The sequence below is a fragment of the Cervus canadensis genome, chromosome 1 (assembly GCF_019320065.1).
Source record: "Cervus canadensis isolate Bull #8, Minnesota chromosome 1, ASM1932006v1, whole genome shotgun sequence".
In the NCBI taxonomy this organism is placed as follows: domain Eukaryota; kingdom Metazoa; phylum Chordata; class Mammalia; order Artiodactyla; family Cervidae; genus Cervus; species Cervus canadensis.
The window spans coordinates 52,489,906-52,561,692 of record NC_057386.1 but is presented as its reverse complement, the minus strand read 5'-3'; the positions used below and the strand labels follow the sequence as shown (position 1 = coordinate 52,561,692).

The window sequence follows — 71,787 nt, the reverse complement described above, 5'->3', positions numbered from 1 at the left end:
GTTTGCTGGTTCACTATTGGTACTGTGGGACACTGGGGGTGTTATTCGGTCTGAGAGCTGGGGGCTGAGGTGGACATTTATTTCTTGAAGGTGTTGGAAACCCTAGATTCCCCGTGCTCCCACATGAGCCTTGGGGGATGGTCATGCCCAAGAGGCTGTGGCGTCCCCTCTGGAGGGGCAAGGTATGTGCCAGAGAGGGAGAGTTATCATGTGAGTAATAGAAAATATTGAAGAAAGAAGCTTTTTTGTAGTTGTTGAAATTCCTTTTTACCATATGGAGCGGGATTTGGTTCCTGGGATGACCAACAACCAAACTCACTGCTTACTCGTGACCTTTGTAAAACAGTGTTGACCCCTCCAGTCCCATAGTTTACGTTATTACACTTCCTTCTGAAAGCCTGGCTTCCAAGCTCCAGGGCCTGCTTTGTCAGGAGAGGACAGAGAGATGCAGGCGTCATATTTATAGCATAGCCCTCCTTAGGAATTCCAGGAAAGTGAGCTGACTTCAAATTCAGAAGACCTTGAACTCAACACTACCCTCCTCAGTTTGGCTCCCTTAGCCTTGAGGCAGAGGTGGGTGCTCAGAGAATCAAGGACAGAGAGTTTACTGGGTCCCAAAGATGGAGTCGTAAAAGCACCTTGGAGCAGATGCCACCAGTACAAGAGGTCGTTCTGTCTTCCCCACCTGGATCCTGCCCGGTTCATGGCTGAGTGCCAAAGCCAAAATTTGGTCAAACTCTTTCCCGGATTCCCAGACGGGGCTTCCCTGTCCTGGGTTGCTGGCATCTTCTCTACTTACTAAATGTGCTTTGTGATCTCAGGTAGTGGGAGGCAGAAAACCCACTGCTAAACAGGGAAGCAACTGAAAACCCCAAATGCCAACACGTCTGGTCGGGTACACGGTCATGCACTATCCCATTCATTCATTAATATCCCCATTCACAAGTTCCTATCGCCAGTCTGCTACCTGCCGCAGCAGCTCAGGGCTGCAGGTCTGGCAGCTTCGTTCAAAACTAGGAAGGAGAACCAGCCAGCCCTGGTCAGAGTGAACAGAAGAAGGGGACGTGCCTTCCATCTCCGCTGGGCTGAGAACAGCCTGGAGCAGCCGGGGGTATCCTAAAGAGAGGCATGAAGAATGAGATGGAGCCAGGAGGTTAGTAAAGCAATTAAAGAACGAAATTAAGAACACTCTCAGCCTGGCCCCCCAGGAGGGTGAAGGATTAGGATAGAGCACAGAGCGCCTCATCTAAACCTCGCCTCAGAGACCATCCCCAGGATCCTGGGGGACTCGGGCGGCCTCCCTGCTGTGGGGCAGGCATCCTTGGCGACCAAGGAAATCTTCAAAGGCTCCAGCAGCAGGAATACTCCGGCCATTAGACAGTGGAAGACAGATTTCCTCTGAAACGTGCCTTTAAAGGCAGCTCATTTACCTTCCTGGCCCCAGGATAGCCCACAATAGGTGCCATCCAGGAAAACCCGACTCATGCAGATCAACACGGTGTAATGTAGCGTAAGAACCGTGGGTCCGCCCAAGCAGCGACTTCCCACCTTCACAGGCCTCTTGGGCCATGAATGGGGCTCCTTGAGAGACTGTGAAGTCGCCTTCTCGCAAAGTTTGTAGCTTCTTGCTTCCTTACTTAGGGCTGTGGATGGCGGGCCTGCCCAGGGGCAGGCAGAGAGAGGTGATAAATTCTCAAGCCTCTTCCTCCCATCCCAGAAAGCACTTTCCAATCTAAGCACTTAGGGTTCCCTGGCCTTTCTGGGTTTAGAGCTGAGTCCAGAAAGCAGATCAGGACTGCAACTATATCAGACTCTCAAGGAGGTGGGCGTGGCAGGCATAGGATGAAGCATCATAGTTTACTTCTTTATCTTATTTTTCAGAGATAGGTCAACTCAACCGTGTAGCAGGCTCCAGACTTTCAAATTCTAAATGAGAATTCTCTTAGCCTGAAAAGCCATTTTACTATTCTAAGCATGTGGGGTTTCTCCAGTTTTGTAACAGCGGTAGGATGTAAAACAAAATCCATTTCTCTGCAGTCCCTGCACAGCTCTAAAGTAGCAAAAGGTAAACCCAGATGGGGGGTAGGGGGAGGGGAGGGTGGAGAGTGGGGGAGGGGAGGGGGCTGGGGGGTGGGGGGAGGAGAGGGTGGAGAGTGGGGGCGGGGTGGGGACTGGGGGGTGGGGGGAGGGCAGACTGGAGCAGAGAGTGTATGCTCTTCATATTGGAGAACATCTCCTAAAACAGTAGATGTGAACCCTCAGAGCTCCTGGGGAGCTATAGATTTTACACAAGCATCTGAGAGCTTTGGATATGCCCCTAAATTTTGAATACAAACTCCCCAAATGACATGGTCAGACTCAAACAAGCTGCGTCTCTCAGCAGTGGGACATTGACATCCTCTGGTAAAAGGAAGAGAAAGGGGGTTTAGAGGCATGTTAGAAGGTGGTCCTTTCATCTGGGCTGTTTTGGGTTTGGGACACCTTCTCCAGGATAATTCTTACTGGCTTTGCAAGCACTATAATTGCCACACCAGGGCAGATGCCGTGACCGGTTTGGTTAAATGAGTCCCTGACTCTGATGACTATGTACTGTGCACGCTACTCCGTGAGCTACAGGGCGGGTGCTGGGCTTCTGACCACGGTGGTCCTGATCGCGCCCGACCTTCTCTCGCTGCTACACCCCTGCCCTTGGTGCTCCTGAGAACTAGTCGCTCACTCATTCAACTGACCCTCCCATGCTTTCAGTCAATATTCACTGTGTTCCTCTCAAGAGCTGGAAGTGCAGCCATGAATGAGACAGCCCTCTGCCCTGCTCCCCATCACATCTGAGTAACAGGAGACTCCCAAGCGAAGGAACAACCACAGATAGACAGATAGATACATACATGGGTAGATACGGAGAGAGAGAGAACTTTAATATTTATTACAAATAGATTAAAATGTATATTTGTGTGTGACTATATATATATATATGGGTCGGGAAGGTCCCCTGGAGAAGGAAATGGCAACCGACTCCAGTATTCTTGCCTGGAGAATCCCATGGACAGAGGAGCCTGGTGGGCTACAGTCCATAGGGGTGCAAAGAGTCGGACACCACTGAAGCGATTTAGCACACACACACACGTATATACAATTTTTTTTCCAAATGGTGACAAGTGCAATGCAGCAAACTAGGCAGTGGAGTGACTGCCGTGGCCCCAGCATGGCTCAGGTGGGTGGGCAAAGCCCCTCTGTGACACTTAAGCTGAAACTTTAGTGCCCAGGAGCCAGCCGGCCCGTGAAGATGGAGGAGGATGCTCCGGGCAGAGAGCCCAGCAGGCACCAAAGCGGGCAGAGCTCCACAGGACTGCGGGGGTCCAGAGTCAGTGCCCGGGAGAGACGCTGACCGTGGGGGTCCAGAGTCAGTGCCAGGAGGAGACGCTGACCGCAGGGGTCCAGAGGCAGTGCCCAGGAGAGATGCTGACCGCGGGGGTCCAATCCTCAGCCTTGAAGCTGGGAATATGAGGCTCACAGATCAAACCTGACTTGCTCAGGGTAACTCCGAGATTAAGACTACAGCCGGGACTGGTCCCCGGACCTGTGACAGTCTGGCCCACGTTTGTCCGTGTGTCACATGTCACAGCTCACATGTATGTATGTAGCACTGGCCTACAGGATCCTTAGCTGGGGAATGGCAGATCAGGGAAAACGTAAGAGCTACAGGAGGTGGTGAAGGAAAGCCTAGATGTCCACTTTAACCCGTACTGGCCTCAGGCCCAGACTGCCGCTGGCAAGACCTGAGACCTTGGGGACATCATTTAACCCTCCTGAGCCTCGATCTCAGCTTCCATGCAGTGGACACGTCATGCAGACAGTGTGCGGGGCCCGTGACATCGTTCTTCTGTAGTTCTCATTCGGCCCTGGCCTGTGGTGCTGGAGAGACCCCCCCAGGCATGAAATTCGCGAACACTACATGCTTCTTCACACACTCACCAGACTTCACTGCGCACCCACGCTGTGACAGGCACCGTGCCAGTCCCCGGGAACACTGCAGGGGACAAAGCCACATGCGGTTGGCTGGCACCCGAGATAGGCCGCCATTGAGAGAACCACGCGGCATCCGCGGTCGCGCCTGCAGAAAGCGTGGGGCAGCTGGCTGGGTGGTGAGAGACCGTCCGGAGAAGGGGGGTCTGGTTGGTGAGCTCAGCAAAAGCCTCTCCGAGAAAGTCGAGCTTGGGAAGCAACGTGACCTGTGAGCTGGGGTAACCAGGCAACAGAGAAGGGCAAAGTACATCGAGTGCCAAGGTCCTGGGGAGGCAGAGCATGGCAGACATGAGTGGCTGAAAGAAGCCGGAGTGTCGGTCAGAGGCCGGAGGCCCATCAGCAGCACAGGCTGGAGACGGAGGAAAGAGCCAGACCACAGGGGCCCTTGTGCCAAGACAAGGGGTTTGGGGTTTATCCTGAAAGTAACAGGAAGTCTTAGAGGACATTTAAGCAAGGATGCTTGGAACATAATCATGTCACTGTCTCAAATGCATTCATTAATTGAATAAACATTTACTGGGCTTCTTGATGGCTCAGTGGTAAAGAATCTGCCTGCCAATGCCAGTTCAATTCCTGGGTTGGGAAGATCCCCTGGAGAAGGGATAGGCTACCTACTCAAGTATTCTTGGGCTTCTCTTGTGGCTCAGCTGGTAAAGAATCTGCCTGCAATGTGGGAGACCTGGGTTCCATCCCTGGATTGGGAAGATAGGGAACAGCTACCCACTCCAGTATTCTGGCCTAGAGAATCCACGGACTGTATGGTCCATAGGGTCATAAAGAGTTGGACACGACTAAGTGACTTTCACTTTCACTTTGGCAGCTCAGTGGTAAAGAATCCACCTCTCAATGCAGGAGACACAGGTTTGATGCCTGGGTCGGGAAGATATCCTGGAAAGGAGAATGACTACTCCCTCCAGTATTCTTGTCCAGAAAATTCCATAGACGGAGGAGCCTGGTGGGCTACAGTCCATGCGGTGGCAAAGAGTCTGATATGACTGAATGGCTAAAACACTTTGTATGTACAAAATGTTATTCCAGGCGCCATGAAGACAGGGAAGATAGCTTGGGCACTAAGGCTCTAAAAGAACAGTGAAGCAAATGGCTTACTGTAGAGGAGCCCCAGACTGCGTACTGAAGACGTGGGTTCAAGTTCCAGCTTTGCCCTTTACTCAATAGCCCAGAGCTCCTTGAGGAGAGTGACTGGGTTCGATCATCTTTGTCCCCAGCACCTGGCACACAGGAGGATGGATAAACAGAATAATCACATCGCTTTAGATAATATCAGTAAGACCTAAGATTTGCTTACTGTTTTATTGCCTTTTAAGACTTTTCATAGGACTTTCCTGGTTGGGGAACTAAGATCCCGCAAGTTGAGCCACAGAGCCAAAAAAAACCCAGGAAAGACTTTTCACATACTGGATCTTATTTTATTCTCATGCCATCTCTGTGAGGTAGATTCAGAACCAACTGCATAATTTGTGAGGCCCAGTGCAAAATGAAAATATGGGCCTCTTTGTTTAAAAATTAAGAAGAATTTCAATACGGTGGCAGCACAGCATTAAGCCAAGGCCAGGATCCTTGTAAGGATGGAATCCTGTGTTACTGCACAAGCTACATGTCCATGAAGAGAGCCCTGGGTACATTCTATCTTATTCATTTCACAGGTGAGGAGACTGAGGCACAAGGGAAAGGGACTCAATGCCACTCAGCTGGCAACCGAAAGAGTGAGCGTCTAAAGAAATTCAGGCCGTCTGACTCCAGGCCTGGTGTGCTTCCTGGTGAAGCAGAGCTGACTCGCTCCTGCTCTGGCTCACAGCTCTGCTCCAGGGTGTTCCTGGCAGGGAAGTTCTAAGCATTGTTTGAAAAGTGAGGTAGACAAAAAAAGTGGAATGCAATTGTTAGTGATGTTGCACAGAACACTTCAACAGGTCTCACTACTCTCAGGCAAAGGGCCAGAGATGGAGTCCTTTTACAGTCTGTTGCTGTTCAGTTGCTCAGAAATACACGAACTACAAAGTGATTTTACCTGCCGTGCTGCGGGCAGAATTGACAATTCAGAAAGACCACCCTCCAGTGACTCTCTGCGACCCCATGGACTGCAGCACACCAGGCTTCCTGGTCCTTCACAGTCTCCCAGAGTTTGCTCAAATGTACATTGAGTCGGTGATGCTATCCAACCATCTCTCCTCCTGCCCTCAATCTTTCCCAGCATCAGGGTATTTTCCATTGAGTCGGCTCTTTGTATCAGGTGGCCAAAGTATTGGAGCTTCAGCTTCAGTCCTTCCAATGAATATTCAGGGTTGATTTCCTTTAGGGTTGACTGGTTTGCTCTCCTTGCTGTACAAGGGACTCTCAAGAGCCTGACCCCTGATTAAAAGTCTCCAGCTGTATCACCCACCCTTGCTCTCTCCTTCGAAATGTGCTTTCCAACCACACACACCTTCCTACAGTTTCCCAACTGGCCTTGCTCCCTCTTACTTCCAGGCCTTTGCTTGTACTTCTCCCTCAGCCCCAGATGCTGTGTTATGAAGGATGAGTTCAAGGTAGCCGGCTGAGGAAGGGAGCAGGGCAGGATAAGAAAAGGCATCTAGGGCAGATGACTGCAGTCTGCCTCCTTAGAAAAACTAGCCATTCATCCATTCATCCCTCTTTCCATCCATCCATTCTCCCTTCCATCCATCCTTCTATCCATCCCTCCTTCCTTCCTTTCATCCCTCCCTTCATCCCTCCATCCATCCACCCTTACACCCAATAAGTATTCACTGAGCCCTGTGTGCTATACCCGAGGTATTAAGTTGGACGTTGGGCATCCAGAGATGAATAATCCACACCTCCCACCCCCAAGGAACTCACAGTTCAGTGGAAAGACAAACAAGCATTCCCCATCTTACAAATCCCCAGTTTCACAACCTCCGTGAATCCAGACTCCTTCCTCACAATTTAACCAGATTCTTACTTTCTTCCTCTTGATCCTGTCCCCATGCTTGTTTATTAAGTGTCATCCCAGTACGGCCTTGAGCCACTGGGCATAAAGCCCTAAGCCCCTTTACTAGTTCTCCATAGGAAACATGATCCCAGCGTCAATGTTATGGATGTGGTGACGCTGTATTATTTTTTATTTTTTTATTTTTTTTTTTTTTGACGCTGTAGATCTTATATGCTACGGCCTTCCACCGCCTTACTGGTTTGCCCCCAGCAACCCTTCACTTCCCCAAAGCCCGGCGATCAGCATGGACCCCTGGGGGATCGTCCAGTCCTCACTCCTGACCCTGACACGTCCCCGGGACGGCCGGCTCCCCAGAACCTGGTGAAGATAAGCGCTCTGACTCACAGGAAGGGGGAAGACGATACAGCCAGCGGCGCGCTCAGCAGCAGGGCAAGTTCAAGGTGTCCAGCGAGAGCTGGGCTCCAGGAAAGACTCCTGGAAGAGACAGATCAGCTGAGGACACTTCAAGCAGGACAGGGGCGAGGACGAGAAGCCAGAGCGGGCGTGGTGAGTTAGAGGCGACAAAAGTGGGTCCGCAGGGTGGGAGCGTCAAGTGTACGGGGCTGAAGCTGACTCTGGGGACAGAGGCGGGAAGGTGGGCCAGGAGGGGCCGGGGGCCTGCTGAGGACCGTGGGCTTGAATCTCAGCTTGCAGAGCTGCTGCTGAGAGATCTGAAGCCAGGAGGTGATAAGCTGGCAAGAGAATTCCGAGAACTTATAGGGGCTGAGACATATGGGGTCACTCAGTCCTAATCCGGAGGCTGTGGGAACCTCAAGCTCAAAGTCACTACAAGGCAGCAGTCTGCCTTCCAGCCCACTGGGGAGTGGGTATGAGACCAGACAGAGCCACTCCTGGGGACGAGCCTTGTGATAAAAACGGGCAACAGGGCCCCTGGGAGGCTGCTCTTGTGTCCCCAGGGGTGTGGGAAGGCCACACCTACTCTGTTCTCTAACAGCTCCTCTTGAGGATCTGTCATCAGACCAAAAACAAAGTCTGCAAGATTCGTGGGCTGTCCAGACCTGGCAGAAGGATTCAAACCAATTTTCAAATGTCCTCAGGTCCGCAAAACTTCAGAAGCGCTTTTTTCCCATGTTTTCTGCGCCTCTGCACACCCCACAGCCGCTTCACTCTAAAAGCCACATGGATTTTAAGGGAAACAGGATCATCGTGGTCCTGGCGCCTTCACACTTGAGTCCACAAACTGTCTTGTAAGAGAAAGAGCACTTCCCAGGCACCTTAGCGGGCTCCCTGAGCAGCTTGTTTTGAATCAGGAAATTGGATCTTGCCAGGACTTTATGTTCAAGTTCAATATTAGTGTCAGAACCCACAAAATGTGAGTGAGTTCTAAATTTGGAAAACCATGTCCTTCCACCTCTCCCCCAAAGCATTCCTTCAGCTGCTGGCAAATCCTCTCCTCACTGTGGCTGCCCAGGGTTGGTTCTGAATGACGCACTCGGGATGCGAACACTCGAGATGCTCCCGCAGCTGATCGATAGAGCAATACCCGCTCAGGAAGACCGCCCAGAGGGAATCCGACATCTGACCGGCTTCTGTCTCGGCAGAGCTGCTGGATGGAGTCTTGGTTCTGTTCAGGACATCTGCCCTGACTTGAACTTTGACTCCCTAGCCGCGTCCTTCCTGAACTGTTTACACTGTGAACATAACGCCTAAAAAGATTTATTAAAAAAAAAAAAGAGCTGAGTGTCATTTTTAGAAAGGCAAGACACCCAACACATCCTACTCTGAGTAGATTTCTTTGACGGCTTGTGATGTTGCCTGAATGGTAAATACACCCTCAGACTCCAAGTAAATAGTCCAAGGCATGTAACTTGGGGATAAAAGAGGAAATTTTATACAAGGTGGCCACAGACGCCTTGTCATTTCCCAGAAAATTAGAGGGTCTTCCAGCGCCCTGTAAATTTATCACACGAGTATTCTTCCACGACTTCAGGAACAGATGGGGCCTGTTTTGATAATGTTTCCCAATCCCCATAGATAACACGGAGGGGAGGGGATGGGGGGTGGCTGGGACTGGCTGCCGTTGCCCCCGGAACCAGGGGAAGCTAGCGCTCGGGCCAGCAGGCAGCGGCCCATGGTCTGGGCCTCTGGTCACTTGAAAGACACTTTGTTAGCACCGCGGGCATTTCGCTTCTGAAGGGAGGTAGGAAGGAATCCGGGGGAAAGTTCATCCCTGTATCTGGCAGCCCTTCCCTGAAGCGGCGAGCTAGTAAAGGATGGGCAGAAAGACACTCAACTGCAGAGGAGGGGCTGGGATCCAGAAGAGGCTGCAAGGGGTCTCGAAACACTCTTCTCTGCCTCGAGAGAGGGTCACAGGGATCCTGCAAGCAGAGCGAAACTTCCCAGCTACTGACCAACCAATTTCCCTCCTCTCAGTGGAGAAATACAATCACCTTCCAGGCGGCGAGTGTGGGCTCACTTTAAAAAGTGGTTTCCACCACTAATAATAATAGCTAATATTGACCGAGGGATTCCCAGGTGCCAGGCGCTGGGCTGATCACTTGGCCCGGGGTTCACGCATCCAGGCCTCTCCACTCTGCATGTGAGAGAAGGAAGAGGAGGTGCAGAGAGGTCAAGAGGTCAAGGCCCTGCCCAGCGTCTGCCACAGGGCAGGGCAGGGCTGGGGAAGCGTCCCAGGAGATGCCAGCGGATGCCCCGAAAGTCGCTGGGCTCTCCACGCCCCGGGTTCCTCACCTGTTGTGTGCAGCTGATAACAATAAGATGCAAGTGTTTTCCTTTCTCTTTTTTTTGTCCTTTCTCTCTCTCTCTTTTTTAAACCAGGCTTGTATGCTTTAGCCCACAATTTCTTTCAGGGTTCTCATCTCCAGATCTTATCACTCATTTGTCCATTCAACATACGGACTGAGTGCTTACCAGTTATGTTACCAGCATCCAGACTTTCGATCCAAACTTTTGTCATTAGCCATGCACGCGTGCCAAGTCACTTCAGTTGTGTCCGACTCTTTGGGACCCTAAGAACTATAGCCCACCAGGCTCCTCTGTCCATAGATGCTCCCAGCAAGAATACTGGAGTGGGTTGCCAAGCCCTCCCCACTGCCTTTTCACACTGAGCTTTTCCGTCATTACCGTGCCTTTAACAAGCATCTCTTTACGCTGCCGTTTTACCAAAACTAACTGTATCTGTCTTGTGCTTTACTCTTCACAGAATCCTGTCCCCAAGACTTACTTGTATGAGATCTTTATGATGACCTAGCCGAGAAATGAGAAACAGATATGATATTTTTATTATTATTATCCTATTAAAGCACAGCCCAGGCATTCCAAGTGAATGCTGGAACCAAGATTCAAGCTCAGCTCTCACGAAGCCTACACCTAAACCCTTTCCGCATAAACGTGACCCACCCTCTGGGCCCCATCGCCCTTTCCTGGGCTGCTTTGGCAAAGGACAGTAGCACAGAGCACCATGGAGCTTGGCAGTTATTCACGTGGCCTCTTGAGCCAGACAGCCTGGGTTCTAAATCCTGCCCCTGCCACGAGTACTAATTGATGACCTTGGGCAATGCCTCTATCTCCTCATGGGTTAAAGGGGGATAATAATACCTTGCCTCATAGGATTGGTGTGAGGATCAATGATTAATATTATTTTTATATTATATAATTAATACATATTATATTATGTTATATAATATATATTATATGTTATAGACTATAATATAATATTAACATATATTCTATATGACTTATATATATATTATAATCGATGGCGTTGGTGGTGGTTGAGTCACTAAGTTATGTCCAACTCTTGCAAGCCCATGGCCTGTAGCTCACCAGGCTGCTCTGTCCATGGGATTTCCCAAACAAGAATACTGGAGTTTCCTTCCTGCCATTTCCTTCTCCAATTATAATTGATATGTTATATAATGTTAATGTTTATTATACTGCACATTAATTTAATCTAGAGTACTGGTTAATATAGTATATTAATAGAAAGCTCTTAGGACAATGTCTCCCACTTAACAAATGCCATCTAACTGTTCATTGTTTTAATGTTACTATAGAGGCATCTGAAAGCAAACAGGCTAGGAAGGGAACAGCAGAATAGAGCAAAGAGCTCTAGCTGGGAATCCAGTTCAGTTCAGTCGCTCAGTCGTGTCCAACTCTTTGTGACCCCTGGACTGCAGCACGCCAGGCTTCCCTGTCCATCACCAACTCCTGGAGCTTGCTCAAACTCAAGTCCATTGAGTCAGTGATGCCATCCAACCATCTCACCCTCTGTCGTCCCCTTTTCTTCCTGCCTTTAGTCTTTCCCAGCATCAGAGTCTTTTCCAATGCGTCAGTTATTCGCATAAGGTGGCCAAAGTATTGGAGCTTCAGCTTCAGCATCAGTCCTTCCAATGAATATTCAGGGTTGATTTCCCTCAGGATTAGGGGATCCAGGAGGGGGAAACCTGACCAGATCTGACAGTCAGGAGATGTGGTTCTGCTCTCCAATCTGCCACTCACAACCCCTGCCGCTGGGAACAAACCTGTCAGTCTCCTCCTTTCCAGTTTCATCTGTCTGGGGAGGGAGTTAAACTTCTTTGGGTTGGGGAGGTTTGACAAAGACCCCCAGACTCCCTCATTGGACCCCAAACCTCTGAAGACTCTAATGAGTGCACCAGCCACTGCCCCCACTTTGATTAAGACCAGTGAGAGAAGATGATCTGTTTGTTTCACTTAAAACCAGGCTGACCAACTCATCTCAGTTTCCCCGGGACTTCTCCGTTCTAAAACTGAAAGTACCACATCCAAGAAACACAATCCCAGGAAAATCAGGACAGCTCATCACACTAATTAGGTCAGCCTCTTAAAAAAAAAAAAAATCCTATAATCTCATCCATCATTCTCGAAATCTTGCCACATAGGTAGGTTATCACCTTCAGATATTTTGTCGTAACTTTGTTCCAGCTGTGGTGGTTTAATCGCTCAATCATGTCCAACTCTCTGCGACCCCGTGGACTGTAGCCCATCAGGCTCCCCTGTCCATGGGATTCTCCAGGCAAAAATACTGGAGTGGGTAGTCATTTTCTTCTCCAGGGGATCTTCCCCACCCAGGAAATGAACCCAGGTCTCCTGCATTGCAGGTGGATTCTTTACCAACTGAGCTATGAGGGAAGCAACCTGAAATGTCCTCAAATATCCTGGAAATAAGAATAGCTTCTAAACTTATCTTCTGCAGCCTATAGGGCATGGCAAGCAAGAGGAGCACACGTGTTTGGGGCTGGACCCCAAGGAGGAAGAGATTTGCAGGAGTAAGAAACTCCAAGTCCCTGACGGAAGCAGGACAGACCCCACGAATGCACTAGGAGAGCCCTGGCCCCGGGGACTTCACCATGAGGCCTCACTGGAAGGCAGAAAGACGCCAGGGCCTAGCCTCCTGTCTTTCCCCTGGGCCTTTGCAGGGGTTCTGTCCTTGGACAGAGGGGAGGGTCTAGAGCTAGAGAAATTAGAGTGAAGGGTTTTGATTCACTCCAGGGCCAAGAGCAATGTGCAGATGAGAATCCTGTCTCCAGCATTAATTAGCCCAGCAGATGGGCCCAGAGCCTGTTTTTCCCTCTGACCTAAGCTGCAGCTTATACCCCAGTAGGCCCCCTGCAAACCGAGGTTTTGCAGCAATACAGGAAACCCAGGTTCAATTTCTGGATGGGAAGATCCCCTGGAGAAGGTAATGACTACCCACTCCAGCATTCTTGCCTGGGAAATCCCATGGACAGAGGTGCCTGATGAGCTATGAGGGAAGCCCAAAAAAGGACACATGGCCGAAACCCAGGATCAAACCAGGGACCTCTAGATCTTCAGTCTAAGGCTCTCCCAACTGAGCTGTTTTGGCCACTCCAACTGTGAAATTACTCAAATACACGTATTCTCTGGTGGTCCGGTGGTTGAGAATCTGCCTTTCAATGCAGGAGATGTGGGTTCAGTCCCTGGTCGGGGAACTAAGATCTCACATCTTAGTGGGGTGTAAGCATGCCTGCTGCAACTAAAGAACCTTCACGCCACAACCAGGGAAATCCACATGCTACAATGAAGAGCCCAGGCAGCCACACACACACACACACACACACACACACACACACACACACACACACACACATTCTTTTACATTGTTACTGCAGCAATCAGGATAAGCCAGCTTAGCTGAAAGTTAGTTGCTCAATCAGGTCCAATTCTTTGCAACCCCATGGACTGTAGTCCACCAGGTTGCTCTGCTCATGGGATTCTCCAGGCAAGAATACTGGAGTGGGTTGCCATTTCCTTCTCCAGGGGATCTTCCCCACCCAGGGATCAAACCTCCTGCATTGCCAGCAGATTCTTTACCGTCTGAACCACCAGGGAGGCCCTGAGGTGACAAATAACCCCACCACATAGAGAACTGGAAATCCACAGGAATAGCACTAGACTGTGAACATAAACCAGCATTGTGGGCCATAAAAAGTGGGAAAGGGGGATAAAAATCAATGAAAATAAAGCAAATAACACTAACCAGTGGGGTGACTGAAGGTTCTGTCTGGCCCCACATGCCTGCTCACTTTTTGGTAAAAGGAAAGATTAGTAAGTAATTAAAACATCCTGTGATTTTCTTATTTTCATAAGCAGGCTTGAAAAGAAATGGATCACTCTCTGATTTTATCTTATTTAATAAGATCCCCTGGAGAAGGAAACAGCAACCCCGTTCTTGCCTGGAAACGCCCACGGACAGAGGAGCCTGGTGGGCTACAGTCCATGGGGTCGTGAAGAGTTGGACACAACTGAGCAACTTAGCACATACCACGTCATGTCCATCTACTATCTAAAAGTCATCTCCCACACTACCAGCGGAGGACGTCAAATACACTGGGAATGACAGAGTAAGAGAAAGCCCAGGGCTGGATCGTGCGTTAAATGGTCAGCTCTTCCAGAGGTACCCTTACCCCCAGAGCAGCTTTTACCACTCATTAGTCCCAAGTGACAGGCCACCAGCTGAGAGGGGGACCCCTCTCCAGCCTCTCCTTGATCTGGAATTCCGCCTTGCCTAGGGCGAAGTACCACAAGAGACAGACAGAACAAGCACCCAAGAGAGGTCTTTGTTCCAACAAGATCAGGTGGGAAGAATTTCAGCAAAGCAAAGCAGTGGCAAAGGACTTGTGACTTTAAGATCCCAACAAAGTTTAGGCGGGTCCCCGAGAAGATTAAGAAACGACAGTAAATTCTCACCATGTGGTTGAAAGGGCCTATGTTACAGCTATTTCTTCCAAAGGAACACACGCATGCTGTCACTTCAGCTGCTGTCTGACTCTTTGTGACCATATGGACCATAGCCCACCAGGCGCCTCTGTCACGGGATTCCTGGCAAGGATGGGAAGTGAAGTGGGTCCTCCTCCAGAGGATTGTCCTGACCCGGGGATCAAACCCATGTCTCCTATATTGCATGCCAAGTCTTTACCCCTGAGCCAACAGGGAAGCCCTCCAAAGCAACAGTAGTACCAAAAATGGTTTGCCAGCTAAGACTGGTTACCCAGACACATCTCAGACGGAGCTACAGGGGAGCCCCGCCTCACTGTCTGTAGCCTCCCCCACTTCCCTGAGCACCGCTCACTTTCCCCATTCCAGCCCTGACCCACTCACTTGTCTGGGCGACCTCATCCATTCCATGGCTTTAAACCCCACCTACGTGGCCAATGACTCCCAGTCTGTATCACTATCTGCTTGCACTCCAGACTCCAGACCCTATCAGCTCCTCCCCACCTGGATGTCTCAACAGAACCTCACATTCAACGTGTCCAAGTAGAACAGGCAATCTGTTCTGCCCCAAACCTATTTCTCTTCCACCATCCACTCCTTTGCTCAAACTCAAAACCCAGGAGTTCGCTGTGATCCCTCTTTCTCCCCAAACCCAGCCCTATCGATTTTACCACCTAAATGTTTGTAGAAGGGATCTTTTCCATCCCCACCCCTCCCACGCTCCCACAGGCACCCACGTCTCTCCCCCATCCAACTATGGAGTCTTCTAATTGGTCTCTCAGGGTCACCTTTGCTTCTCTCTAGTCCTTCCATCCGCAACGCAGTGACAAGCATCAATTTTAATGTAAATCTTTTTAGCTTATTTTCCTTGCTTAAACCCTTCAGCTGCACCCTATAGCCCTTGCCACTGAAACCATGGGTTAAATTCATTTCTCCTGCCTTCACTGAGATTGTTTTAAGACTTGCAATGCTCTCCAAGCACATGTAGCCTTGTTCTAGTTCAGTCGCTCAGTCGTGTCTGACTCTTCATGGCCCCATGGGCTGCAGCATGCCAGGCCTCCCTGTCCTTCTCTATCTCCTGGAGTTTGCTCAAACTCCTGTCCATTGAGTCCGTGATGCCATCCAACCATCTCATCCTCTGTCGTCCTGCCCCCACCCTCACTCTTTCCCAGCATCAGGGTCTTTTCCAATGAGTCAGCTCTTTGCATCAGGTGGTCAAAGTATTGGAGCTTCAGCAATAACATGTAGCCTAAGCAGTATCATGTTTGCTCAAGTTACTTTCCAGGAACTTGGAGTCAGCTGCGTCTAATTCAAGCCGAGCTGGTTAAGACTGGGCAGGACCTCCCACCCTTCAACTAGGCGTGTGTGAGCATCAGCTCAGTGACCTTTTGACACCAGGGGCCTGGAAGGTCCCCCTTTAGCACATGCAGAAGCCTGTGAGCTAGTCACACCCGCTCCTAACCATGGTCACTGCAGCACCTTTCCCCCTGCTCCCCCACACCTCATGACGCCCCACTTCTCAATTTGTTATCCCACAAATACCCTGGGTCTCTTGTCTTCAGGAAGGCAGACTGGAGATCTGTTCTCTCATCCCCTTGCTTGGCTGCCTTGCAAATAAACTCTCCCTTTGCTACAAACCTCTGCAGCCCAGCATTTGGCAAGCCAGCCAGAAGGTAAGACCAGACAGACATTCTGCCCGTGTTTTGTTGGCCCCTTGCCTGTATCAAAAGCAGCTGCCTGGTCCGTCTGTTCCAGGGACCATCCCCTAGATTTCCTGGCAAGGGGCCACTGACCTTCAGTGCTTAGCTTTGCTTTGTAGCAAAGAGATGGTTTGGGGGTTTGGGGGTCTCGAGGTTTGGAAGATGTTCTTTGGGAGAGTAATTTTGTTAAAGAAATGCACCTATGTCTAGATTGTTTTCTCAATCTTCACCAAAATGTGGGTCGGGGTCCAGCCGCCAGGCTATTGGCAGACAACATCAAAGGTTACTGCTACTGAGGCAATCCATATCTGGGTTAAAGGCCCAGGGTTCTATAGAACCAGGGCTCTAGTTCTTGGTTTTGCTGTTTGGTTCTCGTTTGTCTGTGTCTGACTGTCTTAACTGTTAAGGATTGGCTATTGGAGATTGAGCTTCTTGGTGACTATAAGCAAGAACTCTTAGAAAGATTTTGTTGCTGCTACCACCTAGAAGCAAAGCCCCTTCAGTTTCAAGGAGAAATACTAATCCAGTTTCCTCTTGCAGCTCTCTAGGCTGTATTCTCCAAGTTGAATGACTTTTGATTACGAATCCATGGTAAAGAAAAAGATGGCATTAATCTTCTGGAACACTGCATGGTCACAACATCCTTTAGACTCAGGAGCAAGGTGGCCTAAAAATGGCCCCTTAAATTACAGTATAACTCTGCAACTAGATTTGTTTTGTAAATGGGAAGAAAAATGGGATGAAACATCATATAGACAGTCGTGTTATTGTATCAAAATAAACCTGTGCAAAGAAGATGTAACCTTATAGTCCAACAGGAAAAGAAAGCAAATAAATTGGTTTCACTTGATTCTAAGGAAACTTGTCTGAACTGATGTTGATTCAGCTGAACACTCCAACGGCTCCTCCTCCCCCTCAGGAAGGTGTTGCTGCTGTTTCATGGCCAGTGTCTGAGCCACAGCCTCAGGCCTGGCTGTCGAGAAATAAGAATGGTCTCCCCCCCTCATACCCTCTAGGGCACTGCATGTGACCAGGGAGCTACCAGACTCAGATGGGGCAAGATCCATCAAGGCAAGTCCCCACTGGGTGAAGGGGTGTAAATGTTGAGACTAGGCAGCTGATGGGGATGAAAAAGGGGAGTGGACCCAGATTAACTTCCAAGTAATTTAATTGGAAGAGCAACATGACAACTTATAGAGATGATTCAAAGAAAATGGGAAAGCTTTTTTATTTTTGGGGGGTAGGGGGGGCAGCCCACAACCCAACCTGGACAGATAATCAAAACTCACTAAATACCCTCTTCACTTCAGAAGAACATAGAATGGTGCTGGATGAAGCTAGGGAGGAGGCTGATGGCTTCACAGGGAAACCCTTGGCAATATGGTATAGGCTGCAGCAAGCATAGAGGTACCAGCAGCGGATCCTGATTGGGATGGGAGTAATGGGCTACAAGCTGAGCACTATAGACATTGCATTTCTTGCAGGATTATGACAAGGGGCACCAAAACAAAGAAGCCTTAATAAAGTTCAGGACGTAAAAGAGAAGTCAAATGAAGATCCTTTGGAATTTCAGCAAAGGGTCTTTAAAGCCCATAGGCAGTACATAGAGAGCTGCAGTCCCAGAGAATTTAAAGGTAGTTAATATGACTTATCAGTCAGAGTGACCCCCAACATACAGAAGAAACGGTAAGAGATAGAAGTGTTGTCTATCACATGGACCCTACTCTGTTCTTTTTCTGAGGTTCTGAAGGTTCAGTTTCCATTCAGGCTCATGCAGCCAAAAATAAAACGGAAGCTAAGATGAGAGCAGCACAAGCTTTATGCAATGCCCAGAGACGGGAAAGCAAGAGCTTGGTTCACAAATCAGCTTCTCACCTTAAGCAAGAGGGATTTGCTTTCAGGGAGTAAGAACAGTGGGAGAGGCGGGAGGCTAATTGTGGTAGGCAGGCGCATTGTTCCCTGAGAGAGAGGCAGGGCTTCCCCCAAAGTGGGGTGCCACCCCTTTTTCATCTGTGGCTGCCAGTCATGCCACCAGGAGGGGTGTCATGTTTTATGCTAATGTAGTAAAATCAGCAGAGAGTAAGACTCGGGGTCTGTTGGAGGTCAGATTCATGGCCACCTTGGTTTCAGCTCGTTCCATATAGCTTCTGCTTTTCCCTTCCTATAGCTGGCTTTCTTTGTGTCCAAACTATATGATCTAAAGGTATATGTTAGTTCCTGTTCGAGGGAGGGAGCTGATGGGTTTTGAGCAAGGGTCTGGGGGTAACTCTGGTGAATGAGGGGCTTAAAGGATGCCCATGACTTAGCTTGCTGAAACTGCCTTTACAGCTTTTAATAGCAGAGACCAGGTTCAGGGGACAACAGAGAATTAGACAGGCCACTCTGCTGGCAGCTGCCCTAACACAGGGGAAAGAAGGGCCAAGCTGAGGGCTTTCACAAGGAACGCAGCAAAAGGGTTGCCTTTGCACCTGGACAAACGGACACAAAGTACAAACCAGGGCAGGCTTGTATACTGCAGTCTCCTCTGTTCCAGTCTTGCAAAAAGAAAAAAAGCCCGCAACCATTCCAGAAGAATATACTGCGGGAGGAAGCCCTTAAAGGAGGAAACAATGAACCTCTGGGCTAAAACCTTGGAAGATTAAAAATCCAGAAGACCAGATCCATCCTTGCTGGACTGGACCTTATGAGAAACACAACGGAATATGGAAAGCATGCTGCAGGAGAAAAACTGTGACCAAGCTCATTTGAACCTTGTCTTTTCTGAGTCAGCAAGGGAACCGCTAACAGATCTCAAGTTCTAACGGAAGCAAGCTATGAGAAAGAAATTTGGGTGATCATCTTTGTCTGTGGCTTGGCAGTGGTGATGTTGGTAAGGTAAAACCCTTCTAAAGGAAATCTGAATCCCTTGTCACACTACCAGAATGACTGTCCTCTCTTGTTTAAGCCTTCTCCACCCTCAAGCCCTTGTTGGGTCTAAGCCGCTTATCCTCAGGAAATAGCTGGAGCAATCGTTGCCTCTCTTCCTCAATGTTGAGGAATAATCAGGGAGGGCCGAAACTGTGGCTTCCATCCATCTCACCTGTCTTCACTCATCAAAGTTGTTTGAAGACTTGTATGTCCTCCAAGAAGAACATAACCTAAACAATAAGATGTTTGCCCAACTTTTTTCCAGGAACTTGGAGCCTGCTGTGTCTAATTCAAGCTGAGCTGGTTAAGACTAGATAGGACCACCAACCCTTCAGCTGAGCATGTGTGTGTCCACTCAGGGATCTTTTGACATCAGGGACCCAAAAACTCCACCCTCAGAACACACAGAGGCCTGTGGCCTAGATACACCAGAACCACATTATTCCACCTTCTTCCAATCACCACTTGCCATGTCTGAGACTGCCCTGCTTCTTTATTCATTATCCTATAAATACCCTGAGCCCCTTGCCTTCAGGGTGGTGGGTTTAAGGTCTGTTCTCTCATCTCCTCACTTGACTGCCTTGTGAATAAATGCTCTTTGCTGCAAGTCTCGCCATTTTGGCTCATCGTGCATGGGGCAGAAGGAACCTGGTTGGGTAGCAATGAAGCCTCACGTCCTTAACACGGCTACCAAGGCCGCATGTGCCCTGCCTTCTGACCCGTGCAGGCTCACCTCTGTGCGTGCCCCCTGCCCTGGGAGCCTCTTCACTCCAGCCCCACGTGCTTCGCCCACCTTCTCCTCGGTGTCAGGGTCTTGAACGAGCTGGCACAGTGCCCAGGGATACGGCCAGTACTCTGAATACTTGGAGACGAGTGATAACCGTGAGAGTTACCCGGGCGCCCCGCCCTCATGCCTCTCAATGCCCTTTCTGAAGAAAACTCAACAGCACGCGTTCCGATTTTAGAGAGCACAGACTCTGGTGACACCCCCGGGAAGCCTGACAAAAATGCGGCTGTGGGGGGTTCACTCAGCCCTCAGGAAGGACTGAGGATGGGGTCAGGCTGCACCACACACAGGAAGAGCCTGAGCCGGTGCCACCAGCGCGGGGTGTCCTGAGCCTTTGGTCTTGGGTTTCTCTTCCTAGAGTATTTATATCCATCCGGAGAAGCTGGCTGGTTTCATTAATTGTGAGCGTTTGTCCACCCAAGGCAACCATACGCTGAATATGTTGAATACCAGACCTTATATGGGCATCCCTTGTTGATTTATATATGAATACACGACGTGAACGGGGGCTCGGGCAGAAAGCCAAATGTTCACCCTCCCCTGTGATCTCAAAGGCACGAGTTTGTTGGCGTATTGTTTGTTTTTAATGGAATGACTCTCCTTTCAAAGAAAAAAGATCATGGTGAGGCCCACAGACGTTTAATGACCACCATAAGGACAGGTGTGCAGTTCAGGAGGGGCCGCAAATAACGCAGATTTGGTGTCCGGGTCTCAAATGAGAACCACTAACGCATAGCAGGTGTGAGTGCCCAGCACCCGCTAAAGAGCCCGCCTGCCAAGAGAGGCAAGTTCGATCCCTGGGTGTGAAAGATCCCCTGGAGAAGAATCTGGCAACTCACTCCAGTATTCTTGCCTGCAAAATCTCGTGGACAGAGGAGCCTGGCAGGCTACAGTCCACAGGGTTGCAAAGAGTCAGACCATGACGGAGCAACTGAACACACACACATCCTCAACACAACTGTACCCCCTCATTCAATCCCCACAGCCTGTGTACAGGTAGGTGCTCCTATTATGCCCCTTTTTTTTTTTTTTTGCAAATGAGCAAACCAAGGCCCAGAGAGATTATGTGATGGGCCCTGTTAGTAAGTGGCAGGGTTGAAGTCTGAATCCAGGCAGCCTGGCCCCACAGTCCAGAAGAGTTGGGCCCCATGGGGATCCATTCAGTCCAAACCAAAGCCCAACCCAGGATCCTGCTTTTGGAGGGCTCCGCCCCCTGCCCTGATTGGGTCTCTTCTCTCTTCAGGGCTATGGAGAAGCTGCAAGCAGGGCCCCAGCCCGGAGGAGCAAGTGTGTCTACAGTTGAACAAATCAGCTAGTGCGACGTGCCATGCTGTGGAACCAGGGGCCAGGGACTGGTCCATACAAGGAGGCAGAGGTCCTGAAGCCCTGATGCCCAATTACCTCTCTGCTCAGAGGCTGCCATGTTCCACAGCTGTGGACAACTCGGTTTCCTCTTGCAAGGCTCAATTTCCAAATCCATAAAATGGAAATGCTGAGGATAACAGATGTGCTAGTTCCTTTCTCCCAGGGATGGCTCAAGGAGTGTATGAGAGAAAGTGTGCAAAACATTTAGGACAGAGAATGTCTTCAGTACATATTGGTTCTATGATCTCTAGCACGCGGTTCAGGACATCGCCAGTTCTTCACTCACAAACATGGATCGAGCACCTAGGAGAATGTACCAGACATCCGCGCCAGGTGCCAGGACTACCAGGGCGGAGAGAGCAGAGAGGTCTTCAAAGAGCACCTTGGTCAGAGAGGCTGTGATGTTGGGTGCACACGAGGGCCAGCGCGGGTGGGGACGCGAGTCCCGTGGAAGCCTCGGGTCCTTGCAGAGAAATCAAGACGGTGCAGAGAAGGAGGGTGAGGAGGGTGCAGCAAGGGGGCTGAGGGTGTCCCCTGTGGGTGCAGAAGCACCAGTAAGGGCCCAGCTTCAGGGCATCGGACAGCTTGGGGATCAGTGGGCTTGAGGAGGGGGGTCACCATCACACAGGGACTGGGCTTCCAGGCAGGCAGCTCTGAAGTGGTGAAGTGTCCATCTACCTCCTGAAGTCTCCTTTATCTCCAGACTCAACCCGAGACAAAGGAATAGCTAAACATTGAAGCTGGAGTCTGAGTGTGGGATTTTTTTTTTTTTTTTTTCTGTTCGGTGCCCAGTTATTTGCCTGTTCGCCAGCCCTGGGATAAGACAGAATTTATGTCTCACCAGAGAGGCACCAAAAAGTGAAGGAGACAGAGACACATACAGAGAGAGAGATTATGCAGGGTTTTTTTTTTTTTTTTTTTGCTTCAAAGTGTCTCCTCACTAGAATGCTGCCACACTGTCTCCGGGGAGCAGTTGGCCCTCCAGAAAATATGACACTTTATTTCCTGCCCTTGTTTGCTAACACACCCCATTACCATCCATCTCAGTTTCATGTAGCTGCCAGCCGGCATTAACGCCCTCCTCCTCGCAGAGGAAGAAAACAGAAAAGGGAGAATTCAGCAGATTTTGCCCAGTGGCACCCTCGCCGGCACCAAGATAACCAGAGCAGAAACCACAATTGGATTCTTAATTCCTTCAGCCCAGGAATGCGAAGGCCGGGTCGGTTTAACCACCTCCTGCGTTTTCCAGCAAAGAGAGTCGGCTTGTTATTTCGGTTGTCTGGGCTCCCTTCTTTGCTACGGAGAAAGATACATTAATTAATTAATTTTTTTTTCTTCTTCTTTTTTAACGTTGGGGCAGGAGATGTTGCAAACTGTCAGGAACTGTCAGTGGGCGCCGGCCCGAGCAGGTAAAGCGGCCAGCGGCGGGGACATACTGACCCCCAGTGGCCGGCCGGGCCCTCGCAGCCGGGTGCCCCCGCCCCCCAGCCTCGCCCCGGGCTGGGAGAGACTGCTCCTTCCCCGCAGCCTGTGAGATGCAGGGAGGCCTCGCGGTGTCCCCCACGGCTGCCCCGGCGCAGACACAGACAGCCGCACCCAGGGAGACACGCAGACACGCACACGCGCTGCCCCCATCCTCCTCTTCTCCGATTTCGCGGCGCATCCATCTCCCGAGAAGCTTCCCCGTGTGGGCTCCGGGCTTACAGATAAGGCCTGTTGCTGCTGCTCCCGGCGGCGTGCATGGCTGTGAGAAAGGCCGCCGGGGGCCCAGCAGGACCCAGGGCTGAAAGGCAGGAGAGGACCGGCCCTGTGGAGGGCTCCCGTGAACCAGGCCCTGGGCACACATTTTCCCCACCGGAGCCACAGTCACCCCAACGGACAGATTAGGAAACTAAAGCTCGGGCTGTGTGGCTTGCCCACATGACAGTTCTCTTTACTGATTTTATTTAATAAGCAAATATTTACATAATACCTGTCAAGCAGTCATCTAGTGCTGTATCTATCTCCCAGTTAACTAGACTGCATCTTTACTGCAATCCTGTGAAGTACTATTACCTCCATTTCACAGATGAGGAAACTGAGGCCTAGAGAGGTTAAATCAGTGAGTGGTGGATCTGGTGTTCAGTCCCGCGGTGTGGCTTCACTGCCCTCTGGCCGCTGCGAGGCAGCCTGCACCCTGGATACTTGTAAGGAGGAGACCAGAGCTCCAAATCCCAGCTCTTTCCCTGAGGTCTTTTATCCCCTGAGGAGAAATCGCTGCCGCGGCACAGGAAGGAGCTCACAGTCCTTCTCAAGAAACATCGTGGAGAAGGCAGCACTGAATCTCCTGGAAGTCGCGGACCATGCCATTCACCTTCAGAGCCCCAGACCCGCACAGGGCGGGAGGGGTGCTCAACAGCAGCTCAGCCGGACTGGGCCTTGAGAGAAGGTTCATGAACCTCGAAGGAAGTTTCAGTGAAGGCGGGAGGGAGGTTACAAGGACTGCAAGAATCACCATGCTGAGGCAGAAAAGCACAGGTCATATTTCCCAGGACTGTCCCCGTGAAAAGGTATTTTCAAACCCACCCATGCTCTTCTGGGCCAATACAAGGGGACAACGTGTGTGTGCGTGTTTGTGTATATGTGTGTTAGTCGCTCAGTTGTGTCCAACTCTGCGACCCCATAGACTTTAGCCCGCCAGGCTCCTCTGTCCATGGAATTCTCTGGGCAAGAATACTGGGTGGGTTGCCATTCCCTTCCCCAGGGGATCTTCCCGAGCAGGGATCAAACCCATGGCTCCTGCATCTGCAGGTGGGCTGTTTATCGCTTCGCCACCTGGGAAGCCCTAAGCTTGACTGTAATTGAGCGCCCCCTACTGCACGTGCCTGTAATTAATATTTTCTAAAGTGTGCCCCCCTCCCACCTCTGAATTTATCTCATCTGAGCGTCACAGCAAGCCCGTAAGATAAACATAATCAGCTCCACATTAAGCAAGAGAAACAGAGGCGCTTCCCAACGGGCTGAGCTGTCCCGGTTTCCCAGCTAATACACAGAGGCCTGGCCTCCCGGTTTCCTGCCTTCCGGAGCCCAGGTCCCCGCGTGCTCTCAGTATCAGGCAGGCCCCTCCGGCGGGGAACGCCCAGCCCCCACGCTGGCAGCCCTGGCGGTCTCCCGCGGAGTCCTTGGAGCTGGCCGCCTGGTTCCCGTCTTGCCCCACCGCTCCCTCGGCCTGAAACGTTCTTCCTGTACATGCATCTTCCCTTGGCTGGCTTCTTCCTGTCATTCCGGTGTCAGCTCAAGTGTCACCTCCTCCGAAAAGCCTTCCTTGTCCACCCAACCGAAAATAGCCTTCCAGTCACTGGCTGTTGCATCACTGTTTCGTCTTCTTCCCAGCAGCGATTCATCTCTGGTAATTCCATGTCCAGTTACTATTGTTAGTCTCATCTCGTGTATAATGCAGGCTATCAGTTACACGGCACAAAGCCGCGTGTGCCAGCAGAGCTTCAAGAGCTCTGCGCCCAGTAGCTCATGTCATCTCACACTCTCCTTTCGTGTAGGCTCCGTTATTATCCCCGTTTTACAGAAGAGGAAGCTGAGACAGGGCAGGCTTGGTAACTTGTTAAGATTCCACCTTTAGTGAGCACTGCTCTTAGCTGCTACAAAGACATCAGTCTTCAACAGCAAAAACATAAGGAAATTCCCTGGTGGTTCAGTGCTCAGGACCTTCCTGCTTTCACGGCTGTGTCCTGGGGTTTGATCCCTGATTGGGGAGCTGAGATTCTGCAAGCCACCTGGGACAACCAGAGGCAACAACAACAGCAGAAAGAAAAGCAATTGAATTTTTAAATGAATAAAGGACTTAAATAGAAATTTCTCCAAAAAATATATACAAATGGCCCATAAGCATGTGAATAGGTGCTTCATTAGTTGTTAGGAAAATGCAAATCAAACCATAAGATAGTTCTGCACAGGTACTGGGAAGGCTATAATCAAGTCAGTGCTCTGTGATGACCTGGATGGGTGCGATGGGGGGTGGGGGTGGGCGAGAAATTCAAGAGGGAAGGGACATATGTATAGATAAAGCTGATTCACCTCCTTGCATAGCAGAAAGTAACATAACAGTGTAAAGTAGCTCTATCCACTAAAAAGTAAAACTCAATTAAAAATGTTTTAAATGGGGAAAAAACAGAAGGTAAGTGATGGCAAGGATGTGGAGAAATTGAAACCCTCATACGCTGTTAATGGTGTAGTGTAAATGGTGCAGCCACTATAGAAAACAGTTTGCTGGTGATTCCTCAAAAATTGAATCATAGAATTGCCATACAACCCTGCAACTCTACATCTAAGTATATACCAAAAGAAATGGAAAACAGGGACTCAAACAAAAAATATACGTGCATGTTCATAGCAGCACTATTTGCAATAGCTGAAAAGTGGAAACGCCCAGATGATTCATCAGCTGATGAATGGATAAACAAAATGCGGTCTGTCCATCCAGTGGAATATTATTCAGCCATAAAAAGGAATCAAGGGCTGACATAAGCACCAGCATGGATGACTTGTAAAAACATATACTCGGTGAAAAACACCAGCCACAAAAAGCCACATATTGCATCATTCCGTTTACATGAAATGTCGAGAATAGGTAAACCCATGGAGTCAGAGACCAGACTGGTGGTTGCTAAGGGGTGGTGAGAGGAGCAAACAGGTAGTGACTGCCTAATGGTCATAGAGTCTCATTTTGGGGTAAGAAAATGTTCCAGAACTGGATAGTGATAATGGTTGCACAACATCGTCAATGTACTACATGCCACTAAACTGTATACTTTATAATGGTTAAAGCGGTGGCTTATGTATGTCTGAATTCTAAACTTTTTTTTTAAAGTTCAGACTTGTCTGTCTTGTTCATTTATGGATTTCCGGGGCTTAGAATGTTAGGAAGCACACAGTAGGTGCTCAAAACATGTTTGTTGGAGAAATGAATAGAAAGGACCAGAGCCCAGGCCTCCCAGCTCTCAGTCTTGAGCTCTTTCCACAACATCAGGAAGCTCTAACTCAGTGGTTCTTAAGCTCTGAGTCATCCAGTTACCTGGACAGCTCACTGAAACACAGACTACAGGGCTTAAGCCCAGGACCCGAGAGTCCGCTTGTCTGACAAGTTCTTTACTGGCCCAAGGGCCACGCTTTGAAGCCACTGCTCTCTGCTGCCCACTAAACCACCAAAGAGAAGAGGAGCTTTGATGTGACCAGGAGAGAGGAAAGCCAGGGCTGATGCTTAATTAAAAGAAAAATAGATTTAAACCACAAATGCAGCTGCACAGAAAAACATCAGTTTTAATCAGTCGGTAAGTCTCTGGGGCAAAGACTTGTTTTCTATCAGCTGAGTTGACAGGTTTGGTGGGGAGTTTAACTGGACTGGAGGAGACTTCCTACCTCCCTCCTCGACGAAGACACATCTCTTGCTCCTCAGAAATGAAGCCACACTGGCCTTCAGGAAGCTCCTAGAACAAAGTGGTTCCTTCCTTGGGGCCTTTGCACTTTCTGCTGCTTCTGCCTGCAACGACTCTGGCCCTCCCCCTTCCCTCCCTTTCATCCCCACCTCCATCTCCTTTGTCTGACTGATTACTTTACAATCCTTCCTTCCCTATAAGAAGGTTTCCCTGACAAGCTGCATTAGATCAGGATCTTTAAGGAATTAAAAAGCTATTAATTATTATCACATTGATATTATTAAAAATAGTATGATCATTTCAATTCATGAAAAAGTGCATTCAAAAAAGTAAACACCCCTTTATAATTTTTTTTTCAAACTAAGAACAGAAGAGAAATAGCCCCCAAATAGCCTTCTACCAAACGGCTATAGCGATCATATTACTCCCTTTGAACACAGATAGGAGGCAAGAAGACCTCTGTTCAGCACTGTTGTAGAAGTCCTAGATGTAGTGATAAGACAGGAAAAACTAACAAGAGTTATACCTCTTGTAACAGAAGAAGCAGTATTGTCCTGAACAATAAGATTTTCTACACAGAAAATGCAAGGGAACCTACAGTATTCGAGGGACACTTGTTCCTTCATGTTGATGGTTCTTCGTGGTGATAACTCCATAAGAACAGCACCCCTGGGCTCTCTTTGCTCCCTCACCCATCACTGAAGAACAACTTATCAAGTTTGGAGAAAGAACTGGGCCTGCAGAGACCAGCACCCTCCTTTCTACCCTCTTGGGGAACCAGCCTGCCCATAGGAACCTCTCATCCTCTCCTCCCACACCCTGTGATGTCTACAATGGCAAGACCAGCCGTTTTCCAGCTCTGCCTGCAACTGGGTACATTTAATTGTGGGATAGGATATTAAAGAGCCTACTGTAGCCACAAACCTAATCCATATCTCCGGAACAATTTTGTGAAGAATTAAGGTGATAATTTGTACCTCTGATTATCCAACTCCAGCAGACTCCTAACTTCTTAATTTGTTCTAAACTTGGTAGAGGAGCAAAGGTCATACATAGTAACCCTCTCAAAACCTGAAACTATTAGAATTAATAAGAGATATCAAAAAGGTGTCTGGAAACAGTATATAAAAATCAATATTACTCCTATATACAGCAGAATAACCAACTAGAAAATGTAATTTTTTTTTTTTTTTTTGTCTGTGCTGCATGGCAGCTGGCAGGATCTTGGTTCACCCACCAGGGATCAAAGCCACCCCCTTGGAAGTGAAAGTGCGGAGTCCTAACCATTGGACCACCGGGGAATTCCTGAGAAAATGTAATTTTAAGAAAATTCCAGTTATAATTTTAAAAGTCCTGCAAGGTGCCTAGGAATAACGCAGACAAAAAGTATGTATAATCTTTACAAAGAAAATTATAAAGTTGTAATGATGAATGCTAGAAAGTGGCCTAAATAAATGCTGAGATTGATCATGCTCACACACGTGAAGGTTCAATAATATAAAGATAGCAACTTGTTCTCAAATAGGAGGGCAGCCTTTCTGTACCCTGTATTCCCCCAACCACTCTCTACCTCTTCCCTAAATAAGAAGTTTTAATACATAAATAGCATTAGTCGCTCAGTCCTGTCTGACTCTGCAACCCCGTGGACTGTAGCCCACCAGGCCCCTCTGTCCATGGAATTCTCCAGGCAAGAACACTGGAGTGAGCTGCCAATCTCCTCTTCAGGGGATCTTCCCAGCCCAGGGTTTGAACCCAGGTCTCCTGCATTGCAGGCAAATTCTTTACCGTCTGAGCCACCAGGGAAGCCCCAATACATAAATAGAAAGAATTTATCTTGATTAATAAAACAACATCCAATAATTTTTTTTAAATAGTAATGACTACTTTTATGGAGTGCTACTGGATAAAGGAAAGGGCTTCCCAGGTGGCGCAGTGGTAAAGAACCCATCTGCCAAGCAGGAGATGCAGGTTCAATCCCTGAGTCAGGAAGATCTCCTACAGGAGGAAATGGCAACCCACTCAAGTATTCTTGCCTGGACAGTTCCGTAGACAGAGGAGCCTGATGGGCTATGGTCCACAGGCTTGCAAAGAGTCAGACATGACTGAGCAACTGGGCACTCACTCAAGGGAATAATCACAATAACATTTGAACTAGATGCTATTATTATTATTATTCCCATTTTATGGATCAGTTGAGACCCAGAGAAGTTATTCAACTGGCTCCAAGCCTGTTTTCTTTCTTTTTGTAAGTATTTTATTTTTATTTGTTTATTCCTTTTGGCTGTGTTGGGTTTTTGTGGCTGCGCTGGGGCCTTCGCTGGTTGTGGAGAGCGGGGACTACTCTCTAGTCATGGCGTGCAGGCTTCATATTGAGGTGGCTTCTCTTGTTGCAGCAGAGCATGGGGTCTAGGCACTTGGGCGTCAGTAGTTGTGGCTCATGAGCTTAGTTGCCCCAAGGCACGTGGGATCTTCCTGGACCAGGGATCTAACCTGTGTCCCCTACACTGCAAGGCAGATCCTTAGCCCCTGGACCACCAGGGAAGCCCCAAGTCCGTTTGCTGAACCCTCTGTCTGTGAGGCAGGGGAGCTGACTTTGGAGGGAGCTCACTGAGAACCCAGAGCTCGAGCCCCTTCGTCTGTGGCCTCAGGGACTGTGTGCCCCAATGAGCCTCCAGGGAGGAGGTTGAAAATCAGGGTCCGTCTGACCAAGGAAGAATTCCCCCTGATCATAAGAGGAGTGTCTGCCCCTGAGATCTGAGCCTCGTCTAGGGTTCCTAGCAACTCAAAGAGGCCCCTCTTTCTCTGATGGGACAGGAGACCTCGGCTCCCCCAGGGTCTGCTTTGCTGTGAATTCTGCTTCATGCCTTCTCATCTTTGGGACTCATCAGGGAAATCATCTTGCATTCTGTGCCCCACACACATGTGCGGCTCCTACTTCTTAGCAAACACCCCGAGACCCAGGCGCGTGGTGGCCTGCGCAGGACAGCTCTGTCTGCCGCTGCGCCCCATCCAAGACCCTGAGTTAAGTATCAGACCCGCGGAACGGGTCTGGTGCTCAGTGACACCCCTGATAGATGGGGTGCAGTGGGGTCCCAGTAAAGACACATCCTGAGCACTCAAGAAGCTCAGATGGAACAATGAGGTGACTACTTAAGGCAGGCGAATTTCAGGTTAAGGGCAGAGGACCAGTGTTTGGGGGGCTCAGAGTAATGCGGGGCTTCCTAGGATCAGATTCTAGCTCTGCAGGGACTTGAACAAATAGCCTATAGTAGGCAGAATAATGCCTTCCCTCCAAGATGTCCACATCTCATTCCCTGGAACCTGTAAGTATGTTAGCTTGAGTGGTGACAGGGAATCAAGGTTGCTAATCAACTGACCTTAAGATAGGGAGGTTGTCCAGGCTTATGTGAGTGAGTCCAGTGTAATCACAAAGGTACTTAAAAGTGGATGAGTGAGGCAGGAGGACCACTCAGAACAATATGGTTAGAGAAGAGCTCCTTATTCCTGGCCTTGAAGATGGAGGAAAAAAGACACAAGATGAGAGATGCAGGCAGACTCCAGAGCTGGAAAAGCTGGAAAAGGCAAGGAGACAGATTCACCCCTGGAGGCTCCAGAGAGACTGACACTCTGACTTCAACCTCATGACACTCATGTTAGACTTCTGACCTGCAGAATGTAAGAAAATAAATTTGTGTTAAAGGTTCTGGTCTTCTTTTATAGAGAGATAGAAAATTAATACACCACCTAAATTCTGTAAACCTCAGTTTTCTCATCTATAAAGTGGGAATAATCACTACAGTCACTTCCCAGAGTAGGTGTTGTCAACTGAAGAAAAAAGTACCACCTAAAGGTTTCAAGTAAAGTTTTATTCAGGGACCTTACTGAGGACTATAGCCCGAGACACGGCCTCCCAGATTTGGGGAGAAGCCACAACATACAGGACTTTTTGCTGGGGGGCGGGGTGGAAACAAGGAATTCCCAGTGGTTAGGACTCAACGCTTTCATTCCCATGGCCCAGGTTCAATCCCTACTTGGGGAACTAAGATCCTGCAAGCCACATGGTGCCGCCAGAAAATAATAGAAGACTTGTAGGCAAACATCAAAAAATTACTGCTAATCACAAAAAAGCAGACATCTCAGTGAATTTACTCAATGAATTAATGAATTACTCAATAAATGAATGAATTTACTGCTTTTCTATCTACGCGTGCTAAGTCGCTTCAGTCATCTCTGACTCTTGAGAACCCCGTAGGCTGTAGCCTGCCAGGCTTCTCTGTCCATGGGATTTTCCAGGCAAGACTCTGGTCTCTTACATCTCCTGGATTGGTAGGCAGATTCTTTACCACTAGCGCCACCTTGCCATCTATGGAAGTGGCAACTCTGGACACGTTGAAATTATTCCTTCGATAGGCATCTCCACTATCTAGGGCCAGGATCCTGTTTTTCTCTGTCCTGAATTCCCTTCAGGACACATGGTCAGGGGTAGCTGCAGTGGTTGATGGCTTGATGGTGGGCAACATTCATTGTTTACTGAAACGCAGGCAATGTATTTTGTCTACAGTGTGATGATCAGTTGAAGTAATGTATATAAAAATCTCTGTGCGGGGTTCAGCCCATCGTGGGCTTCCCAGGTGGCAGAGTTGGTAAAGAAGCCACCTGCCAGTGCAGGAAACACAAGAGGTGTGGGTTTGATCCCTGGGTAAGGAAGATCCTCTCGAGTAGGAAATGGAAACCCACTCCAGTACTCTTGCATGGGAAATCCCATGGACCAAGGAGCCTGGTGGGCTGCAGTCCTTGGGGTCACAGAGTTGAACTCAACTGAGCATGCACATGCCCAGCCCATTGTTGTTCAGTCGCTCAGTCGTGTCTGACTCTTTGCCACCCCATGGACGACAGCATGCCAGACTTCCCTGTCCTTCACTATCTCCCACAGTTTGCTCAAGTTCATGTCCATTGAGTCAATGATGCCATCCAACCATCTCATCCTCTGTCACCCCTTCTCCTGCCCTCAATCTTTCCCAGCATCAGGGTCTTTTCCAATGAGTTGACTCTTCGCATCAGGAGGCCAAAGTATTGGAGTTTCAGCTTCGGCATCAGTCCTTCCAATGAATATTCAGGGTTGATTTCTTTTAGGATGGACTGGTTGGATCTCCTTGCAGTCCAAGGGACTCTCAAGAGTCTTCTCCAGCACCACAGTTTGAAAGCATCAATTCTTCGGCACTCAGCCTTCTTTATGGCCCAGCTCTCACATCTGCACATGACTACTGTGACTAGGCAGACCTTTAGTGGGTATAAAATAAATATAGTATCATTGTTGAGAAGCTCAGTAGCTGTCTCCTGGACAAGCCCTCCTGGGCTCCCTTGGCACAGACCCGCCTCTGTAACCCAGGGTGGACGAGCATCTCTCCTTATCCTTTTTGAGGATGCCACATTCTCCGTAGGACCACCCAGCCCACTTTCCCTTGCCTTCCCAGTTTCTACTTTTGTTGATCTTCATTAGTCCAATCTCTGATTCTGGGGGTTGTGAGCAGGTAAGGGGCACTGACATATGGAAGCTGTGACCCACTTTCCACAAGAAATGTCCCCTTGACTACAAGACCAGGGTGTGGACCTAGTACTAACTTATGGCCATATTCCCACAGCTGGTCTTGGACAAATAATCTCTTTACCAAAAAAGATGACCTTTGTGGAAAACTGCTGGGTGTTTGTGTTTTCATCCATCCAACTATTCTAAGAAGAGTGAATTTTCTGATGCTGGAGTCACAAAGATAAACAAGGGAGAAATTTTCTGCTTCTCTTCTTCTAGGAAACGAAAACAGACACCAATGGAAAGTAGGTTTAACACCAGTATTTATTAGAGCAGAAAAGGAGAGAGGAAGAAAAGCAATGACCAAAACCCCCACAGCCTGAGTGGTGTGTTTCACTGGGCTGAACAAGGCTTTCCCACTAACCTCTCTCCTGTTCTAGAGGTCCCAGCTCCACCAGCCCCAGGAACAATTCCCCTTCTACTTACCCTTCAAACTGGTAGGAAGGGACCATTGAAGGGGAGGGAGGGAGGATCTACAGTTTAAGGGATTGGTTTTAATGAGCTGTTCAGGTTAGTAAAGTGAAGCAGCATAAATATTTGCCGTTAGTCCCCAACACAATCTTGCTGTGCCCACAATTCACAAGCCCTGGAGATCTCCACTCCACAACTGGAAAAGAAATGAAAGGAGGCTCATCTTGTTTCAATAGTATCCAGGCCTTTGCTCATCAAAGCACCTGCTGGAAAAGAACAAGAAGATAATGTTATGATGATGATGATGTTGCTAAAGAATGTGGTACGTATATACAATGGAATATTACTCAGCCACTAAAAAGAATAAAATAATGTCATTTTCAGCAACATGGATCGACCTAGAGATTGTCATACTAAGTGAACTAAGTCAGACAGAGGAAGACAAATATCATATGCTATCTCTTACGTGAAGAATCTAAAAGGAAATTATACAAATGAACTTGTTTACAAAACAGAAATAAAGTCACAGATTTAGAGAAGGAAATTACGGTTACCAGGGGGGAAAGATCTAGGGAAAGAATAGTCAGGGGGTTTTGGCTCCACAGGTACACACTGCTGCATTTAAAATGGATAACCAACAAGGACCTATTGTATAGCACAGGGAACTTTGCTCAACATTACTGAGCGGCCTGGATGGGAGGGGAGTTTGGGGGAGAAAGGATACATGTATATATATGGCTGAGACCCTTTGCTATCCACCTGAAACTATCACAACAGTGTTAATTGGCTGTACTCCAACATAAAATTAATAGGTTTTTTTAAAAAAATTTTTTAAAGAAAATAATGTCAATGTGATGATATGTTGATAAAGAAGAAAAAGTGGGGAGGAGGAGAGCAAGGGAAACAGCTACCAAATTGTCATTTCCTGAACACTTCCTAGCATGTGCCGGGGCAGTACTGTTTTCCACGCCCTGACTTTTTTAATGCTCTGAATAGCCATATGAGGGGCAACCCTTACGTGTTACAAATGAGGAAGCTGAGAGAAAAGTGAGGAATATTTTTTTCTGAAGTGGAGTCACAGTCAGAATGCTACACCCACCACCTCCCCGCCTCCCCAGCCGCTTCCTGGTCTTCTGAAGCGAGGCCCCCACGGAATCCTCTGTTTTGCAGGAGCCAGCCCACCACCACCGGAGGCGAGGCTGCTGCCCTGAGGCTCGCCAACCTGGAAGTCTCTCCTCTCACCTGGCCTGCACCAAGGTGACAACGGGCCCTGCTCGTGGAGTCAGTCACGACATGCCTAGCTCTGTACACATCATCACTACCCCAACTCAGAGACTCAGAGAGGGTAGGGGACTTGTCCAGGGTCACAGAGCAGAAACCCAAGAGAGCCAAACCCAAGCCCACTAGGTTCCAGGGTCTGAGGGCTTATGTACTCCGCAAGCAAGGGCTTCTGATGCTGGAGGACAAAGGTCTTAGGTGTCAGGGGAGGAACAAGTGCTGGCAGAGGAAGGAACCAGCTCAGAGCCTGGAGGGACTAAAGCTGGATGTTAGCAGAGCCCCTAGACCTCAAACACAGAACTCCTGTTCCATTCCTAGGAGAGGCTCCTCTCACTGTTCAGGAGGACCATGCCCCATCTACCCCCGGAACACACACACACAGGTCCCAGCAATACAGCGTGCAGAAAGCGTGCAGGATCTGGGACTGTCAGAAGACAGCCATATCAGCCACGGGCTGGCATGCGTTAGTCGCTTAATCACACTCAGCTAAATCCCCTATAAAACAGGATTAAGGACTTCCCTGGTGGTCCAGGGGATAAGACCCGCCTGCCAGTGCAGGGGACACGGGTTCAACAAACGGCCGGGAAGATTTCACATGCTGCGGACCCCGTAAGCCCATGTGCCACAACCACCGAACCCATGCTCTAGAGCCCAGAAGCCACAACTACTCAGCCTGAGTACCGCCACTCCTGAAGCCCGTGTGCCTAGCGCCTGTGCTCCGCAACAAGAGAAGCCTCTGCAATGAGAAGCCCGCCCACTGGAACGAAGGGTAGACCCTGCTCGTTGCAACTAGAGAAAGCCTGAGTGTCGCAGTGAAGACCCAGCACAACCAAAACTAAAAAAGGAAAGAAAAAAAAAAACAGGACTAAAACTCACGCCCTGCAATGACCCAAGGATGTTCAGAGGACCAAATGAGAGGTTTTGTGTAACAGCACCCTGAAAATTACAAAGAGCAGTCCTCTGAAGGGGGTGTTCACGTGTCTACTCACAATGGCACCGAATGAACAAGAAGGGAACAAGACGTCTGTTAATCACAGCTGATCGAGTGTCAAGTTGTGTATTCTGTCCTGCTTACTCCATCCACATGACAGAGGAGAAATGAAACTCACCCAGCTTCACCTCTGAAGGGGTTTTGCTGTGTTATCTGGCAAGAATTGGAAGGGAGCGAGGACATGGACACAGATGGACAGTGAGGGAACCAGCAAGCAGCCCCTCGCAGGAACAGAGGTGCAGTGCTCGGGTGTCCCAAGAAGGCTGAGCCATCCAGCTCAGGGGCACTGAAACGGCAGAGCCGAAGGAGGAGGGCAGACTGGGCTGGCTGGGCAGGGACCCAGGCTGGAAGGTGCGGAGGCAGTAAAGAAGGCGCTGGCAGTCTAGTGGTTAGGATTTGGTGTTCCCACCCCTGGGACCTGGGTGTGATCCTTGGTCAGAGAACTAAGATCGAGCAAAAAAAAAAGTTTCTGATCCTGGTGACAGTGGTGACCCTTGTGATGTCACCCGTCAAGCCCATGGATGTTGACGCCCCCCTGGAAAGACCCAAGTCTCAACAAGCCACACTTCTCCAGTTTTGTATTCCAGAGGGACTCTTTGTGGGTGGCAAATGAGGTCTCCTACCTCCCCTACTTGGGATCTCGTTCCTACCCTATTTGGGACCTCACCCCTCCCCTGTTTGGGGTCTCACCCCGCCCCTGTTTGGGGTCTCCTGGTGGCTCAGCAGGAGTCAGGCCCCCTGCGTGTCCCCAGTGAGCCTCTCCACCTGGTCCCCACCCACCTCTCACGCCTCGCCCCTCCCACTCTCCAACCCGGAACTAACTGACTTGCTGGTTCCTGCAGCATCATGTTCTCAAAGGCCCCCGGAGTCCTGCCTGCATTGCCCACTGCTGTCTCCCTGAAACAGAAAGCCTGGGAGAGGGAACATACCAGAGGCTGGTCCCGAGCCTCTTAGATGGGATGGACCAGGTTCCTGTCGCAGTGGGGTTTGCAGTGTGGGTTCAGCCAGTGCTCCAGGAACTGCTCCTCGGCACGGTGTTCCAGGAGGAGCAGATGGTGCATGTACTCCTGTAAAACAAAAACACATTTCAGAGAGAAGCTTTTATCCACAGTGACGGCCGAGCCGCCCCTGTGCGGGGTACAACTATGCTTCGGTGATAACGGCAGCACAGCCAGGGAGGAGAAAGCACCAGCAACCGTAAGTGCTGAAAGGGGGTGTGTCCGTGGGGGCTCATAGACACACTGATGATGGAGAGTTACATGGAACAACCACTTTGGAAAACAACCTGTTGCCTAGAATCCTGAAATGCCACTCTTTTTTATACCCTAGAGCAACGATTCTCAAATTTCATCAGGCATCAGAAGCCCCCTAGACGGCTTGTTAAAACCTACAGTTTGGGACCTCTGTAGTGGTCCAGTGGCTATGACTCCACGCTCCCAGTGCAGGGGTCTCCATCCCTGGTCAGGGAACTAGGTCACATGTGCTACCCCTGAAACATATCCCACATGCTGCTACTAAAGCCAAAATAAATAAATAAAAACAAAATTTTAAAAACCTACAGATTTCTGGGCCCCACCTGCAGAGTTTCTGACTCAGTGAGTCTGGGATGACAGTGAAGTTGCTCAGTCATGTCCGACTCTTTGCGACCCCATGGACTGTAGCCCACCAGGCTCCTCAGTCCACGGAATTTTCCAGGCAAGAGTACTGGAGTGGGTTGCCATTTCCTTCTCCAAGGGATCTTCCCAACTCAGGGATCAAACCCGGGTCTCCCACACTGCAGGCAGACGCTTTACCGTCTGAGCCACCAGGGAAGCATTTCTAACAAGTATACAGTTGTGACTGTCACTGGTCACTTTGAGAACAAGAAAAGATAAGAATGTTTACAGTAGCAATATATTTGTAGTAGCAAAATACTGGAAATGTGGGAACATTTCAAATATCCATTGATAGGAGGATGGATAAATAAATTATGGTAGGGTCACAAAGTAGAATATTACACAGGAGTGAAAATGTAATTATAATAACATACAAAAACATAGATGAGTCTTAGAAATAGCATGAGTGAAAAGAGCAATTCCAAGAAGACAATGTTTATAGTGTGACATCATTTTAATCAAGCTGAAAACATGCATAACTTAATAATATACTAGTTATGGCAGCACACATTTGTGATAGAATCATCTTTTTCAAAAGGTAAAAGATAACTATAAGAAAGTTGGAGTTGATATACTATTATCAAACAAAATAAGTTTTAAAGCCAAAAAAAAAAAATGTTACTGGGGATCTAGGGGCATTTTGTGAAAACAGCCTGGCAATTTCTTAACACAGTGTTAGTATACAAGCAAGCAATGGGAAAAATGAAAGGATACACACAGAAGTGTGTCCACAGATTTTCACAGCAGCATTATTCATTACAGTCAAAAAGTAGAAACAACCCAAATGTCCATCAACCAATGAATGGATAAATAAAATATAACATATCCGCATACAATGGAAATACTATATGGCCATTTAAAGGAATGACGCATGCTGCAACCTGGATGCACCTCAGAAATACTCTGTTAAGTTTAAAAAGCCAGTCACAAAGGACCACACATAGTGTGGTTTCATCTCCATGAAATGTGACTGGCTCTGCGTGTTGGCTGGTTGTTCGATGCTACCCGTCTCTGTGACCAGCATCACCCCACGTGGCTGGTGAGGCAGAGCTTCATCGTGCTCCTGAATCTCCTCCTCTGCCCTACCCTCCAACCCCACCAGCCAGTCAAGCCCCAGGTCTAGGAGGTGCTCCCAGATCCCGCCCCCATCGCCTTTGCGCAGCCGCAGTCCCCGGCCCTCCTGCGCGGTCCCCGCCCCTCTGGGAAGCTCTCCCTGCCTCCTGCCTCACCCCCTTCCCCTCCGCTCAACTCCAGGGGGAGGGCCTGGGGAGGGGGCGGGGACTCTGCTTTTCGCTTCTTTGTTTTTTCTTTCTCCTTTCTTTTTGATAGACATTTTTTCAGAGAAGTTTTAGTTTCACAGCAAAATGAAGCAAAAAATACAGTGATTTCCCATATACCCCACAGATGCACAACCTCCCCTATTATCAAAATCCTGCCCCAGAGAGGTGCATCTGTTACAAGAGATGAACCTACATCAACACCGCATCATCACCCAGTGTTAGTGCTGGGGTCACTCTTGGTGTTGTACATTCTGTGGGTTTAGACACATGCATAATGACACATATCCATCATTAGACTATCATACAGAATACTTTCATTGCCCTATAATTCTTTCATGTTCTGCCTGTTCATCCCTCCCTCCTCTCTAACCCCTGGCAAAAATTTATCTTTCTACTGTCTCATAGGTTTACCTTAGAAGTAGAAAAACATCTACTTCTGCTTCTTTAACTACACTAAAGCCTTTGACTGTGTGGATCATAAATAACAAACTGTGTAAAATTCTTAAAGAGATGGGATTATCAGGCTACCTTACCTGCCTCCTGAGAAATCTGTGTGCAGGTCAAGAAGCAACAGTTAGAACCAGACATGAAACAACTGACTGGTTCAAAATTGGGAAAGGAGTAGGTCAAGGCCGTATATTGTCACCCTGCTTATTTAACTTATATGCAGAGTATATCATGAGAAACACTGAGCTGGATAAACACAAGCTGGAATCAAGATTGCCAGGAGAAATATCAATAACCTCAGATATGCAGATGACACCACCCTTATGGCAGAAAGTGAAGAGGAACTAAAGAGGCTCTTGATGAAAGTGAAAGAGGAGAGTGAAAACGTTGGCTTAAAACTCAACATTCAGAAAACTAAGATCATGGGGTTGGGTCCCATCACTTCATGGCAGATAGATGGGGAAACAATGGAAACAGTGACAAACTTTTTTCTCTTGGGCTTCAAAATCACTGCAGATGGTGACTTCAGCCATGAAATTAAAAGACACTTGCTCCCTGGAAGAAATGCTATGACCAATCTAGACAGAATATTCAAAAGCAGAGAATTACTTTGCCAACAAAAGGCCATATAGTCAAAGCTATGATTTTTCCAGTAGTTGTGTATGGATGTGAGAGGTGGACCATAAAGAAAGCTGAGTGCCAAAGAATTGATGCTTTGGAACTGTGGTGTTGGAGAAGACTCTTGAAGTCCATTGGACAGCATTGAGATCAAAGTAATCAATCCTAAAGGAAATCAATACTGAATATTCATTAGAAGGACTGATATTTAAGCTGAAGCTCCAATACTTTGACCACCTGATGCGAAGAGTTGACTTATTGGAAAAGACCCTGATGCTGGGAAAGATTAAAGGCAGGAGGAGAAGGGGACGACCGAGGATGAGATGGTTGGATGGCATCACTGACTCGATGGACATGAGTTTGAGCAAGCTGCAGAAGATGGTGAAGGACTGGGAAGCCTGGTGTGCTGTAGTCCATGGGTTTGCAAAGAGTCGGACATGACTGAGCAACTGAGCAACAACAACCACTTTAATGGCAGAAAACAAAGAGGAGCTAAAGAGCCTTTTGATGAAGGTGGAAGAGGAAGTGAAAAAGTTGGCTTAAAGCTCAACATTCAAAAACCTAGGATCATGGTATCCAGTCCCATCATTTCATGGCAAACAGATGGGGCAAAAATGGAAACAGTGACAGACTTTATTTTCTTGGGCTCCAAAATCACTGCAGATGGTGACTGCAGCCATGAAATTAAAAGACACTCACTCCTTGGAAGAGAAGCTATGACAAACCTAGACAGCATATTCAAAAGCAGAGACATTACTTTGCCAAAGGTCCATCTAATCAAGGCTATGGTTTTTCCAATAGTCATGTATTGATGTGAGAGTTGGACAATAAAGAAAGCTGAGCACTGAAGAATTGATGCTTTTGAACTGTGGTGTTGGAGAAGATGCTTGAGAGTCCCTTGGACTGCAAGGAGATCAAACCAGTCAATCTGAAATGAAATCAACCCTGAATATTCATTGGAAGGACTGATACTGAAGCTGAAGGTCCAATATTTTGGCCACCTGATGGGAAGAGCTGACTCATTAGAGAAGACCCTGATGCTGGGAAAGACTGAAGGCAGAAGGAGAAGGGGATGATGAGGATGTCATTGCCAACTCGATGGACATGAGTTTGAGCAAATTCTGGGAGATAGTGAAGGGCAGAAGTTTGAGCAAATTCTGGGAGATAGTGAAGGACAGGGAAGTCTGGTATGCTACTGTTAATGGGGTCCCAAAGAGTCAGACACAAGTTAGCAACTAAATAACAACAACATTTACCTTTTCCAGAATATCTTATCATTGGAGTAATACTGTGTGTAACCTTTCCAGATTAGCATTTTTTACTTAGAAATATGCGTTTAAGTTTCCTCCATATTTTTTCATGGTTTAATAGCCCATTTCTTTTTAGAGCTCAATAATATTTCATTTTCTACATATACCACAATTTATCCATTTACCTACTGAAGGGCATCTTGGTTGCTTTCAAGTGTTGACAATTATGAATAAAGCTGTGATAAACATCTATGTACATGTCTTTGTATTGAACATAAGTTTTCAACTCATTTGAGTAAATACCAAGAAGCATGATTTCTGGGTCATATGTTAAGAGGATGCTTAGTTATGTAAGAAACCACTAGATTGTCTTTGAAAGTGGCTGCACCACTTTGCATTCCCACCAGCAGTGAACGAGAGTCCCTGTTGTCCTACATCCTCGCCAGCATTTAATCACATCAGTGTTCTGGGTTTTGGCCATTCCAAGAGGCATACAGTGGTATCTCACTGTTTAATTTGCATTTCCCTGATGCCATATGATACGAGCATCTTTTCCGATGCTTGTTTTTCAATCCATGTTCTTTGGTGAAGTATCTGTTCAGGTCTTTTGCCAAGGTAGGTTTTTAAAATCTGAATAATGAAAATGGCTTTATTGTTTTTTATCACAGGTGACACATATTACTGTTTTGAAATTATGTAAAAATTAAAAGTTATAAAGAAGAGAGTGAGAAATCCCTGCTGTTGGTTTGGTTTGGTTTTGTCTATCTCTTCATTCTGTTGCAAAGTGACTTTTTAAAAAATGTATATGCAATTGCTTCCTCTCTTAAAATACTTGAATGGCTTCCACTGGGCTAAGCAAATTCCTTGAGGTGGTTTGCAGGGTTGCTGGTGATCCTTCCTCACCCTCTTCCTGAGCCTCTTCTATCACCATCACCCCACGCAAGCTTTGTGCTCCATCTTCCCCTGGGTGGGCTGTGCTTGCTCTGCTCTCTGATTTTAGGCTATTCTCTCTGCCCAGAACACCCTGTGCCTTCTCTCTTTCCTCAGTTTAGTTCAGTCTCTCAGTCGTATCTGACTCTCTGTGACCCCATGGACTGCAGCACGCCAGGCCTCCCTGTCCATCACCTACTCCCAGAGTTTATTCAAACTCACGTCTGCCACGTCGGTGATGCCATCCAACCATCTCATCCTCTGTCGTCCTCTTCTCCTCCTGCCTTCAGTATTTCCCAGCATCAGGGTTTTTTCCAATGAGTCAACTCTTTGCATCAGGTGGCCAAAGTATTGGAGTTTCAGCGTCAGCATCAGTCCTTCCAATGAATATTCAGGACTGATTTCCTTTAGGATGGACTGGTTGGATCTCCAAGAGTCTTCTCCAACACCACAGTTCAAAAGCAATAATTCTTCGGCGCTCAGCTTTCTTTATAGTCCAACTCTCTATCTCATCCCGATCTGATTTTTCAGCCCTCAGCTTAGATGTTACTTCCTCCAGGCAGCTTCTTAGGTTCTCTGTGGCACCGCAGCTCTCTGGACAGCTTAGCAGTGACCTCTCCCGGAGAGTGGGGATTTAATTGGCCTCATCAGACTTTTTAGTGGAGGTGCTGTGTATGTTGGCTCATGTGTTGGCACATGGACTTGATGTTTCCTTTTGAAAGAGATAGAACTGACTTTCAATTTGATGGATATATGTTGTCGACACTGCCCTGAAATAAGGCTTGGTGCTGAAATTATGGGATGGGAATCACTGCAAAGTATGCATAGAATAGTCCATATGAGCACATATAGATAGCCCAAAGCCACAGGCAATTAAATCAGGGAAGTGGCATTTCACCTTATACACATAGGTGGTAATATCTGTAGAAGATAATTTTGGCAGGTACAGATCTAAAAATCCTAAATCATTAAAACCCTCCAATGGCATTGATAAAGCTTTAACAGACCGTCCAGTTTAGAACTCTTGAGTTTTTAAGTTTCAAGAACATCTTCTAGGAAGTCTACATCCTATTTTAGATATAATTTTTTTTAATTTAATGACTGTGCAAAGGAATGAATTATGAGGTGTCCAATTTTCCTGAAATGTTTTTTCTTTCCCCCAGGACTCAGGCAGTTTGAAATTGTTTTGATTATGTTATTGCTTTCATTTAAATCATCAAGATGTACTCTGTGTCCTGGGTGAGGAGTCTCTAGGACAAGCGGGGAGGGGGTGGTTGCTGGGAGGTCTCCTTGTGGGACCCAACAAGGACTCCCCAGCAGCTTGCTGGACACGTTTGTGAGTTTGGGGCTCAGCCCTGCCCTGTCTTGCCCTGTCTGCGGAGTCTTTGGCCAGAGGAATAGTCACTGGGAGGAACAGGACGGCAGCGTGGAGTCTTGTAAATGAGGAACAAGGACTTTTCAGCACACAGCTTTACTTATTCAGCTGTTCTGTATGACAGCTCCCTGAAGGAAACCCACATTGCTGTCCGCTCGCCTGCCTGTTGGCCAGGCATGTGGTGGAGGGGCTAAAAGGGTCAGCCTGGGTCTGGACCGCGGGCTAGTTCCAATCAAGACCTTACCACGACTGCTGCTTTCCGTATCAGTCGCTAAGTTGTGTCCAACTCTTCTGCAAACCCATGGACTGTAGCCCACCAGGTTCTTCTGTCCTTGGGATTTCCCAGGCAAGAATACTAGAGTGAGTTGCCATTTCCTTCTCCAGGGGATCTTCCAGACCCAGGAATCAAACCTGCATTTCCCGTATTAGCGGGCAGATTCTTTACCATTCAGCCACCACATGTCCAGCCTCGATTTGTCCATCTGCAATATGAGGTTGCACTAGCACTTACTTCACTGCGTTTCCAGGATTAAACAAAATGATACGAATGAAGCTCTGTGCCAAATACGTCATCTGCATTTTCCTTTCTAAACCCATTCTCAAGACTTCCCGGGCCGATAAGGGGTTAACACTCTTGATTCCAATGCAGGGGGTGCAGTGTCCATCCGTGATCAGAGAACTAAGATCTCTCATGTTGCACGGTGCGACCATAAATAAATAAATAAACCTACTCTCCCCCTTCCTTCTCCTGGCCCTTGGCACTAACAGGCTGACCTAGATGAACTGCAACACAGACGCTTCTGTCCTGCAGCCCCCAGTTGGGTTTGGAGGAGGAGGTGCCAACAGAGGGCTGGAGGCAGGAGGCGAGAGGTGGGGTCCATACGGACTCCCCTGGTACCTCCCCTCCCCGAGGACTCCCGGCAGGTCGTCTGCATCGCTCCCCTGACGACCCAGCTTCTAGAGGTCTGCCCCTCTGAGTCTGGGAACCACACTCTTCCCTTCCACCCTCCTGCCTCGGGAGCCTCAGCTCTGCAGCCTTTATCATTTCCTGTCAGTTCCCCTTCATCCTGCCACACCTTTGTAAAAAGCCCTTGACTAAGCCCTCCTCAGTTAATTTTGGTTGCTATTTGATATGGAAGACCTGAGCATGCCCTGAAGTTGTGGATAGAGCATCTCTCCCAGGAACTGGTCCACAGGAAACTTTCAATAAATGTTTGTTGAATAAAAGGCTAAAGCCGTGGTCCTCAGAGCATGATGTGTGCTCCCCTAGGGGGTCCACGATGGCAAAACGACTTTTTGAACAATATTAAGGCATTTGCCTTCTCACTGTGCACGCACGTGTGTGCTCAGCCACTCCGTCATGTCCAACTCTTTGTGACCTCATGGACTGTAGCCCACCAGGCTCCTCTGTCCATGGCATTTTCCAAATAAGAATACTGAAGTGGGTTGCCATTTCCTACTCCAGGGGATCTTTCCGACCCAGGGATCCAACCCACGTCTCCCTCATCTCCTGCATTGGCAGGCGAATTCTTTACCACTGAGCCACTTGGGAAATCCCTCACTGTGGGTGAAACTGACGCCTCTGCAGACAAAGGCACCAGCTATCCTGGTGGTCACAGTGTCCTTCACCACACACTCACAGCTAAAATAAATAATAAAAGTAAAGCATTCTTAGCATGCCAGTTTCACAGAAACACGCCCTGGTGAAGCCGTGGAAAGTGACCAACAGGAAGTACGCAAGCAGCACTTCCGCCACCCAACAAAGTGCAACCATTTTCTCAAGGGAAGGCACTGGGGGGACTGGAGGTGTCAAGGGTTGAACTAGGTGTGTTTCATGTGCCTGTTTGGCAGGCGTCTTTCCAAAAACGAATGCACTGAGCTTGTCACTTCCAGGAAAACAACTGACAGGGCTTGTTACTAAATGGTGAAATCTGAGCTTTCAAGGGGAAATTAGAACTAACTTTGGGAAACTTACATTTGCAACCATGAATCTGAGAGCTTCCAGAAAGACTTTTCCAATGAGATTGGTGGTGATACAAAAGAATGTCACCACTGAAAAACAGCATTTTTGCACCTCTTATAATTATATGCTCATTGGCATCCTTACTCATTTAATCCTTGTCCCTCTCAGCCAAACACCTATCTGGCTTTTTGATGAGTGACCAAGACATACCTAGTATATGACTTCTTGACACATAGTGGGACCTCAGTAAAACACACAGGAGAAATGTACAAACAAGGGAATGAGTAAGTGAAATGACTGTTCTTTCTCCATAATCTCACTAACTGCTCTTTGGGAGGTTCCTGGGTATCTGTGTCAATCTGCCCATTATAATGGCCCAGGCCAAATGAACATAAAAAGCATCCAAGAGTGAAATATATATATATATATATTTCACACTCCTAAATAGAGGCTGAAATCATTGTTGAAGAAAAACAATACAGACACACACATAGAGAGAGAAAGAAACAAGCTCTGGTTTCCATGACATTTCACTATTTATTTAAAATGTTAGGGAAATGAATACGCCACAAAGGCCTAAAAGCAATCATTAGTCAAAGATGAAAAGCCAAACTGAAAATCTGCTGAAAACCACAAATTCAACAATTGTGTTGGCTAGGTTAGAAATGGCCCAGCATTAATGATAATCTCAAATGTTCCTGGATCAAGAAAGAAGGGGTAGATGGAAAATAAGTTTTCATTTTTTTTTTTAATTTCTTTCTTCACGGGGAAAAAAATTAAAGCAAACAAAACCACTATCTGTTTTCCATGTCCAATGCCAACTGTAATGGTTTAAGCAAATAATTTCTCAGTAATTAGAGCAGAAATTGGAAGAGGTCCTTTATAATAGCACAGGAGAGGTGTGATAATGAAATTAAAAACCCACTGGAACTTGAGCTTAGCTGAGAATCATAAACTAGACAGTTAATCTATCAAGGTGGGATCTTTTTCCAAGAAGGCAAACTTCTTCCCATGACATTTGCATGGAATTAAAGATCCACTGACATCTGGATGAAGTATTTTGCTCATTAGTAAAAGCAAGGTAATCATACAGTCAGAACTTAACTACTCAGGGCCACCAGAAAGCTCAGTCCTAAAAGAAGGCAAATCATTTATGTGCACAATTTGCCTCTCGGTCGCTCTGCACTGGTTTTTGAGATCACAGGGTGCGAAAGGGTAACGGAGTCACTACATACATCGGTCAAGGCGCCAAATAAGAAAGCATATTTTACAAAGACTATTTACAATAAAGCTAATATGATTTATACTTGCCCAACAAGAACATTCCTTAAAGGAACACAGGCCAAAATGGAAAGCATATTCCCAGGGCACACAAGTGCTTACGAATACAATCAAAAAGGACATAATTTTAGCTCAGATGTCATCTTTTTAGAGAATTTCCATGGTTCACCCCAGCAGTTGGCAATAATTTCTTCCCTAAAATTTGGAATGACTAAGAGAAATTTAATGAATTTAAGCAAGGCCATGGGGAAGATGTCTTTGAAATAACCTCCAGGTTCTGTGGTAGAGTTACGTCCTGCAACATTTCTCCCCTGGAGAGAAGCAGAGAGAGGAAAGGAAATAAGTATCATGAGCATTTAGTAAATGTCAAACTCTGCTTGGTGCTGGGGGCCCAGAAGTGAAACAAATAGTCCATCTGCTCAAGCAGTTTAGAGCAGTCTAGTAAGAAAGAGAGGTTGGTTGTTTTTTGTTTTTTTAAGTCAGAAATAGCAAGTTTATGCTGTGAGTGCTAGGCCAGAGGGATGCTTTAATTCATGGTGGGAGGATGGGGACATCAGGAAATCCTCTTTAAAAAGGCATCATTTCAGGTGAATCTCTGCAAATGAGTAGAGTTAATCAGGTAGGCAAAAGCAGAAGAAACAAGTACACAAGATAACCTGCTCCTCCTCCTAGGTTTCCAGGGCCATTGAATAGCACCCACGCGTCCACACAGACACCCGCAAGTCAGTTTTGATCCCTCATCTTCCCTGACTGCATCCACTCCTCCTGCCCCAGAAATGGCCAACTGACCTACAATTTAAGATACCATAATCATGTTCCCCTCGTATTTTACCTTAAAACCTCCACTAAAACACTCTTGGAGGACAAGAACATGAATTATCTTTTAAAACTTTTAGAAAGCAATGTGGAAATATATACTAAAAGCTTTAAAAATATTCATATACTTGGACCCAGTCATTTATTTTCTGGCAATATGTCCTTAGCAACTAATTCAAAATGTTAAAAATAGTATACGAACAAACTTTTAGACTGTTGTTTGTCATAGAAAAAACAGTGGAAGAAGGAGCCCTCCTACACTGTAGGTGGCCGTGTAAACCGGTATCACCAGTATGGAGAACAATATAGAGGTTCCTTGAAAAACTAAAATAGAGCTACCACCATATGACCCAGCAATCCCACTCCTGAGCATATGTCTGGAGAAAACCATAATTATAAAAGATATATGCACCCTGAGGTTCATTTATAATAACCAAGACATGGAAGCAACCTAAATGTTCGACAGATGGACGGATAAAGAAGAGGTAGTACATGTGTATGATGCAGTATTACTCAGCCATAAAAAGGAATGAAATAACGCCATTTGCAGCAACATGGATGGGCCTAGAGATTAGCATACTAAGTGAAGTAAGTCAGACAGAGGCATACATCATATGATACGGCTTACATGTAGAATCTAAAAAGATAATACAAGTGAACTTATTTACAAAACAGAAATTGATTCACAGACTTTGAAAGCACGCTTATGATTACCAAAGGGGAAAAGTCAGGGAGGGATAAATTAGGAGTTTTGGATTAGCATATCCTTGCTACTCTGTGTAAAGTAGATAATCAACAAGGACCTACTGTGTGGCACAAGGAACTCTACTCAATATTCTGTAATAACCTCTATGAGAAAATAAACTGAAAACAAATGGATATATGTATAACTGAATCACTTTGCTGTATACCTGAAACTAATACAACATTGTAAATAGACTATATTCCAATATAAAATAAAAATTAAATTTAAGGCACACTCCTTCTTTTCGTTACAGCTGATGAACCTGAAAGCCATGTTACTACAATTGAAACTTTTATTATTTACAGGATTATTACTAAGACATCTCATGGAGAATTTGACTCAGTGAATTCAAAGTTAGGAGACACTATCAAGGTTTTCTTTGAAGTTAGGAGACACTATCAAGGTTTTCTTTGATTGAAAGAAAAACTTGAAGAAGCACAACCCACTCTGATTATTCCACCATTGCCAGAAAAGTTTATAGTGAAAGGAATGGTGGAATGCTTTAACGGTGACATCACTGAGATACGCAGGAAGGCATTGCACAAATTTTTGAACTGAGTTGCTGATCATCCAACTCTAACATTTAATGAGGACTTTAAAGTTTTTCCTATTGCACAACTTGGGAACTCTCTTCTCACAAGAAGCAAAGGCCTAGATTACTCAGCAGGATGGGGCAGACAGAGCGGCTGCATTATCAATGAGAGGAGTTAAAAGTCACCCCGAGGAATCCATGGAAATGAATAACTTTGTTGAAATATTCAGCCAGAAAATAAATTTGATAGATTAAAATATCTCAGAGAATTTGCAAGAAAGAAAGGGAATATTTTGATGAAATGAAAGAATATGACCCAATTCATATTCTGTGGTCAGCATCAGAAGGAGATCTGGCTGATACTCTAAAAGGTGTTGCCAGCTGCATTGACAAATGCTGTACAGCCTCTGAAAACAGATGTCTGGCCTCTCAGAGGCCCTGCTTCCTGTGTATATGAATATGTGCTTTATAGTGAAATGTTAATGGGTGTCATGAAGAGACCAGATACAGGCAGAACTGGATTCCAAAGTTGAAGCTTTGACCTCCAAAAAGGCAGATACTGATCTGTTTACAGAAGAGACTGGAAAACTGGAAGATAAAGTGAAGTACACTAATAAAACCCTGAAAGCAGATTGGGAAAGATGGAAACAAAACAATGCAAAATGCTATCAAGTCAGCATTTACCACCAGGGCTGAGGAGAACATTCTCTATGATGAACAGTGAAAGTGAATTACCATTGATCTCCAGATGGTGTCTCGATGTCCTGATGGTGTCTTTCCATTACTTAGTGCCTTGCTACATGGGAATCCTTCCTTACATCACGGATAGATATCCACTTGGAAGAAGCTTCTAAAGATAAATTGTAATTGCATTGACGACTTCTAAGCTACCTTTGGGAAACAGTGTCTGTTAAACAAAGTTATTCTTTCTAGATGGCCTGGGTCCTTTCTAAAGTGGATGAAAAGTGTTTCACACTATCTGGAAAACCAACAATTTAAAACTCAGGTGTTTCAGATCATTGATATGAATTTGGATATATATCCAATTTGGATGGGTTTCCTTGATAGCTCAGTTGGTAAAGAATCCGCCTGCAATGCAGGAAACCTCGGTTCGATTGCTGGGTCGGGAAGATCCCCTAGAGAAGGGATAGGTTACCCACTCCAGTATTCTTGGGCTTCCTTTGTGGTTCAGCTGGTGAAGAATCTGCCTGCAATGTGGGAGATCTGGGTTCAATCCCTGGGTTGGGAAGACCCCCTGGAGAAGGGAAAGGCAACCCACTTCAGTATTCTGGCCTAGAGAATTCCATGGACAGTCCATGGGACCACAGATGACTGAGTGACTTTCACTTCCACTTCCAACTTGGCTATATTTATTTATATATATATATATATTATATATATATATACATACATACATATTTATATATACATATAAATATTTAGCTTAGTTTTAAATATGTTCTTAAATTTGTATGCCAATAATTATACATAAAGAAGTCTTCTCTTAAATATTTGTCTGTGGAATATGTCATTTTAAATATATTGTAAAGACTCAGTTTTAATAAAAAATTTAATATGAAAAATTAGACTTAAAAAGATAGTGGAAATGATCAAACAAAAGAGGGTAATTTACTATCATTATGGTTATAAAGAGTTATAATAATATGAAGAAATGTGTATATTATAATATTAAGAGAAAAACCAGGATACAAAATTGTAGATAAGAATATGACTATACTTTTTAAAAATACACACAAAAACAACAAAAAGAAATACATCCCCCAAAATGGCAATGCTACCTTTGAGGAGAGAGAATAAGACTACATCTGGTTTTTTACTCTTCTTTTGATTCTTTCTTGGTTTCCAAGTTTGCTGTAATAAATACAAATGGCTTAAATTTTATTTGTAATTATACAAGTAACACATGAACATATTGTTATTGTTTAAAATTCAAATATAAAATATAAAGTTCCCTAGATTACATCCTACCAGCTTAGCCTCCTTAATGAGATGACACAGTTAAAAGTCAGCTGATCAAAATTCTAGAGCTTTTTCTAGAAATTTACATCCATATAGATGAAGCTATGTAAATATATAGTATTATTTTGTGATTGAGAACTATAAGGGTAGGACCAACTCAGGGGAGATAGAGAAAGTGACATTGAGAATGAAGAGGAGGGTACCAGGCAGAAATAATGGAAAACAGCCCTGCCAGCAAAGGGAATCATTTGTGAAAAGATGTTGAGACCAAGGAGAGGAAAGCCTCTTTGAAAAACACTGAGAAGTTCCAGGCTGCTTGGAGCATAAATGGATTTGAAAGAACAGCAGGAAATGGGACAAAATGGTGCCTTGCATCTGATCTGTCTCCCAGGCCAAGATATTTGGCTTTTACCCTGTAAGTAGTAAGGCGCCAAAGAGGTTTTTGTTTTGATATATTTTTAAAAGTATTTATTTATTCAACTGCTGCTTTGTAAAAAACAAGAAGAATGAGAGCCAGTGTCACAACTGTCAGGCGCTGTGCTTTGCATGTCTTCTCTCACAATAAATCTCTGAGACAAGTTTGCTCATCACACCTTTATATCTAAAAATAAGACTGAGACAGAGTTTAAGCAACCTGGCCAGGATGTGATAACCAAAAAGTGGTGAGCTGGGATTCAGACTTGGCACTCTGCAGCCCTACTCTTAACCCCTCTCCTTTGCTGTTTTTGGTGAAAACTATGCAAGAGAGAAAAGGAAAGATATACCCATTTGAATGCAGAGTTCCAAAGAATAGCAAGGAGAAATAAGAAAGCCTTCCTTAGCGATCAATGCAAAGAAATAGAGGAAAACAATAGAATGGGAAAGACTAGAGATCTTTTCAAGAAAATTAGAGACACCAAGGGAACAGTTCATGCAAAGATGTGCTCAATAAAGGACAGAAATGGTATGGACCTAACAGAAGCAGAAGATATTAAGAGGTGGCAAGAATACACAGAAGAACGATACAAAAAAGATCTTCATAAACCAGATAACCATGATGGTGTGATCACTCACCTAGAGCCAGACATCCTGGAATGTGAAGTCAAGTGGGCCTTAGGAAGCATCACTACAAACGAAGCTAGTGGAAGCAATGGAATTCCAGCTGAACTATTTCAAATCCTAAAAGATGATGCTGTGAAAGTGCTGCACTCAATATGCCAGCAAACCTGGAAAACTCAGCCGTGGCCACAGGACTGCAAAAGGTCAGTTTTCATTTCAATCCCAAAGAAAGGCAATGCCAAAGAATGTTCAAACTACCACTCAATTGCACTCATCTCACACGCTAGCAAAATAATGCTCAAAATTTTCCAAGCCAAGCTTCAACAATACATGAACTGTGAACTTCCAGATCGTCAAGCTGGATTTAGAAAAATCAAGGAACCAGAGATCAAATTGCCAACATCCGCTGGATCATCAAAGAAGCAAGAGAGTTCCAGAAAAACATCTGTATCTGCTTTATTGACTATGCCAAAGCCTTTGATTTTGTGGATCACAACAAACTGTGGAAATCCCTTAAAGAGATGGGAATACCAGACTACCTTACCTGCCTCCTAAGAAATTTGTATGCAGGTCAAGAAGCAACAATTAGAACTGGACATAGAACAACAGACTGGTTCCAAATTGGGAAAGGAGTACATCAAGGCTGCATATTGTCACCCTGCTTATTTAACTTATATGCAGACTACATCATGAGAAATGCTGGGCTGGATGGAGCACAAGCTGGAATCAAGATTGCTGGGAGAAATATCAATAACCTCATATATACAGATGACACCACCCTTATGGCAGAAAGCGAAGAAGAACTAAAGAGCCTCTTGATGAAAGTGAAAGAGGAGAGTGAAAAAGTTGGCTTAAAACTCAACATTCAAAAAACGAAGATCATGGCATCTGGTCCCATCACTTCACGGCAAATAGATGGGGAAGCAATGGAAACAGTGACAGACTATTTTCTTGGGCTCCAAAATCACTGCAGTTGGTGTCTGCAGCCATGAAATTAAAAGACGCTTGCTCCTTGGAAGAAAAGCGATGACCAACCTAGACAGCATATTAAAAAGCAGAGACATTACTTTGCCGACAAAGGTCTGTATAGTCAAAGCTATGGTTTTTCCAGAAGTCATGTATTGATGTGAGAGTTGGACTGTAAAGAAAGCTGAGCACTGAAGAATTGATGATTTTGAACTGTGGTGTTGGAGAAGACTCTTGAGAGTCCCTTGGACTGCAAGGAGGTCCAACCAGTCCATCCTAAAGAAAATCAGTCCTGGGTGTTCATTGGAAGGACTGATGTTGAAGCTGAAACTCCTATACTTTGGCCACCTGATGCAAAGAACTAACTCATTGGAAAAGACCCTGATGCTGGGAAAGACTGAAGGCAGGAGGAGAAGGGGACGACAAAGGATGAGATGGTTGGATGGCATCACCAACTCGATGGACATGAGTTTGAGTAAACTCCAGGAGTTGATGACGGACAGGGAGGCCTGGTGTGCTGCAGTCCATGGGGTCACAAAGAGTCAGACACAACTGAGCGACTGACCTGAACTGAACTGATGCATATGTTTATTAAAAATAAAAAACTGAGTGTCCTGGGTTGAATAGAGTCCTCCAAAATTGAATGTCCACCTGAATCCTGTGAATGTGACCTTACTTGAAAATGAGGTCATACTGGACTAGGGTAGGCCCTAAATCCAATGACAAGGAGCCTTAGAAGAAAGAAATCTGGGCATGAGGACACAGAGGGAAGAAGGCCGTGTAAAGGCAGATGCAGAGATCGGAGTAATGCAGCTGCTAGCCAAGAAATGCCAGGAATGGCCAGCCAGCACCAGCAGCTGGGGAGAAGACAGCACAGGCTCTCCCTGCAAGCTCCCAGAAGGAACCAACCTTGCCATTGATTTCAAACTTCTAGCCTTGATCTCAAACTTCTAGCCTCCCAAACTGTGAAAGAATAAATTTCTATTGTTTCACACAATCCAGTATGTGGTATTTTGTCATGGTAGCCTTAAGAAACTAATATAAACTAGTATACTAAAGTAGTGGGCTTCCCAGGGGGCCCTAGTGATAAAGAACCCGCCTGTCAATGCAGGAGACGTAAGAGACTCAGGTTCCATCCCTGGGTTGGGAAGACCCCCTGGAGGAGGGCATGGCCACCCACTCCAGTACTCTTGCCTGGAGAATCTCACGGACAGAGGAGCCTGGCGGGCTGCAGTCCATGGGGTCGCAAAGGGTTAGACACGACTAAAGCGACTTAGCACGCACATGCTCATAAATACTAAGCAGTAGAAAAAGCATGAAAATAAAAGTATTAATTTGCCCCAAATTTTATTATGGAGAAAATCATATCATTACTGTTAGGTAACTTGTCTCCATAAACACATACAGAGAAAAGAGTATAAAGTTGTCAGTCAGTCAATTCAGTCGCTCAGTTGTGTCTGACTCTTTGCAACCCCATGGACTGCAGCACGCCAGGCCTCCCTGTCCATCACCAACTTCTGGAGTTTACTCAAACTCATATCCATCGAGTGGGTGATGCCATCCAACCACCTCATCCTCTGTTGTCCCCTTTTCCTTCTGCCTTCAATCTTTCCCAGCATCAGGGTCTTTTTCAATAAGTAAGCATATACAGATAAAAAAGTATGTGGTTGACCTTCCTTTTAAAACCTTATTTATTCCCATTTTAAATGTTGTTCATGCAAAGTCTCATAAGAACAGGTGTTGCCAAGAATACAAGGAACTAGGTATTTTTATACACACTACTGATGGGAGTTGGTAAGGCAATTTGGCAGTACCCATTTCAATTGCAAGTACATAAACCCTCTGACTCAGAAGTTTCATTTCTTATCACTGAAGTTGGCAAAACATACCTCTGTACAAGGATATCATGATCAGAAATAACTATAATGCCCATTGTTCCAGGAAGAGTTAAATAAAATAAGTAAGTTGTAATATGTCTTAGTCCATTCATGCTCTATAACCTGAAATACCACAGACTGGGCAGCTCACCAACCACAGAAATTGACTTCTTCCTGCCCAGGAGGTGGGAGATCACAGATCAGGGTGGAAGCAGGGGCGGACGTGGGCTGCCTGGCAGGCCACAGACATCTCCTCGCATCCTCACATGGCAGACGTGTCTGGGGAGATTTCCTGGGGCCTCTTTCATAAGGATACTAATCCCATTTACAATCCATGAGAGCAGAGCCTTTATGACCTGAGTACCACCCAAAGGCCCTATCCCCAGATACCGTCACTTGGGAGTTCAGATTCCAGTATATGAATGGAGGGGAGGGGAGGGCACAAACACTCAGACCATAGCATAATACATTTATCCTACACTTCAATTTAAAATGAACTAGAACAAGAAGTTTTACTGAGTGAAAAAAAAAAAGCAAGTCACGAAATAAAGGCAAGCCTGCTTTCCCCCTAGCCTGCACTACAGCAGTGGAGGGGCAGACAAGCCTGATGTGTCCAAAGCACGGGATGAGGCCAGCGTGACTGCAGGTGTGGGGCAGGGAGAGCGATGAGACTCAGGCGGAGGTCGAGGCGGGAACAGAGGGAGGCGACAGACCTCTAGGGCCTCGCAGGCCATTGTCGGGCCATGGCAGTTTTTGGAGCAAGGCAGGAAGTCACTGGAAGGATTTAAGCTGGGGGAAAATGGGGTCTGGCTTACGTGTTTAAGAACTGACTCTCGCCGCTCTGCTGAGAACAGAAGCCAAGGGGTCCAGAAAGGATGTTGCTCGGTCCACTCTAAGGGCTCGGGCGGTGGCCGGGGAGGTGAGAAGTGGTCAGACGCTGGATTTCAGGCTCACACAACTAGGAGGAGGTGGCCGCCCCCCTTACCCCAAGGGGGAAGGCAAGGGCAGGGAGTGGTTAGGTCTGAGCTGCAGGCTAGATGTTCCAGTGCAAACAGCCCAGCGGACAGTTGTGTGAGGGAGCTCGTGGAGAGAGCCCAGGCTGGACTTAGGAGTGTGCGGCCATCGGCACAGAGGTGATGCTTCAACTAGGGGCCTATAAGAGGCAGAGAGCTGGAATGCTCTGACGTTTAAAGAACTGTCGAGGGCTAAGAACCCGGCAAAGGAGACTGTGGCTCAGCAGGAGAAACCACAGAGGAGAGAGAGAAGCCAGGGGCCAGGTGTCCTGGAAAACAGGAATCCACTCGAGCAGAGAGCCCAGAGGGAAGCAAGAGGGATCCTTATGTCAAAACAAAACAAGCGCTGGCTTGATCCCAGCCCGCAGGACACTGGGAGTAGAAGCTAAGGGCCGCCCCTCCAGGACAGCACTTCTCGCACTTAGACGTGCCCCTGGGGCCCCCAGCCTGCAGCTCAGGCCCACCTTCACATGTGGGGAGGAGCCTGAGGCTCTGCGTGTCTGGTGGGCTCCCAAGTGAAGCCCACCAGCCGGGCTGGGGACCACTCTTGGAGTTCTGAGGGTTCAGCCCCCAAACCCTGACCATCAGCAGAAGTGCAGTCGTGACTGCTGACACACTCCAGGGAGAACTCAGGACTATCTTTCTTCTCCAGCTTCTCCCCTCGCACCCCGAGCCCAGCCCTTCTTTCCACACAGCCGTGTCTCCCTCAGCTTCTCAGGCTGTTTCCCCTACCTGAGGATCTGGAGACTTCCAGCATGATGTCTTCATACACTTCAGTCCTAAATCATAGAGCAGAGTAAGTGAACTCAGCGAACATCCAGATGTCCCCAGGGCGGGGGGGGAGGTTTGTCCCCACGTGAATCCTAGCCCTCCAGGAGGGCCTGTCGCCTTCCTGTGACATCTAGAACCCAATTCCCCTGCTTCTCTGAAGATCTGGGGGTCTCATTTCCCCCATCACTCCAGCTTCCAGATCCGAGTGCCTGCCTTCCCCTTCCTTCAGCTGCCTTCACCCTGCACGGCACACACCTGCCCTCTGCCACTCCCCCAGGTTCAAACTCAACTCCAAGGCCCTGCCATAAAATGAACGTGTTGGCTATTTCCTGCCACAGGAACTCTGTCAGAGGCGGGCCTCTCTGATCTCCCCACCACCCCACCCCGACCCCTTTCCCCATCCCCGCCTCTGGGACTTTCACACCCTTCCTTCCTGGCTGCCTCCAGACACTCAGAACACTTCCGGCTTCCTTCCCAGAGCCGGGTCTCTTCCTCTCTCCCTTGGTCCTCATCTTCTTCCATCAAGGGTGCCTGAAAGGGGTTCCCACTCCTCTGAGGCGGAAGCCAGGCCTCCCCACAAGGAGGGCGCACCAGTGATCTTTTCAAAGACGTTATTCTGTCCTTCCCACCACACAGTCAGGAAAGAGTGGTTGTTGCCTTGAGTTGGCAGGATACAGGCTGTCAAAGCTGCCCAGCCCCCGAGATGTGTGGGTAAAGCTTGTCTGAACCTGCTTCCAAAACACCTATCATCCCACAGAAGCCAACACCTGCCAATATTTAAGCCAAGTGTCAAGAATACAAACATTGCTTCATAGACACTCCCGAGGAGAGATGACTGCAAATCTTCCTATTTGCTTTCATTCTGAATTCTTGATCCCTCCCCAAAGCACCATACGTTTCCTCTCACCAGTGGCCTCTCTTCTCTCTGAAAGGGTTTTCTTGTGCACAGTCCCTCAGACAGAAGAAGCAAAATGAAATAACCCGCCGGCCATCTCTCGGTAATTTTGAGCACATGAGTCTCCAGGCTCAGCTCCCGAGGACAGACCCACGCTGCTCATCTGTCCCGGCTCACCTGTCCATCTCCAGGTTACCGTGGCAAGGAGGTGCCATAACATGTCCAAAAACGTAATATCCCACGTCCTGTGGATAATGAGACCTGAAGGCCAGAGTTCAAGAGGCTGTGTCCTGAGCCTCTAAGTGGCTCCTGCACGCCAGCTCTAACCCCGCCCCGCTTCAACCCCCTTGTGGCTCCCACCGAGTCCAGAATGAAAGACCACTCCGCTAGGACAGCCCGCGCCTCCCAACCTGGCCCCAAGAGGCTGTCTGTGCTCAACGCCTATCATCCCGTGTGTCTTAGACACTCAAGGTCAAAAGAGAGGAAACTGGAATCCAGACTGTCTGAAAAACATTATCCTGCGATGCCCTTTCCAAAACACACACACACACACACACACACACCCTCATGCACACACACACTCACATACATACACTTCCTCATTACACAGTCATACACAAACCCTCACATACACACACGTATAGTTATACACACACACATACCTTCACACATACATATTATCTTATACACACAGTCACACACAAACCCTCACACACACACATGTATAGTTATACACACACACATACCTCCACACATACATATTATCTTATACACAGACAGTCATACACAAACCCTCACACACACACACGTATAGTTATATACACACACACCCCTTCACACATACATATTATCTTATACACACAGTCACACACAAACCCTCACACACACACATGTATAGTTATACACACACACATACCTTCACACATACCTATTATCTTATACACACAGTCACACACAAACCCTCACATACACACACGTATAGTTACACACACACACATACCTCCACACATACATATTATCTTATACACACAGTCCCACACAAACCCTCACATACACACACGTATAGTTACACACATACCTCCACACATACATATTATCTTATACACACAGTCATACACAAACCCTCACACACACGTATAGTCATACACACACACATGCCTTCATATATACACACCCTCACATATATATATATATATATATATATACCCTATACACACAGTCATACACAAACCCTCACACACACATACCTTCACATATACACACCCTTCATACATTTATATCCTATACACACAGTCATACACAAACTCTCGCACACATACACACGTATAGTCATACACACACACATATCTTCACACATACACACCCTCAAGTACATATATACCCTAAACACATACAATCGTACACAAACTCTCTCTCACACACACACAATAGCTGCCACCCTGAACACACAGAACAGTGTCTCCATCCTTAACAAAGGAACATGTAAGTAGATGGTTTGCACAAAGAAAGAAGGAGGGTAGAAAGTGGTTTCGGCAAAAGGTAAAGAGCCACGAGGTGTGGTTTATGTGGCCAGAGGCGCATCTCATGGCCTCCTGGTGACCTGCTGACAAACAGAGGTCACTGCACCCAGGGCCCACATTTGACAGCGATGCAGGCTAAGACGGTGGTGACATCCACCAGTTGCTCAGCTGAAAGAGGTGAATCGAAACGGTAAGGCAACTAACTGTATAGCACAAGGAACTATATTCAATATTCTGTGATAAACCATAATGGAAAATGATATGAAAAGAAGAATATATATATGCATGTATATACAACTGACTGACTTTGCTTCACAGCACGAATTAACATTGTAAACCAACTATACTTCAATTAAAAAATACTGTAATTTTTTAAAAAGGGGGTGAGGTGCCTCTTTTTACACAACAGGTGGTTGGTATTGTTCATCTTGCCCTCAGTAAATCCCTTGAAAGGAAAAGTCAACAGCGGGACACAAGGGGGTACAAAGTCAGGCAGCAAGTGCAGGAGGCCAGGCACACAGCAGCAGGGCCAGCTCAGGGGGGGCCTGGTGTTTGAGGGAGACCCCGACATAAGCCCCTCCAGGGGCTCCAAATAACCCCTCTGGCCCTTGCCAAGTCCAGGTCTGGCAGTGGGCTCTTCCTGTAAGTCACTGCCTGGCACCAAGAACCTGGTCGCCCTGACACTCTCTCCAGATTCTAGATTAGGAAGCCTGGGATGAACATTTTAGCCAGACTCTGGGCCACACTCTGCATTTTACAGAGAAAACTGCTATTCCAGGAAAAGGAAAGGACTCACCCCCAGTCGAAAGGCCATAGTCCAGAACCAGTCTGCACAGAATATAGCCTGGAATCACACTGGAGGGCGCTCTCGTCCAACCTCGCCCACCCACACACTGTCTGCAAACTCCACTTCCTTCAAGCCTCAGCTCAGTGGTGCCTCTTCCAGGAAGCCTTCCCAGCCTCCTTCCTCTTTCAGGTTAGAGCTCGAGGCCCTCTTCTCAGACCCCGTGTGCCAGATAACCTCATTAGATAACTGGAGTCAGGCTGGAAGACTCTGGCTCATCCTTATCCATACTATGGACACACGCTTCTCAAATGAAAGAAGAACATCTAGTCTACAGCCTCAGGTCCAGTGCTGGGCAGGGCACCGCGGATGTAGAGTGTAACTCGGAGCCCACCTTGGTCAGCATGGAGGGCCCTCTGCTCAACCACTCAACCCTCTCACACACACTCTCTCTCTCTTACCTGCATCTAAACAACTAAGCCACCTACTCTCCAGACCACAGTTCAACACTCAACTGCTTTCTAAACGTGCTCCACACTGTTACCCATGGCAGGCCTCCCCGGAGAAGGCCCAGGATGGTGGTTCTGGGCTTCAGCTGCACGTTGATGCCATCTGGGGGCCTCTACCCACTCCCCCTCTCGGATGCCAATGTCACACCTCGGGCCACCTGAGGGGTCCCAGGCGTCATATTTTTAACCTCCCCATTTGATTCCAGCACGTAGCCAAGATGAAGAAACACGCTCCTAAGGGAAAAAAAAATGTGATTCCGGAAACTGTGTTGGTTCAGCCAGGACCGTGCGTGGGTGGAAGTAATTGTGAGTGAGTGTTAGAGACACTCAGAGAGACACACACAGTGAAAGAGGAAGAGGTTGTTTAGCACTGTAGCCGGGCTTCCTCACTCTCGGCTCTACCACAGTTCAGGCCAGACGAGTTTTGTTGTGGGAGCTTCTCTGTGCATTGGAGGATATTCAGCAGCAGCCTTGGCCTTAACCTGTTAGATGCCAATAGTAAACCCTCCCCCCAGCAGCTGAGACAACCCAAGAAGTCTGCAGACGTCGGCAAATGTCCCCGAGGTAGGGGAGCAAAATCACCCCTGCGTGAGAACTACTGGTGTAAACTAACTACCAAATGCTTTATTGCATATTTATGTATTATGTACATATTTCAACCATAGGTCACGATAGGCACTTTTCTAAATTTGACTGAGTGGCTAAGGATTCTAGACACAGGTCAGTGTCTTGGTGAGGGACACACAGGACTGCACCACATGCGAAATGTGTAGGAAATGGTGGGTGAGTCGAGACAGAATCACAGAAACTAGATCAGGCAGGTTCAAGAAGTTAAGATGAGTCACTGGTGCATGCGTGCGTGCTAAGTCACTGCAGTCATGTCCAGCTCTTTGCAATCCTATGGACTATAGCCCGACAGGCTCCTCTGTCCAAGGAATTCTCCAGGCAAGGATACTGCAGAGGGTCGCCATGCCCTCCTCCAGGGCATCTTCCCGACCCAGGGATCGACGCAAGTCTTTTCTATTTCTTGCATTGGCAGGCAAGTTTTTTTACCACTAGCGCCCCCTGGGAAGCCCGAGCCAGTGGTCAAACCTATGAAAGAATATCAAATTAACAAAACCCCAGAGCCAGATATACCAGAAAACAGCAAAGCTGGAGGCAAGCGGAGGGTTGTCACAGATGAAGGCTGGTGATGATCAGGAGCTGGGAAGAGGGAAACTGTCAGAGAAGGAGCTCTGGGACCTTCTGGGCATGGAAGGACCACAACAAGCCGTGTCTGAGGGCAGAGTCGAGCATGGTGGGCAGCTGGCACAGGCGGAGGAAGGAAGCTGGAGGCAGGAAGCGGAGCCTTACCGCCCTGGCCACCTGCTGCCTAAACCGCCTCCAATCCCCGCAGGGCCGCCCTTCCACAGTCAGAGCTCAGGGCAGACGCTGGCGGAGAAAATGCTCGGCCCACTCTGGGGCCGAGCACAGCCTGTCTCCTGGGCACCTGCAGGGGCCTTGAACCAGCCCTGTGACGGGCCTCCCCCAGCCTCCGGGGCCCACGAGGAAGAGCCTCCAGAATGGCCCCTCCAGACAACACCCCACAAACACAAAGAACCAACTGGGGCCCCCCAGGGACCCTGGAGCCAGACACCCTGCCCCCCATCGGCTCTGTCACCCTCCACCCCGCCCCTTCCCAAGCCCTGTCCCCTGGGCTCCCGTGGCCCCCTGCCTGGGTTCCCCGCCTCCCCTCACATTCCTCCTGAGCCTCTAGGGGTCTGCTGCTTATGCCCACCTCTGAGCGCCTGGGGACTCAGACTTCAGTCCTGGGCCTCTTCTGAACGCTGTCTGTTTAAAGCCTGAGTCTGCACTCCCCCACTTGAATCATCCTCTGACTGTCCTCTGCTGAAGGCCAAAGTCCAGCATCCCCGCACCGTCCCTGCTCCCGCGTCTGCCCCCCGCCAGCCCCGTCCCCCTGCACTCAGAGACTCCAGCCACCTCTGGCTTCTGCCAGAAAGAACAAAGCCACGTCCCCCCTTCACAGTCTGGAGCCCCCGCCTGGTTTCTAAGCGACTCTCGGAAATAGGCTTTGCTGGCTCCTCTGTGTCTGCCACCGGCGGGGAGCAGAAACCCGGAGGACCATCTGCAGCCTTGCTGCACCCCGTCCCTGGTGCTTCGTACTCAGAGGAGTCTTCCTGCTTGCTGAGTACTCTTCTAAGTGCCTTAGTATGAATTACCTTCTTCTCTTCTCACAAAGGAGTTGCTTTACGCTATTATTTATAACAATGATATGATAGTAATATGAGTAGTACTATTTGTTACCCTTTTTTTACAGTCAAGAATATTGAAGTCAAGAGTACTGAGAAACGTGAGGGACCGTCTTCAAAGTGAAGTCGCTCGGTCGTGTCCGACTCTTTGCGACCGCATGGACTGTAGGCTACCACGCTCCTCCATCCACAGGATTTTCCAGGCAAGAGTACTGGAGTGGGTTGTCATTTCCTTCTCCAGAGGATCTTCCCGACCTAGGGATCGAACCCAGGTCTCCCGCATTGCTGGCAGATGCTTTACTGTCTGAGCCACCAGGGAAGACTTGTTTAGTTGCTGAGTCGTGTCCAGTTCTTTGCGACTGTAGCCCACCAGGCTCCTCCAGGCAAGAATACTGGAGTGGGTTGCCATTTCCTTCTCCAGGGGATCTTCCCGAACCAGGGATGGAACCAACGTCTCCTGCCTTGACAGGCAGATTCTTTACCACTGAGGCACCTGGGAAGCTCTTACGTTTACCTGAGTGGGATAAAAAGACCAGGAATGTCAGCTCTTCTGTCATGGGAAGGCAAGACAAGCCACGGTGGCAGGGTCTTGTAGCACCCAGCACAAGTCACAAAATGAAGGCAGGAAGCGGGGCTCCTGGTTCAGAAAAACTAGGTGGACACCACGGACCTACCAGGCAGAGCCAAGGCCCCAGCCTGAAATCAGAGGCATAGGGTGAGGGCAGAAGCTGGTGGCAGCAGGACAGAGATCCTGCCTTGCCCAGACAGAGCATCGTCACTGGTTGGGGTTGCTGGGCCAGCCTGCCCGGGGCCCAGGGCAAGAGGGAGAAGACGGGATTGACACCAGCCTCGGGGCACAGCTCCCGAACGTCCCGTTCAGAGGAGCCGCCCAACAGCCCACTCAGGATCCTGGACCCTCAGCGGGGGCTGCACTGTTTCCATTCAAAGCCTGCGTGAACAGCAGGGGAATGGGGCTGGCGACACTGGAAGAGAAAGGCATGAGGAGAAGGTGATCACCCTGCACCTGAGACTCTATAGAGTCTCCATCTAACGCCCTCCCTGGGCTGGGAGGACCGCCTCATTTGGTTTCACAGTGAACAAGCACTCCAACCACCTCCCTCTCCCTCCAGACAGCCCAGAGCCTGCCTGGAACTCACCCGCATGGGCTCATCGGGGAACCCGGGTTTGCTCGGCCTGTCCTGGCGCCGGGATCTCAGGAACTGCTTGGCCTGCTTTTCCTTCAGAATCGGAGAGGCCCCTGAAAAAGTCAGAAAGGGACCTCGGGGACTCTCAGGCACCCCCATCCACGCGCCATCTCTCCGTCCAAGGCCAGGCATTTGCAAGTCCAATTTGGGTCGGCACACAAAAGTTCTTTCACAGGGACCTGTCTCAGAGGGCTGGGCTTTCTTTCCCAAAGGCTCAGAGAGGAATTTTTAATTGTTCCTAAGATGGCTAAGGCTGCGTAACTAAAACTTATTTACCTACTGCGATGACCCAGTCCTCTAAAAGTGGCCATTACTTTAATGGATATGTTTCTTTAAACACGTTTTCTTCAGGTCTCTGGCCAGTGTGTTTCTTATCCCTCAGGGTTGCTTTGGGGAGATTCTTTCAAAGCCTCAACACACTAAATCAAGTTTAAATGTTACTGGAAGGTTCTCTCATGACAAGAAGATTCTGTTAAACTTGGTAAGCATGCATGATCTCTCAAAACAGATATTATAATATTATAATTAAAGTAAATCAAGTTTTGATAATCACACACAAACTCTAAAAGGTATTATTATAATAAAAGTATATCAAGGGAATTTCCTGGTGGTTCAGTGGTTAGGACTCCCACTTTTACTGCAGGGAATGCCAGGTTCCATCCCTGGTCAGGGGGGCTAAGATCCCACAAGCCAGGCAGCACAGCCAAAAAAAAAAGTGAAAAAAATGTATGTCAAATTTTAAGATTGATCAGCATTTTTGAGAATTAGTATTCAAATGCATTTAAAGATTAAAAAAATAATTTATCCCTTGTGATAGCAATTCTGGGAGCCTACTCTTAAGGAAAAAAAAAAGAAGCATTGAATTATTATGTATTACATATTATTTGAAATTCTGAAAAAATACTTTAAAAATATAAAATAGCTTTATTCCAGTTTATCTTGTCAGCATAGACATAGGTTTCAGGAGTTAATGCTCACCTGAGAAGAAAATCAGCAAGGTGAGAGACAGCGCAAGCACAAAGAACCTCTTCATCCTGCCGGGTCGCTCTCTGCCTGTCGCAGAATGAATCCCCCCACAGAGAGCCAGCCTACTTGAAGGAAGCGACATCCGGCCCAAATACTGTGCTTTGACTCACAGCGCTCACAGCATGATGCGAAACTCATCTGACTCGAAGTTTTTACTATGATCACCAAAATATTTTCTTCTGAATTCCTATAAATTTTCATCCTGAGGAAGGAAATTATCCCTCTGTCATATGACTTTCAGAGCTTGAATTTGATAAAGCAGCATGCAACAACCATTTCATTTAAACAGATACATAGACTTCTTGGAGTAGCTTGTGTTTATCTGTAGCTTCTGTTTATGCTCCTATTGTTTCACTGAGGTTGCATCATCTCTTCCATTTGCATATTTTATGACTTTTTCCCAAAGCCCATTCACCAATCTAATTTGACCTCCCCAATAATTTCAGAGGTGGGCATGGAAATTAGCCAGGAGCCTGATGAGGGGAAAATTTTTTTCAGCTGACCTTGGAGCCAGATAGACCAGGGTTCACGCCTGGGGTTTATGTCTTTCTAGCAACGTAACCTTCCATCAATCACTTATCCTCTCTCTTTTTTTAAAAAGAAAGTTTTGTTATTTGTAGCTGTGCTGGGTTTTCCTTTCTCCGTTCGGGCTTTCTTTAGTTGCAGTGCGTGGGCTTCTCATTGCAGTGACTGTAGTGGCTTCTCTTGCTGCAGAGCATGCTCTCTAGGTGAGAGAGCTTCAGTAGCTGCCATTCGTGGGCCGGGCTCAGTAGTTGTGTTTGTTGGGGGGGGGGGGGGGTCCGGCAGGGAGAGGAGGGGGTCTCATTGCTCTGCAGGATGTGGGATCTTCCAGGACCCAGATTCGAACCATGTCCCCTGCATTGGCAGGCAGATTCTTACCCACTGGACCACCAGGGAAGCTCCCACTTACCCTTTCTGAACTTCAGTTTCTTCTCCTGAACAAAAGAAATAACAATACCTACCACGTAGGGTCGGAGAAGGCAATGGCATCTCACTCCAGTACTCTTGTCTGGAAAATCCCATGGATGGAGGAGCCTGGTAGGCTGCAGTCCATGGGGTCGCAAAGAGTCGGACACAACTGAGTAACTTCACTTTCACTTTTCACTTTCATGCATTGGAGAAGGAAATGGCAACCCACTCCAGTGTTCTTGCCTAGAGAATCCCAGGGACGGGGGAGCCTGGTAGGCTGCCATCTATGTGGTCACACAGAGTCAGACACAACTGAAGCGACTTAGCAGCAGCAGCAGCAACCACGTAGGGTGTAGGCTATGGAATGAGCTGCATAGCTCATCTTCATTTTATAGAAAAGGAAGTGAGGTTCAGAGAGGTGAAATAATGTCCAAGTTCACACGTTATGCAGAAGTCCAGCCAAATTCTTCTGTCTCTAAAGCCCAGCACTCTTCCCGTTATGCCCCCATATTGCTCTGGCAATATTCTATCAGTCCTACTATAAGCAGCCTCACTCCACACTGAAGTGTATTTTTTTAAAGATAATAAAATCTCAATAAGCTAGTCTTTTTAAATCCAAAATCACCAAATATATATTACATAAAATTTTAAATATATTATGAAATACATGTGTGGATGGTAGATGGCAATGACTGGGATAAAATTCTCAATTCAGAGAAGGGATCTGATGTTTGTGTGGTTACTTTGCCCACTCAAAAGAAAACAGCCTCCTATCGGTAGTGGTCCAAGTTTATGCTAATGTTGTGTAACTGATATTAAACCAAAGTGTTCTGCCCATTCTGTTGGTATAAAGGTAGTCTGAACACAGTATAAACAAGGGGGAAGAAACCATGCATTGTTAGCAAAGTCGCCTCATATGTTAATTTGCTCAATATTATATGTTTGGTTTTATGTACTCTGTTACTATTACCATCCTTCTGTTTTCACACAGTTTTCAATAACTGTAATTATTGAGAAATTTTAGGAGCACTATTTTTGTCACACTAAACACCTTGGTTTTTTATGTGCATTGTCAAGCCTTTTATTCTTTTTATTCTTTGTGGTTAGAACAAACATTAGCTGCATTGTTATACCAAATAAACATCTTCTGTGGGCCAAAAAAAAAAGTTTATATCTAGCTAGAAATTTCTATGTATCCAATGTAAATTTACTATAAAAGTACTTTTTAATTTGGCAACTATTGTCTTTATCAGCACTGTCCAATAAAATCATAATGTGACTCATAGGTGCAAGCTACTAATACATAATCTACATTTTTCTAGTAGCCACATTTTTATAGTAAAAAAAAGATAATTTTTAATTATACTTATTTAACATGAAATATCCAAAATATTATTATTTCAACAGGTAATCAAGATAAAGTAATAGTGAGATATTTCACATTCTTTTTTTTTTTTTGTACCACATCTTTAACACCTGCACATTTCAAGTGCTCAGTAGCCACATGGGCCTGCTTTCTTCCATCTCTCTTGCCACCACCAGCATGGGCCTAGATTCTTCAATCTCTCTTGCCACCACCAGAATCTAAGCTACTGTTACCTCTCACCCAGCTGCCTGTACCAGTCTCCCAAGAGGTCTCCCAGCTTCCCTCCCTGTTTGCTTCAAACCATTCTGCATGTAGCAATAATGATAGTCTTCTTAAAACAGAAACACAAAATATAAATCGGGCCTTGTCACTTCCCTGCTTAATAATCCTTCTTTATCTCCCCACTGTGCTCAGAACAGAATGAGAATCCCTATGATGCACTACAGGACGCTGTGTTATCAGGGACTGTGATCCTTTCCAAACCCACTCCACGCACACCCCTCCAGCGCGTGCCAATCTAGCCACACTTCGTTACTTTCAACTTAACAAGCTCTCTCCCACCCAGGACCTTTGCACATGCTCTTCTTCCCTGTTCTTGGATTTTTCTCAATCTTCAGGTATCAGTTTGTAATTTCTCTTGCACAAACAAGCCTGTCCAACCTGCATAGTGAAGGTTCCCTGCCCCGACCACCATGACTGTCCACCTCAAGGCACTCCCTGTAAACGGGTAAATGTTGTCTTTGCTTACTTTTTAAAATCCGTCTCCTCCACTGGATTGTAAACTCTACGTAAGCTTGTATTGCTTTTATAATTTTAAAAAAAATAGAAAGAAAAGGGAACCTTGAGTGGACAGAAGTGCTACTGGAGAAAGGCTGTATCCCACCGTGGGATACTGCTTCACGGCCTCAGGTGATAAGCCCCCCTGGTGTGATACTGGCAGGTCATTCAAATGCCTTTCAGGTGGGGCTCTGGGGATATCATCTCACAAAAGGGAACAATGGCAAAACTGACAGAGCAAGATAATCTTGTGAGTGTCATTCTGGTGGGGAGAATCTCCTTCTATTTGCCTATGACCATTTCCAGGGAGACTGGGAGCATCAGTTAGGTGTCACCGGGGCTCACGGCAGAAGGCGCAGTTCCCCAAAAATCCACAAGGTGGCAGAGTAGAGAGAAGAACCTGGGACAACCAAGGTCAGGGGAAAGACACTCAAGGTTCATTGTTCCTAAGTTGCCAGCAACACCAGAGAAGCCGTGGGAGGTGGAGAGAGATGGCGCTGCAGAGCCTCGGACTGTTTCCTACCTTTTTAACTGATCTGAAGGCCCTCAGCAGATACTAAGGCGTGACAACATTTAAGAATGGTTTCTCCAGTGGTCATCTATGGATGTGAGAGTTGGACCGTAAAGAAGGCTGAGCGCCGAAGAATTGATGCTTTCGAACTGTGGTGTTGGAGAAGACTCTTGAGAGTCCCTGGGACTGCAGGAGATCCAACCAGTCCATCCTAAAGGAGATCAGTCCTGGGTGTTCACTGGAAGGACTGATGCTGAAGCTGAAACTCCAATACTTTGGCCACCTGATGTGAAGTGCTGACTCATTGGAAAAGGCCCTGGTGCTGGGAATGACTGAAGGCGGAGGAGAAGGGAGTGACAGAGGATGAGGTGGTTGAATGGCATCACCGACTCAATGGACATGAGTTTGGGTGGACTCTGGGAGTTGGTGATGGACAGGGAAGCCTGGCGTGCTGCAGTCCATGGGGTTGCAAAGAGTCGGACACGACTGAGCGACTGAACTGACTGAAGAATATACAAAGGAAGAATAGGAAAAGGAAACGGTTAGTCACTCAGTCGTGTCTGACTCTTTGCAACCGCATGGACTGTAACCAGCCAGGCTCCTCTGTCCATGGGATTCTCTAGGCAAGAATACTGGAGTGGGTTGCCATCTCCTCCTCCAGGAGATCTTCTCAACCCAGGGATTGAACCTGGGTCTCCCACATTGCAGGCAGATTCCTTACCATCTGAACCACCAGGGAACCCCTAAAGAAAGAATACTGCCACCCATATTCACAGCACCCTGACATAACTGACATTTTCATTTGTATCGGTTTCCTTTCTCTCTTTTTTTTTTTTTAATAAATTTTTATTTACTTATTTTTGTTGCTCTGTGGGCTTTCTCTAGTTGTGATGCGAGGGCTTCTCATTGTGACGGCCTCTCTTGTTTCAGAGCACAGGCTCTAAGGTGCATGGGCTTCAGTAGTAGGGGTTTCTGGGCTCCAGAGCACAAGCTGAATAGTTGTGGCGCGTAGGCCTAGTTACTCCGTGGCACGTGGGATCTTCCTGGACCAGGGATTGAGCGAACCTATGTCTCCTGCGTTGGCAGGCCGATTCCCCCACTGAGTCATCAGGAAAGCCCTCCCATCTCTTTTAAAAAGAAATTCTTCAAAGTTTAAGGATCGGTGATAAAGCCAACATCATCAAGCTCTCAACATAATCACACCGAATACTCTTTCAATAGGATAAGACCGTGATTTCAAATGCTGTGAGTTAAAGAAACTTCAGAAACAAAAGAACAAATTTTCTTTTTTTTAACAGAAAGCTGCTAAACCAGTCCCAAGAGAATTATAATGTGTCCACGTTCTTTAGGCCCAGAGCCAATTAAATAAATACTAACATTTCCTTACGTAGTTGTTTTCTTTTTCTTTCTTTTCTGTTTTTCTCTTTTTTCTCTCTTTCCCACTAGACTACAAACTCTATATTTTCACCATGTACATATAATTCTTGTACACTATTAATAAAGTACCTCCATAAACTGCACGTGTACCCAGCCACATGTTAATTTACAGGCACAGTGCGTGAGCAGATGTAGGTAGACGGAATTATTAGCATCAGTTCTTCACCATCGCCACTGCACATCTGTGCTGTTTACCATATGACTCTGCAGTCCTGTCCCGTATAACTTCGGGCCCAGCCAAGTGACAGGCTCTGGACAGTGGGAGGGTAGCAGACATGGCGCAGACAGAGGCAGGAAATGTGTTTGTGTAGTTCGGTGTGCCCTCTTGCATTTTGCAGTCATTGTTACAAAAAGAGCTTTCCCCAGACAGATGCCACCCTTCAAGCTTGGTGTCAGAATTAACTCACATGGAAAGTGTCTGCCCCGATGTGCAGCCGACAGCAGAGCCGCCCAGCCCAGCCCAGCCTCGCTCAGCAGCCGTCCAGCTACCACCGCCTGGAGCAGAGCCTCCCAGCAATCTGCAGGCTCTGAGACTGTGCTGTGCTGAGTTACTCAGCTGTGTCTGACTCTTTGTGACCCATGGACTGCAGCCCGCCAGGCTCCTCCGTCCATGGCATTCTCTGGGCAAGAATACTCGAGTGGGTTGCCATGTCCTCCTCCAGGGGATCGTCCCAACCCAGGGATCGAACCCAGATCTCCTCATTGCAGGCGGATTCTTTCCGGTCTGAGCCACCAGGGAATGATTGCTACTTCAAGTCACGGAATTAGGGAGCGGGCTTCCCAGGTGGCGCTAGTGGTAAAGAACTCACCTACCAAAGCAGGAGACATAAGAGGTGCGGGTTTGATGCCTGAGTCAGGAAGTTGGCATAAGCGAGCTGGGAGCAATTTGTTACGTAGCATTACTCTGACAACAGATAACTGATGCTGTTGTTGTTCGGTCGCTAAGTCGTGTCCGACCCTTTTCAACCCCATGGACTGTAGCACACCAGGCTCCTCTGTCCTTCACTGCCTTCTGAAGTTTGCTCAAATTCATGTGCATTGCCTGAGTGATGCTCTCTAACCTATCTTATCCTCTGCTGCCCTCTGCTCCTGCCTTCAATCTTTCCCAGCATCAGGGTCTTTCCCAGTGAGTCGGCTCTTCACATCAGGTGGCCAAAGTACTGGAGTTTCAGCTTCAGCATCAGTCCTTCCAATGAATATGCAGGGTTGATTTCATTTTGGATTGACTGGTTTGATCTTGCTGTCCAAGGGACCCTCACGAATGTTCTCCAGCACCACAACCCGAAAGCATCAATTCTTTGGTGCTCAGCCTTCTTTACAGTCCAACTCTCAGCTCCATACATGACTACTGGAAAAATCATAGGTTTGACTGTATGCACCTTTGTCAGAAAAGTGATGTCTCTGAAAGTCTCTGATTTTTAACACGCTGTCTAGGTTTGTCATAGCTATCCTTCTAAGAAGCAATATCTTTTAATCTTGTGGCTGCAGTCACTGTCTGTAGAGATTTTAGAGCCCAAGAAAATAAAATTGGTCAGGGATGTAATGGGATGGTCAGCATGAGCAAATCTGGTTGCTTTGGGGTTCAAGTTAATAATTGGGGGTTGCCAGGGCTTCATTCAAAAAATGAATGAATACCTACTGTGTGGGCCGAGAGCTACAATGGTCCAGACTGTGAGCTGTGGAGTCATCCATAGACCTGAGCTTGAACCCTGGCTCCAAAACACTGCCTGTGTTACACTGAAGCTGTGTAACCCTGGGCACATTCCTTACTATCCAAGTCACTGTCTGCTCATTATCTTAAAACAGGAATAATAATTATAATAAAACTTACCTCCTAACGTGTTTTGAGACTTTAAAGAGAAAGAATGTGTAAAGTACTTGACAGATGAAACTAATACCTGGAAACTACTGTTATACTGTTGTTACTGTTATTCCTCTCCTCTGTGAAGTCACTTATTTATGTTTGTATAACTTCCTCATTCTCAGACACATGGCAGAAAGGCTGTAAAGAAATTTAAGGACCAAATGATACTGAGATTAACCAAATACGTATTAAGCTCATTTTATATATTGTTGAAATAAAAGTACATCTTTCCTTAGAAAAGATCTGGTGCCTTTTAAGTGTGAGGTGCTTTCCCCATCTCTCACCTCTCCCCCGCTGTCTCTGCAGCCCACGTCCTAGGTTTCTCTTCTCACAACCTCAGTACTGCTGCAGAAACACGTGCCTTCCTCTGTGAAGCAGCAATACAGTGGCCTTGGACGGGCCCTGTCCAAGCGGGCTGTAATATCTGCTCTGGGCCAGGACATCGACTTCAACTTACATCTGCCCAGCAGGTAAGGACAGCCAAGGTCTCACCAGGTCCCTGGCTGCCGGTGCCAGCTCCTCTCCAGCCTAACTAAACAGGAACGACCGCAGCCCTGGCAAAGGCATAGGAATGTAAGACAATACAAATAAACACACGAGGAATGGAGCGTGGACTGACTAACTCGTGAAACCACCTCTAAGGACACTGTCATATTTCATTCAGGAAAAGGGCAAGGCCTGTAACTAGAACAGAAAAGCCCCAATTCTCCTGGAGAAAAAAATTACTGAAATACGTGCTGTTTTTCTCTGTGGGATTTCAGTTGGGATGACAAGCTTGAGGGATAAAGAGACACTCTAGCCGTGGTTCTCAAATCTTAAGATGCCAAAGACTCACCAGGAGGGTCATCAGACGTCTGAGAAAGACTCTGATGTGGAAGATGAAGACAAAAGAAGCTACAGGAGAAAGCAACTTGGGGTAATCACAGACAATGCAAAAAGAGAAGGAAGCACTCATACACAGTATCCTTGGAGAGATGAGAGAAAAATTTTGCTCCCAGGAGGTGTGAATAGGATGCTGTAGGAAAGGAACATTCATTGAAAAAATCAACAAAAAAGTTCTTAGAAATTAAAAACTCAATAAAAAGATTCAAGTATAAAGCTATGGAAGTCTTTTAGAATATTAAAGAGAGGACTTTTATCCAAAGGAGTTGTGAATTTATGCCCACACAAAAACCTGCATTCAGATATCTCTAGGAGCTTCACTCATAACTGTCAAAGCCTAGAAGCTACCGAGATGCCCTTCAGTAGGTTACAGGGTAAATAAACTATAGGATCACATCCAAACAATTACTTAGCCCTAAATTTAAAGTGCTATTGCTTATTGTCAAAATGGCTATTCTACCCAAAGCAATCTATAGATTCAATGCAATCCCTATCAAGCTACCAACGGTATTTTTCACAGAACTAGACCAAAGAATTTCACAATTTGTATGGAAATACAAAAAACCTCGAATAGCCAAAGTAATCTTGAGAA

At 47.1% G+C, this 71,787-nt stretch overlaps 1 protein-coding gene and 1 pseudogene across 2 annotated transcripts; one reads left to right on the top strand and one right to left on the bottom strand.

The window, feature by feature from the left end:
* Positions 1–32,269: 32,269 nt before the first annotated feature.
* Positions 32,270–63,487, bottom strand: C1H17orf67 (chromosome 1 C17orf67 homolog). 2 transcript variants are annotated; one of them, XM_043483598.1, is made up of 4 exons: positions 63,381–63,487; positions 62,355–62,455; positions 35,633–35,770; positions 32,270–32,697 (listed from the first exon to the last, which is right to left on the bottom strand). In XM_043483598.1, exons 1-3 carry the CDS (start codon positions 63,433–63,435, stop codon positions 35,654–35,656), a joined length of 273 nt encoding a protein of 90 aa, XP_043339533.1. In that variant the 5' UTR covers positions 63,436–63,487; the 3' UTR covers positions 32,270–32,697; positions 35,633–35,653. The 2 variants fall into 2 exon arrangements, with proteins under 2 accessions (XP_043339533.1, XP_043339449.1); XM_043483514.1 differs by having other exon boundaries at positions 32,270–32,700; positions 63,381–63,450.
* On the top strand, positions 43,037–48,462 carry LOC122423149 (annotated as a pseudogene).
* Positions 63,488–71,787: the final 8,300 nt, after the last annotated feature.

What these genes read in the sequence shown, in the direction of transcription:
- C1H17orf67 (XM_043483598.1), bottom strand. Translation starts at nt 63,435, where the DNA reads ATGAAGAGGTTCTTTGTGCTTGCGCTGTCTCTCACCTTGCTGATTTTC. An exon ending in CTTGCTGATTTTCTTCTCAG is followed by an intron (nt 62,456 to 63,380) that starts GTGAGCATTAAC and finishes TGACTTTTTCAG; the next exon opens with GGGCCTCTCCGATTCTGAAG. An exon ending in TCCCCGATGAGCCCATGCGG is followed by an intron (nt 35,771 to 62,354) that starts GTGAGTTCCAGG and finishes TTTGTTTTACAG; the next exon opens with GAGTACATGCACCATCTGCT.